Raw genomic sequence first — 72089 nt, 5'->3', positions numbered from 1 at the left:
GACATTAAAACCATGTTATGGTTTCATAAAAAAGAAGCTCGCAGATGCTTCCAGAGGAAAGGGAAAAAAAAAACAACTCTATGTCCCATTTTTGGAGGCATTTAAAGGAGATAATACATTCATTGATATATTGGATTACAGTAGGAGACAGCAAATTAATTCTGCATCAAAAATGCTTCTGCTCAGATTAATCCCTTTTCATGCAATGTTTAGCAAGAAATATTAAGACCTTTGGAAATATTTGTACTTTGTTTAGACATAGCAGATCATTAGCTGCTGCACTAGTCAGTGGGAAGAGGAACTGTAAGAAATATCATGTTGTTACCTAGTGAGAATGCAATGGAAACACAAATCAAATTTGTTGAGATTATTTTCATGCATTTTACCACTTATTTTGCATAACTTTGTCTTTTTGCCTCTTCTATTCCTCAGATGTTAAGATAATGAAAAAAAAAACCACGTCCTCTCTAAGCCCAGCAAGGTTCCATGGACCCTTTCTTCCTCCAAATCAGTTAAGACAGAAAATTGTGTCCCTGAAGGGCAGCCCGTGAAGGATCATTTATTATTGGATTAAATCACAGGAAAGTTCATCTGTGTTGCCTTATGTAAAAACAAGAAACGCTTTGAAACTCTTAAAGTCCACAGAGAAGAATGGGTGAACACATTCCCAGGCAGAGAAGGGGAATGCACCCATTGTATAGCACAGAACTAAAAAAAAAAGTCACAAATCAACCAAACCCCTCCTATAGACACTGGGAAACCACTAAGAGCACCGGTTCCTGCAATTTTGGACAGGATCTGATTATTTATGGAAAGAAAAGCCCAGATTTCCAAGAAGAGAAACATTTTGGCCTCCACGGGAATCATTAATCCAAACACCATTGTAGTAAAAGAAAAAAAAAAAAAAAAAAACCACAGAAAAAAGAATATAAAACACACAAAAAAAGGGGGAAAATAGAAAAGAAAGAACAAAAGCTTCTATAGGTTCTCTGAGCAGCTTATCAGCTTCATAAATGAACATTTGCATGGAGCAGAACTTCCCCCAGCCTGCCTGTACTTGTGTTCCTTAAGACCTCTAACAAGCAGCTCAATATTTTGCACATTCTTTTCCTTGGGTGTCCCAAGTCCCTCCAGAATCCATCCCGATCTTCATCATTACAGATCATTTCAGCTGTGTTTTCCATGGCTTTCCCTGCTCTCCAAGTGTAACGTTCTGCAACTGCTGCTACAGAATGAGTTTTCTTTATTCCTGTGCCCTGCCTGTCCCAGAGTGAAGAACTGCCCGATTTCTGAGGCTCCTTTTCATTCTCTCCAGAGAAAATGAAACGCAGAGGATGAAGTGCTGCCCCTGCCTCCAACTCTGCATCCATATCCTGAAATTTCCACCCCATCTTTCAGAAATACAAAGAATAGCTGGTAAGGAAGTGAATGTTCCATAATTCCTACCATAAATTAACTTAGATCCTACATAAATTTACTTAGTGGGCTTTCCACTAAGTAAAAGCTCATTTGGCTTTAATCTTTCAGTGTTTCATTCTCTCCATCTCAAAGCAGGATGCAGGAAGGGCAATAACTTGTGGTTCAGAAATAAATTAAGGTTAATATTAACCCATACCACCACTGTGTGAAACATTGTGCCTGAGTCTTAAATACTGACTTTTTCTTTCATATATAAAGATAAAACCCAGTTCTTATGCAGTGTTTTCCACCAGCAGAGTTCAAAGTGATTTATAGAAAAGCAAATAACAACTGAGGCTAACTTGGTTAGTTTGCTTAAAGGAAAGAAGTTGACATTAAAATGCAACAGCATGGTATAAATTGGAACTCTGCCACTGAATTTCCACAATTTCCAGACTGCTAGAAGTTTTATCAGAGTGACCAGGATTTGAGGAAAACTCCAGAAACCAACTTTCTGTGGCTAGAAAGGGAATTATGAGAAGAGAAAACCATCTACACTTCTTAAGTGCACTTAAAAGTGCACTTACAAACAGTTTTGTGAACTTGCCTTTCCAGCCCTGAAATTTATTCTCCCTCCATCCCAGGGGCAGCACGAGCCTGCTCATCTACCACTGGTCTCCAGAGCAAGCAGCCTCTGCCACTGGAGGGGGAATTCTACATCAGTGATGTCAGACTCCTGAGAATCCCACTAGAATCTCTCCAACTCCTTTCCCCTACTTATTTCCCTTTTTTTTTTCCTTTTAACCTACAGATGTAAATTGCCATCTCTTTCTTGTGCAAAGTAACAGAAAAAAAAATTGAATTATTCTTGCTGTTGAACTATGTTCTTCATTTCTATTGAGCATTCTGAGGTGAAGTTTGCAAGAAAGGCTCAATATAAAGCAAATTTTCATGCAGTGACACAAGGCCTTCCTTATTGTCATGCATAAATCAATGGATTCATATCCAAGGTGCAGAGACATTCAGCTGGAGTTCTGCATATCTTCTTTTCAAAACTGAAGTAGGGTCAAGATGTGTTTTCCTGGGGTTTTTGCCTCATTGTACCAAAATTTTCCTTTTGAAGCTTCGGTCTTGCATTTGGCATGGTTAAATGATTAGACTGTAATCAAGCTTTTACCCTCCCATGAACTTACATCCCTCCTTTCTCTTGTAAAATACTTGTTACCTTTTCAAGTGGCAGATTTGAGGTGTTTGTGTCCAGCTGCTCTGGGAGTTAGCAGTCACCATGAAAAAGCTAAAGAAAATAGCTCTTTGAAAAGCACAGAAACACAGAGGGGAAAATCAGACCCTTCACAACGATGTCCTAATAAAAAACATGTATTTTGGCAGTAACCTCTAGAAACAGACTGTATCTCCATTTTTGGTACTGTGCAGCCTAAACATACCTAATTATTAATTAATAACTGTTCACTGATTAGCCTCAGTGTCATTTGTTTCTGTACACTTGCAGAAATTACCAAACTTGTTACTGAGTCCACGCACATCCTGAGGTATTACAAGGTCATAATTACCCATCTTTTCCCCCCATTTACTTTTAGTTTTATCCCAAGTGAATATTTTTAGGCTAATCAGTATCTGTTAAATCAGAGGAGCCATTCCCTCTCTCATCAGCTCATGCAAGCCTTCCCTTGCATCAGTTAGCTGTGCTTATCAGAAGAACCACCTATATTTAATAGAATATGCCAAGAAACTTTTTCTTAATACATGCAGCATTTAGCAACAAGAGAGCAGAACAACCTCAAATCAAAATACATTCATTTCTTTTCCTTTATGTTTTTTTTCTTTTATTTTTTTTTTATTCTAAACCTTTGCAATTAAAGAAGCTGCTGCTCAAGTGTGTTCAAATACTGCCTGAAGTTCAGAGGTACAGAGATTTTACAGATAGAGAGATACATTTTTCATATACACAAGAGAAGGTGCAGCCCTACAACTATGAAAAAAATGAAAAAAAAATAAAAATAATTGTTTGGAACTGATTTGTGAGGGCTTTGGGCACAGTAAATTCCAGAAATGATGGAAAGTGTCAGAGAACTGGGCTCTTGACCCCAGCTAACTGAAGAATCCAACAGAGCTGTGTGACAGGGTGAATTACAGATCTGCATCTCTTGCTTCCTCCTCTCCACATCTAAAGGTTTGTGCCAAAAACCTCACAGAAACTGAAGTACATTTATTCCTCTTGTAGCTGTTCAGTCTTAAAAGTCTCCCTGTAAACCATTATGATATTTGTGCACAAAGAAATTATTCAGTTTTAAAAGTCTCCCTGTGAAACTTTATGGTATTTATACACAAAGAAATGATTCAAAGTTTCAGAATTAACTTGTCCCCCCTCTGCAGATGGCAATTTTTCACCCTCAGCTCCTCACAGTACCATTAAGTTGGTGGCAGCTCTGACTGGAGAGATCATGAGATGAGCAATGGTGTTAGTCCTGTGATAAATCCCCAGGTTTTGTGCTGAGCTGGTGGAATTAATACAACAAATTGCAAGTGATGGATGTAAATGATCCAAGGAATCCCAGCCTGGAGTAATTGCCTGGAAATTTGCTGAGTGCTCCTGCCTGGGGAGACTCTGCAGAGCACAGGGCAGCTGCAGGCTGGGCTGCAGCCTCAGACTCCTGGCATGGCCCCAGGCAACTCTGCTCACTCTTCTCTACCTAAATTTCTGTCTTCACCTGGTCAGGTTAATAAATTATTGACAAAAATCACCTTCCCAATCTAAATCAATGAAAGCCTCTCTTGTATTTGGTCTTAATTTCCATAAACATTTTGAAGAAGTATTCCCCATTCCCTGGTTAGCTTTGTACTCCATACACTTGCTCTAATATCACCTTATTTAATATTTGTTTTGAAGGTAATTTATTAAACTTCTTTAATGCTGGGGGCTTCTTTCTTAGTCTGCTTAAAGACCAAGATAATGGCAGTACAAACAGAAGCACTTTCAGAGCAGAATCAAAATCTGAATGCTTTCCATTTTCCCTTTCATTAACCTCCTAGGACACAAAACTGCTGCTAAGGCACTTGGTGTGATTTACTGGTGGGACAGAAATGTCCCTTTCTCCAAAGAGATCAAATCCCTGCAGTCAGGAGAGGGGTCCAGACCAACACTGCCTCTGTGCCCAGCTGTCTTTCAGGGCAGGGAAGTGTTTGCTGCAGGAATTTCACCCTGGCACAAGGAGCCTTTCTCCCCCAGAATCACCACAGCTCCTGCAGGTTGCAGAAATCAGAATGCTGCTCCCATTTCTGAGCTTACTGAAGTGTTTGAGTAAACTCATTTATAGCATTTATGGTGAATATCCCATTTATGCCACCAAGCTCAGCTCTAAGTTCTTTTGTCCCTCTCACAGGTTTTAAATTTTTAATCAGATTTCCTGCTATAAAGCTTATTTTGACAGAGGGATAGGTTCATTCAGTCTTTCAACTCAAATGAAGATCAAATCTGTATTTGCAACACAAATACCAAATCCACCCAGATATTCTGAAATTTCACCCAAATTTCCTTTTAATTTCAGGAGTTCCAGGATTTGGCTGTTTCACATCACTTCCTTCAAAATAAAATATGTGGGTGCAAGGCTTTAGACTACCTTAATCAGATCTTTACTAAAAAAATGGTTAAATGTTTGACAGCTCTGTATGACACAGGTTATCAGGATAAAACCATAGGAGACAAACTCTGGAAGCTGGTTAAAACAGTTTACACCCAGTAACAATAGTTCACATCACACAACTGATGACATGAATGACATAAATGTTTCCTAGGTAACAGATTTTTAAAAAAATATTGCTACATTTAACTATACAAGAACCTCTCCTAGATAATGGTGAGATAACAGAAATTTCAAATTTCTGTATATACAAGAACAGCAAGAGAATGAAAATCAAGATCTGAAATAAATGAGTTGGTACATGATACTAAAATCTGGATAAGTTTGGGTTTGTTTGGTTTTTTTAATAGCAAATTCCAAATAAACTGTTAGAAATTATTCCTAATTCAAATATCTCTCAGATTGGAGAACTTTACACAGGGAAAAAATACAGACTTTGTTCTGTTAGCATGATGGACAAAGTTAAATATTTGATGCAGACCTTTTACAGACTGTAAGAAATTAGAGATGAAAGACTATTCATTAAGTTCAAATTTGCAGTAGCCTGAAAATTGAAGGTTCATCGGTTTGTTTTGTACTGGAGCCCCTACCTGCAAGCCCAAAAGAGCTGAGGAGGATTTAATTCTCTGTTGGAATACAAACATGTCATTAAAATCAAAATTATCCATCTAGAACAGGTGGGCAGAGGCTTCCAGGGGCCTGAATCATGCACTCCCCAAAACTCCAGGTGCATTTTTAAAGCTCCCTTGTGAAACTGGCTTTCAGCACTTTGTCTGTTCCCTTTTCTGATTTTAAATATGTTCCTGTAGATTATTAAAGATGTCTGTGTTTATTTTGGGCCAAGCTTTGAGATATTCTTTGACTTGCTGGGCAAATCATCACAGCTCACTTGACACCACTTCTATGGCCTATGGTGTGATGGTTTGGAGCTCTCCCTAAAACCATTTTCTCCATTCAACCCTTCCCTGATTTTGTGATAATATTCCTTAAGAATAACTTCTCCTTAGCCAGTGTATTTATTAAAGTATTAAGATCTTTATAATTAGCATTATTGGCAAGGGGAAAGGATTTCTTCTAATTAAGCTATAAAGCTAAGCTAATAAAACCAATCATCCTGGGCACTTATGTAAAATTTTAATTTCATGTTCATCAGTGTTTAGTTCCCTTATAAAGTCCCCAGTGAGCTAATAACCTTTTGTGTGCTCTAGAAAGAAACATCCATCCTTCTTGGGGTTACTTCTAAATCCTCACACTGAAACCCCTTATTTTCACATGGGCTATTGCTTGATTGGGCTGTTCAGTGGCAACTCTTTCTTGAGCCCTCCTGAGGCTCTGAAAAAAATTAGCAAAATTTGCTTTAAAGGAACCTGCCAAGCACTGAAGGATCAGACCTTCTGAACCCAACACACTTCCCAGTGAGGTTTTTGCTCTCACTTCCTTGGCTGTGCCAGCACCTAGAGCCAAAATGTGCATTTTATGCTCAATTGTGCATTTTATTCAAGCTCAAAAACTGCCTCAGGGCTTAAGCTGATTGAAATCAAATGTTGCCTGGTGTCTGTTTGTCCCAAGGAGCATCTCCAGGCTTCACTTAGAGTCAAGGCCCTGACAGATGCTGCTTTCCTCTAAAAAAGTCAACACAAACTGTGGAGGGAGCCCAGTGAAAGGACAGCTTCCCAGTGCTTGTGGGCCTTAGGACTGCCCCTCCAAATTTCATAATTACAAAGCAGAATAAACCCCAGGCGTTTGCTTTCTCAGCATTTTCTATTTGAGTGAGCTGAAACCACACATGCACAGCTGGCTGTGTTAGGTGGGCAATAATCAGCAATACAGATCCAGATAACCCAAGATCACTTTTCTGGGGGTAGATGCCTTCTTTCCCTACTTATTCCCCCTCAGAACCTCTTGCGTCTTTAACACAGGGAGCACATGCCCTTTGCTTTGCAATGGGAATGGGAATTTGTAACAGAATTTGGAATTTGCTCTGCCAGAATGGAAAGGGATTTTCAGCTCAGTGTGTGCAGTTCTATTTGAGCTGGTGCTTCGGCAAGCACAGTCAATAACAGATTTTTAGAGGGCTTGTAGATAATTAGATTAATGAGTTGACTCTCCTCAAACACACGATTTGCAGTAAGCCTTTCTGCTCATCTCTTTATTGACTGGCACAGTAATAATATCTATTGAGCTCCACTCAACCATCAGGTAATCCAAACATTTTTGCCCTTGGAGGCAGTCAGAAAGCACAGGCACACTATCACTGCAGTACATACATTTTCTGAGACAATTAGCAACCTCAAGGTGGTGTTAATCAGGAGGAAATAGGGGCTAACTAAGAATTAAATTATCTCTTGCTACAAGAGATTTCCCAGAGGTAAGATGACCACGTTGGAATTGTTTTGTAGGCATCTATCTAACTCTTTGTCTTTCTGTTGTAATGAGATGTCAGTCAATCCTCAGCGTGAAAATCCTGCTCCCTCTGAAGAACCAGACAAGCGACAGAGTTAGAAATGGCAAGTGCCTTTTTCAAAGCATCTCATTCACCTCATCCCAACCCCTCAGCTGGAATTCAGGATTTTAGCATGGAAACTTCTGTCAGTGTCCTTTGGTGGTTCCCAATGAACAGCCAGGAGAAGCAAATCTCATCAACAAAAGCAGTGTGAGTAGAAAACTGTAGAAGTTGCAGGATGGCAGCTAAAGCCTTGGAAGAATGGAAGAAAAGGGGATGCAAACAGCTCCATCTAAATTGAGCCAAAGAAGCGCTGATGTTTTCTTCCATTTCACCAATCAAAGTGAAGGGGAAAATCCTACAACTTTGGCTAAGCAAGTTCTTTCTGGGACCTTACTATGGTGAGAAAGGAAAAAAGCCCCACAGAAATGCAGCTGGTCCAGAATGAGCCCCTAGCAAGGCAATCAGCACCTGCAAGGCCAAGGGGACACAGTCCTCACAGACCAGGAACTACAAACACAATAGGAAAATAAAAATTACTCAGTGAGGAGGTCTAAGCTGAACACATAGGGGAAACTTCATTAATACAGCAGAAGGGAAAATGAACAAAGAAACAAAGGCTACAACTGGCAGAGCTGTAAGTGCAGAAATCCAAGAGGTTGACAAGAAAGGCAAAGCACAAAGCCCCAAACAGAAGCACTGCAGCACAGTTGGCTGCCAAAGGGGTTAATGACAGCACTGCCTTCATCCACCAGCTTCTGCAAAGCTGCAAGGCAAAAAGCATCTGCTTTAGTGTGCTGTGAAGCAGCAGAGAGAGCAACACTGGGGTTGGGAGCACTTATTCCTGAGGAAACCAATAAAACAGAGAGGCTGCTCTGCAACCAATGTGACATACTTGATGAAAAGCAGCAAACATTGCTGCAAGTGATTATGAGTGCCAGAGCAGTGGCCTGTCTGTGCGATGCTTTGGATGCTGGGGAATGTTCCAGGGTGGAGAGATGCCTCAGGCAATAGAGAGCAAACAGCCAGCTCTTGCTGAAACTTGGGAAATAAATGCTTATTGAGGTTTTGTAAAATATGGTGGCTGCCATGGGGAGGAAAAGGGTCCATTAGAACCCTTAGAGGTCATTAGAAAAGCAGGGGAAAAAAAACTTCCCATGCAGAGGGTAAGGATGGATTCTGAGAGCAGGCAGGGATCAGAGCTGAAGGGATCACTGCGGTCCTGGAGCCCTTAATCTTCTGTTCCCAGAGAAAAAGAACCTGATTGTTTACTTACACACCCACCTGGATCCCCAGCACAGAAATTAATTCCTCAGTGCATTGCATAGACCTTGCTTGGTAGCTCATGAATCCAGAGCCAAAAGCCACTGAATCTTTTTTTTCATTATTAAATTACTACATGAGATACATGCCTTTTTTTCTTATGTACATTACCAGATTAATATTGATGAATTATAGTGTAAAAGACCAAAAACCCACCCTCTCCTAGTAGATAAAAACAGGTGGGAAAAATACAATAAGAATTCTTCCTGGTAGCTTTTGTAATTGATATTTAGAAAATTAAACATGTATTTCTCACTCATAAAAAAATCTGTGGGGTGAGGTGAGAAATCCAGTATCCAAGTCCTAAAGCCAGAGGTTGCCTTCTAGTAGACAGTTTAATCATCAGCCTATCCAGACTAATGGATTTTTGACATGGAAAAACATGATAATTTTTCTCTAGCCTGATTTCCCATCAACTTGAGGTTTAATTAGACCATATATTGTAGAAAGAAACAGACCTGATGTCTTCAACTAGTGATGATATTACTTACGATAACAGTAATTAACAATGAGAAAATATTAGGAATACATCTCTTCACCTTATTTCCAGTTCAATTATTTGGGTCAGACTTTCTACCAGTTCTTGGTCCAAGTTTGATTTTTACTTTAGAGATGCTTCAGCTTCGGTGCATTATCAGATTTTAGGACCTCCAGCCAGGTCCTACATATGAAGGATTAAATATTAACCCTGAATATAATATTAATTATATTTATAAATATAATTTTTGAATAGTCACAATTCTTATTAAATAATTATTACTATTATAATATAAAGTATGTTATATATAATATATATAATGAATCTATATTATAGTCATTATATAGAATTAACTATAGAATATTAATATTATATTTATAAATATAATTACAGGTAATACATAGAGGTACAGGATAGTAATATAATAATAAATATTAACCTTTTTTAAGATTTTAATTTTTTTTTTACACCAACAGCCAGGTAAGTCTCTCTCTGCCAGCACTGAAGCAGGTGTCAATGTGTGCTGTGCCAAACACGTGCTATCTCTGGCAGGAAAGATTTTTGAAAGATCTTCTTGCCAGCAATAAATGAGCTGAGATGCTGCTTAAGCTGCTCTGGAATGCAAGAGCTGCCCTATTACAGTGATTGCTCTGCCATTGGTCATTAAAATTCATCAGTAAATATTAATGTTGGCTACTTAGCCAACTTTTCCAAGTAATTGGATTTTCTTCCTTGGGTGTTTCCAGACTCATCACTCTGGGGACTTAATTTTCAGTATATAATCTATGCTGGATAATTCAGGCCAAATTAATGTAGAGGAAATAAAAGCTGATTGTACATTAACTGTTGGTAAAATCTCCAGAGGTACAGAAGCACCACTTAGGAAGCCAAAATTTACAGCTCCTGCCAAAACCCATCTGCTGGGTGCTTTTGCTGCCCAGGAGGCAGAATCCCCTCGAGCACAGGATGTCTGTGCCCAGCCTGCCCCAGGGGGGTCCAGGCTCCTCAGGGTCTTCCCTTTTGCCAGCCCTTCCCTCTGCAGAGACACAGCAACGATCTATTTTCACAGCACCATTCAGGCTTTCTCTGAATAGAACTCACATAAGCAGGCTACAAAACGTGCTGCCATGAAAATGTCAGTCTTTGAGCAATTAATTTTGGTTTTATGAAGTGATATTCCCTTTAAAGCATTCTGTTCCGGTGGTCACCTGAGAAATACTGGTGTCACCTGCAAGGGTTGACTGGGGAAATGGAACATTTGGTTCCAACTATGAAATTTAATATACAAGAAAAAATAAATTAGAGATGCCTCATTTCTCGTGCAGAGGTACTGGGACAGGTTGTCTCATTCTGCACTGCCTTGGTTCCTGGTATTTTATTTTATTTTCTCTTAATTTTAGGCTTTGCCAGGTATTTTACAGATTTCCTGCTGCAATCACATTGTACAACACTAGTGTACTTTTTACACATTGCTCTGATTTTAATTTTGGCCAGCAGCTAGAGAGACAAAAAGAAGCCAGCTCCACCATATCCTGACTGGCCTGGAGCTGGGAGCCAGGGAGTCATTACAGGACATCCATCCAGCCAGGCAGAGACAGGCTCATTTGCAAATGAGCAACCCAAATTCAGTCTGCATGGTTTGAGGGATGGGAAAAGTTTGCAGGATAATTTATTAGTGTCATTGTCTGCAGCTTTCCAGATGTTCTTGCCCTGGAGCATACACAGAGGAGAAGCTCCCAAATACATCAATAAAATAGTTTAGAGATGTTTTTCTGCTAAGAGGCACGAAGCTGGAAAAATTAAAGGTGTTCTTCCAGAAGTGATTTAAATTAAGGAATGACTTCAGATCAAGGCCAGAGGGAGGAGAAAATGTCAGCACAGCCCTTCCTGCCTGTATTGAGGTAGAGCAGGTCTCTAACCACTGCTGCATGTAGGGAAATAATAGATAAAAACAATAAGATAATAGATAAAATAATTAAAAAATTTAAAATATTAAAATAAATATAAAAATAATGATAAATATTTTAAAATAAATAAAAATAATCATAGCAAAAAACAATCTCCCATGGGATTGGAGATACTTCCTTGACACCCAGAGAGTATCCCAGGGATAGATAGTTCTGTAATGCTCAGTGCAAACAAATGCTCTCTAAGCTGATGATATTCGTGCAAACATTTTGTGAAATGCTGCCACTCATCCAGCATGACAAAAATAGTTTCCTTAGAACACACCATGTGAAAGAGGAAGGTGTTTACACTGGACTCGTTTAAACAAATAATTAAACAAAGAATGAGCCAAAAACCAGCTCCTGCCTGTTGGAGTTTAATGCTAGAAGAGTGAAAGGAAAGATGAGAGCTACTTTCATGCCTCAAGCCCTCTCATGTCCTCTGGATGGCATCAGGAATCAATAAAAATCAGAAAAAATAACCCTCATTGGTAATAAAGGTATGTCCAACCCAGATGAACATCCATCCCCCAGCTGCATTTACTGGGCAGCAGGAAGGAGTGAAAGCCTACATCAGACCTTGAGTACCAGTTTGCATATTTGCCATTAAGATTTGTTGAAATGGAACAATCTGACTGCCCCACTTTTGGACTTCAGGCAAGTTTATCTCACGTAAAGAACTATTTTGGGTTTATGCTGATGTTTTAGGAGCTCTGTCATGCCTGCCAGCTCACCTTCCCACAGACAAATTCACATAAAATAATGCACAGTATTAACGCCAGGATCTCCCAGCTTGACTTGGCCTCCACTGATTTTGTCAGCAATCAAAGGAAGCTCTTTTTCCTAATCACCACATTTAATTTTAATATAAACTTTTCATTGTCAGATTTGTAGGCAGATATCTGCATTTGTCCTGATCAGGGATTCACTTGCAGCTGTAGGTTCAAAACTTCCTCTGGAGTAATCCAAGTACAGAGTTGTGTGGTGGCTATCAAAAAGCCCAAAGCCCCTAAAGCTCATTTAAGGGCTGATGTTGACAGATGTCGGAACCCAGGACTCTCCTCTGGGTGTCCTGGATGGCCAGAGCCGCTGGTAGGGGGCTCTGAGACCCTGGCATGCAGCCAAAGACACTCTTGGGGTTTCAATCTTAGCCCATGGAGCAAGTTACTAACTCTGTATGAAGAATTACAAGCCACACACACACAAGTTTAGACAGCATAGTAGAGATAATCACGAAGTGAAAGGAAGGATTTCTGAGTGCTGTACAGGGGGGTTTTAAGCCTTGTACGCAGGGGTCCAAGTTTTGTACATGGGGGTCAGGGGTTCTAAGATGGAGGGATTTGGGTGTGCCCTGTCCTCTTTCTTTCTCCTTCCTAGCCTCCATGTCTTTGGTGATGTTGGCACTCACAGATTGGTTTAGAGTAGAAAGTCACCATTCAATATGGATAGTAGGTATTGGAGAAAAAGCATAAACATGTAGTACGTAATATATGATATAAAAGATAGCACCAGCCTCCTGGGAGAGAGAGTGTGCCTTTGTCTGAGCTGCTGAACGGGCCACAGCAGTTCAGGGAGAAGAATCTTGTAGATAACCAACAATAAACAACCTTGAGAACAGACAACAGAAGACTACTGAGTCTTTCTTCGAAGGCACGGGTTGGAGGAGGGACTTTTCCATCTTTCGGGGTCATCCCAATCCAGGGGTGAAACCCCACAGACAGAAACCTGGCTCAGACCCCACTCCCATAAGCCAGCTCCAGCTTCTCTGGTTAGAACCTGAACTGCTCAGCTGTGTGCCCTGCAAACCCATCATTTAACTGAAACAGTGAGAGCTTGCAGGAGAACCTCCCTCTCTCCAATAATCACCTTGGGGGATCACTGTTTAATAACAGAGAGCAATCACTGCACACTACAGATACTGAGAGAACGTTTTCAAACCTCACACCTAAAAACTCAGCTTTTAGACTTCTTTCCTCTGTCATAGCCCTAGCTCACAGAAGTTGCTGGGGGCACTAATGCAAGGGTTTAGAAATGACCCAAACCAGAAACACACGATTTAGCCTGAGGAAAAGCACGGTGTGTTTCCTGAGAGCACATCACTGGACCATAAAATATGAGTTGTGATGCTACACTGGGGGCAGGGAGAGAAGAGAGAAGTGCCTGTGAATCTCTCTCTGCTTCCCTGAGCACTGTGTGATTAGCTGCCCCCTTTAGACCTAACCTTTATTCCTTTAACAAACCCAGAGAGTCAATTGCACCTCTTGTCTCACTTTGAAACTAAGTGGAAATTTATCAGGACAGGGAAGTGACAGAAAAGCTTTTAGTCTACTTCAGCTGACAACAAAATGTATTTTTGTCCCAGTCTCTCTCATCAAAGCTATTGAAATTCAAGTCAGGGGATGGTTTCAGATCCTATTGCACCTGTTAGTTCTGGTGTTTAAACAAATTCTTCATGATGCTGATGTACCTGGGTGAATATCAGCAAAGACGGAGCAGAGGAGAGCAAACTCAGCCCTTCGTGTAGGATTTACCTCCCCAGGTTTGGAGGGGGCTGCAGATCATGCAAAATTCTGAACAGCAATATTAATTATTGCTCTGACTCTGGGTATTTAGTGCATTATCACAGCCTAACGAGGCACTCCTGCTATGATTTACATTGTAAGCACCTCCCTTCATAGCTGCATTTACTGCTTTGTAAATGCTTCTTATTGCATGGCCGTTACCAGTGCCATCAAACTCATTTACCCATGCTCTCACCACTGGAGTGTTACAGAAAGATGGCAGTAGAAGAAGTGTAACTTTTCCTCTTTATTTCTGCAAGGACAGCATTATGGCTAAACATGTATTTATTTGCACAACAGCTCTTTATAACTCCTGAGAAATGTAAGTATTAAACACTGAAAGTATAAAATAAATATGTGTTCAAAAACCCAGTTGGCTTCTTCAGTATAATCCTTGATAAAAGTAAGGATGCAAGAGATTAATAATATTGATTGGTTATAAGCCAGTACACTTCGAGTTAAAAGCCAGCCCTTTTTCATAGCAGATAGGAGAACAAAAACACTGATTTGAAGGAAAAAAAAGAAAAGCTGAAAAAGTTTCTTATTTGATAATTCTGCTTCCCCCTGTTACAGAAACCTCTGACAAAGTAAGGGCCATCCAGAAACAAGGTCAATATTTCTGCTCCCCCTTTTAGCCATAGCACAGAAGCTGCTCCACAGTTTCTCCACATTAAACCTGGCAGTCCTTAAACTTCACAAATTCCCAGCTGGAATGCACTCACAACTGATTTATTGCCATTTACTTTGGGAAATCCCAAATACAGCAGAGGCTGCTTTCATCACTTCATGGAAAATGTAAACCCACTTACTGATAAGGAGTTCCTGTGACAGCTCTTCCTGCACCCTCCACGAGCTCTCTGTGCCTCCCCTGCCAGCCCTTACCCAAAATGCTGCTGCAGGAGCTGGGTTTTTGTGTGATAATCCTCGTTCCCCCATTAGCCTGAACTGAAAACTTAGATCAGCTGTGCTTCCCCTTTTTGGGGTCAGTAGCACAGGAGTTTTCTTTCAGTGTTTAAAGTGAGGAGACTTCAGCTGATGATGAAAATAAACAGGTCAAAAATCGAAATGAAATTATTTCCCCCTCAGGATAATTCACAGAAGCAGAGGCGTTGCACTGAAATTCCAAGGGAGGTTATTCAGACCAGGATGGAATTAGGGAAGGAGCAATTCACCCACTCAAGAATAACCCTGTAACTCTGGGCATTTCTTGACATCAGAAGGTTGGAAGCCTCAAAAGAGCAAGGGTGGAAATCATTCTCCCACAGGCTGGCAAAAGTCTTCATATATTGATATGTAACAAGAGATTATGTTTTTTTCCATTAGCATATTCTTAAAATTATGAGTTTTGGTAACACAAGAAATTAAAAATATTTCCCAACCTTTATGAAATGGAATTCCTGTTTCCCAAACGAGCCTCAGAAATATCATCTCTCTCCCTTTACCCTGTGCAATGATTTGTTTGAGGAAGCCAGCTCCAGTCTTTTCCACACTCAGTGATAGAGGATGTTTAAGCTGCTTTATCTCTGTTGAACAATGCTGCAGATATGAATCCCATCACATTCACTTCCTAGACAAGTTTACACCTCTTAGATTAGAGTGACATTGTGACATTGCTGTAATGTTCTTTTCCCCTTCCTTTTTTACTGTGTTATATTGGCTTCAGCAGGAGCCCACATCTGAAACTTTCATTGTGGCTTCAACCTGTTGGGCTGGGAATGAAGATGAAATGGGTTTTTGTACACACAAATGCTCTGTAATGCTGATAAGGGGTGATGTGCACAGAATACAGACTAACACGACAGAATTGTGTGTTCAGCCTGCCTGGTAAAGGAGATATTTTTCAACAGTCTGTTGAGTAGCAATAAATGCTTTGTAAATATCACCCCCAATAGAGTGGGGACTCCTTTCTCCCAATAACCTGACACACACAAAAACAATTAATAAAAATCTCAAGGAGATTTTTGACAATAATCTGCCTCTTGGTAGCCTTCAGCCTTCCTCAGTGTGTCCAGCATGGGGCACTGGGCAAGCCTGTTGGCACTAATAAATCAAACTTTCCCTGGCTTAGATCAATTATGTGATGGGCTTGGGTCTTAATTAGCAGCTCGTCTCTCTTAATCTGAATGTGTCAGAAGGTCACTGAGTGATGCTAGCTAGGATGTTTTGAGTTGTTGTCTCCAGACGTGTGACAGGGCACTCACCAGTCCCTCCCAGATCAGGTGTGGGTGTGCTCAGCCTATAACCTGAGAAATGGGAAAACAGAAATCTGCTTTGGCTCCAGCTGTGAATCAGGGGGAGAGTGCACTTGAACCCAGGAGTGAAAGGGCTTTTGAAAACTTCCCTTTACTGACTGCCCTTTCTCACTGCAACACTAAGAACTGTAAAAGCCTTAAAATTCTTTAAATGCCCTTTGGCTTAAAAAGTGAGAAATTCTGTGTTTGGACAGTGGCAACCTGAGTTCTCTGGCTGGAGCTTGTCTGGATCCAGTTGGGCAACTCTGCAATGACACCTGGTCCTTTTTGGAGCTTCATTCTGTCTTGTGGGTGAATGTTGCTTATATATAGCATTAATTAGACTTGGAAATCGAATTAAGATGAAAAGGGAAGGAGACAGACACCATCCAGAAGGTGTGTACATGTCACCAGCAATTCTCTTCCCCCTCTCATCACCAGGAGAGAAGCTGCTCTGCAGATGGAAAGAACCAGGGACCCAAAGGAGCTCAGAGAGCACAGTGCTGTGAGTTGAAATGAAAAAGCAAAATTACATCTGTGAACAAGAGGCTGAATAAAAGCAAGCCATAGATAATCACTGTTATAAAAACCAGTGTGTCCTTGTGCCCAGCCCCATCTACTCCTAGAAATAAACTTGTTTCAGACCACATTAAAATCTAGTAGAATAATGCATGGCTGCTGCAAATCTGCCAGTGAAATTAAGAGCTTTTTTGGCAAACTAACAAAGAGACTCAGTCCAAAGGTTTAAGGTTTCTGGAGCTGCTTCAATTGTGTTTCATGCTTGACTTTGTGCAGTCCTCCTGAACAGGCTGAATGCATCTCTCTGTTGTTTTCACTCAGCCAAAGCACTGAGAGAGGATTTTCTACTTCATACCTTACTACTCAGATTATGAAATGGGGGTTATCCCAGATGCCTCTTGCTTTTCCCTCTAGAAAGTTGTGGGTTTTAGTTTTTTGTTTTTTGGGTTTTTTCCCAGAAAATAATAATGGGCAGATCTTCACTTCTGTAACTTCAGCATACATCTATTGCAGCTCAGATGTTTTTGTTATAGTTATCTGGGTTCAGACAAGGCCCAAAGTTTGGACCAGTTTGAATGCTGTTTTTTTTTTGGTTTTGGTGGGGGTTTTTTTTGGTTTTTTTTTTTAATTTCTGCAAGTTTCAGCAAAAATCCTGTAGCATCTGCAAAAAGGATCTCAGTTAATTCAGTGCATTTGGAGTTACCTACCCAGTCTTGTCATTTTAATTTTATATATATTGAGCAAATTTTAATTTAATGGCAAAATGATAATGCTTTTTCTCAGCTCAGAGCAAGCTCCCGAGCAGGGAGTAATTTGCACACCTGTAGAACAGGAGTTCTCTGTATAATGAACTGAATTAAATTGGGTGCATCCCAGTGGAAACTTCTAATTTACTTTTAGCCTCTTAGGACAGCAATGTAGGCAGTCTGCTTATCAGATGAGTATGGAGTGTACTCTGGGATGGCAGGTGAGACTATTTATTTTGTAAAGATGAGTAAGAGTAATAAGAAATTTGATTTCAACTGTCCAACAACATGGCCTTGTTTAGCAACTTTAAGAAAAAAAACCCATGTGAAGGCTTTATTTCACCTCCAGGATGTGATCTGCTCAGTGATCTAGAGCAGTTCTCCCAAGGTCACTAGAATTTTAGTACCACAAAACAAAAATTTGGCTTTTTAATAGGTTTGGGTTTTTTTCCCCTCCCAATCCACAGCCAAGTCTTTTTGCCATGGATAGAAAGAAGGAAAATGAGGTTCTCTTTTCACATTAAATGGAAATAATTTGTTCTATGCACAGGGAAAAAAAATAGAGGGTCAAATTAGAAACAGTAACAAAGTCTGAATGAATCAGCACAAATGCTCTATTCCTAACCCAGAGCCTGAGATCTGCAGTCCCTCTGGGGACATTCTGCTGGTGGCCACTCTCATGGTTTCAGGATACCCCTGCTGTGTTTGATTTGATATTGTCCTCCTGTTCTAACCTCGTTTGTTATTCAATATGGCACGTGCAGTGTTATTTGGGATATGGAATGGGACCAAGGGAAGGGACCTGTTGGGTTTAGCTGGGTAATGATTGCAGAATTGCAGCCTTGCAGTCTCACACTGTACCTTTGCCTGGAGGAAAGCTGAAGAGCATTATTTTGGTTAAAGGAGGGAAGCTGTTCCATTTTAATAGCATCAGTAATGACTTTTAATAACACTGTTTCTTTAGGGCTTCCTTTTTGTGTGATGCTCTACATGGTTTATTAGCAAGAATAACTTGCTAAATTACATTCTTCTCAAAGAAAATGATAGCACACAGATGTACAAACCCACATTCATGTGTTGTTTTATTGGTGCATTACAACATTACATTTCCTTCACATTGAGAAAGCATGAGATTAAAATACATTGATCCACAAAAATGCCTTCCCTACGCTGACTTTGCACTGCTGATTGCGGCACCTGCAGATCCCTCCACAAGTTTCATTCCATTAAGTCTTTCATAATTTTAATTACACTTTAATCAGACCTTTTACATTGTCTCCTTTATGACTCTCCATTTAATTATTCCCATTAAAATGTGTTATTCTTTACTGCTTTTCTGAGGTCACCAATTACTCCTGCAATTTCAGTTTTTGTGCTGTATTACAGCTCATGTTCCAATCCTTTAGCAGCCACTACTCACTTGAGGGCTGGAAGAGCTTTTCCTCATCCCAAAGACAGCCTGCCTGTATCCAAAGCCATTCAAATACTGAGAATGTGTACAGCACTATTAAAAGGCCCCACTCCATTTTGAGAATAAGCCAGATCTATATAAAAACATGCAAAATGCTCTATGCATCAGTATTAAACTTCTAATTTTGATTGAAGATTTATTCTTTTTTTAACATTTGCATATAACCTGGAAGACTAGGGTTCCTGCTGAAAGAAAAGCTAAGTCTTACCCTGGCTCTGAGGCTCTCAGTAATCCTCCCACATGAAGTAATAGAAAACTATATTTGTTACAGAATTCTGTAGGATGGTTTAAAACTTTGTAGGAAGATTAAACCTCCATTGAACTCTGTGGATTTCTAGAATAAGATCTCAACCACACCAGAGGAGTGCTCTTTCAAATCCAGCGTAAATGCCAAGTAGTTTTGCTTTGCTGATGCTGGTATTGTGAATTACTGTATATTCACCAGGAAAACCACAGCTAATTCAACTGTCTCTGGGGTAGAGCTCGGGTAGAGCTCAGAATTCTGTAAGTGAAACATCCTCCCTCTGGCTCAGTTAAACTGCACCAGCTTTGCAAGGCCTGATTTCTACAGAACCTCCCGGGTTCACTCCTGTTACCTTCTGTTCCTTAATGTCACTTCCTATTTATAGCCTTTTCCAAATATTCCATAAATTTATACACAGCAAGGTTGCATCCTCTTGTACACAGTTATTAGCTTTATTTTTAAGGGGACCCTAATTTACTTGCTTTTTATAAAAATTCAAGTGTTGCCAATCAGGAAGCAGCTCTTTAAAAAAAAATAAAATCTACAAAGCTTAGCTTTGAGGAAAGTAAATGACAAGCCTTACATAAAGACACTGAGCTGTTTGAATCACAAAATGTCTACGAGGCTGATGCATATTCCAACAGGAACACAGAAATTATAATCATGGCAGCAGTCTCCTCCAGTCTGAAGCACCGTAATTGTGGTCGTTGATCAACATCATCTTGATTGCTCCAAGAAATGTTCAACTGCCAGGCTGTGGTCTGGAATATTTTGCCTGCATTTTTCACAGGATACCTAAGGAGAAAAAACCTGGAATCTGACATTCTGCCATCCAAAGGTACATCATCTCACAGGAATGTGATGCATACTGCATAGTGCATATGTAACAAACAGAATCCTACTGATAATAAATTAACTTAGGTCACGCTCTTGTCAATCTTCTCCACACCGACAGTGGTTTGATTCAGGTGAGTTCCAATTCAGGCACCAAGCCAACCTTGGCAAGCACCACGCCCAAGAGCATGGTGAGCTGAAAATGTGGGATGGGGTTGGTGGAAAACTGTCTCCAGCCTTCCTGTGGATATGTTACAGTGCTGGAAACCACCACAAGCATTCATGGTTGTGCGCCCAAAGTCACGAATGAGAATCTTTGCATTTCCTCAGGTCAGCCATGCTGCAGTGAGTCACTACACAAGAATGAACATGGCACAACGAGATCCACAGAAAACTTTGTGTTTCTTTATCCTCCCAGTTCTAGGGGGCTTTAAACATCTGTTTGAAAGACTTCAGCTTGTTAAATGCAATGGGTGTTCTTTCCTTTCGAATTTGTTTTGATGGCAAACACTGCAAGAGTTCTCAAAAATTGCTGATGGTGCAACACCAAGTTTCTAATCCATCCTGTGTGTTGTTGGTTGGCAATTTTAACAGCATGGAGTTTCTTGAATGTGAGAATCATCCTGTGGAACTACTAATGCACAAGGCTGGGCTCTCACAAGCCCTTCACCAGCCACACCTTTTGCCCTCTTAGTCATTAGTAGCTCAGAACGACCTTGGCAAAACTTGACAATTAATACAAAGTTTCACCAGCATGTGGAGATTTTTGTTAATGTCAGAAGGCAGCAAGATAAACATAAGGATGATGCCCTAAATTATCAAATTACAGATGTTGAACACCTGATGAAAAGTGCTCTGTGTACTCGCCACCCATCGAAATAAATGAGTGCTGAAGATGACCAGAAGTTTGTAGAAGATACTCAATACTTCAGAAAATCTGTTTCCAGATCTAGTATATGCTCAACCACATCTCAAAATTAGTCTCTTAACCATTCTCCACACAAGATTCTTTTTAATAATGTTCTTCCCCTTTCCCTTGACTAGTTCTACCTGCTTGCAGTAGACTGAAAACAGATAATTCAGCAAGTCAGTATGAACTGAAAATTTAACTTTAAAAGTATGATGGTATCACGGCATTAAAAACAAAATATTTAAATTCCCTTTATAAAAAGGAAAGAAACAAAAGAAAAATGCACACTAAGAACCACTGTTAAGAGACCAGTTTGGAGGAAATGTGAGAAGGCTAAAAGTTCATTCTGCACATTCCTCAAAGTCATACGGGACCTTCAGTTATTCCCTCCAGAGGCAGCCCAGTAGCATTGTCTGCTGTGGGTCTCTCTTCTTTCTTCACTGAGTTCTGATCCAGCAGGCTAACATAAGATTTGTGACAGGCTGTATTGCCCAAAGGAGGGTAGTGCTGTCTGTAGCAAATATAAGCAAAAATGAGGCCAATGACCCCTCCAACGAAAGCATCTGCAGGAAAAAAGCAACAAAACCAGAAGCATGTTACAAGGGGAAGGGCAGCCAGGAGTGAAAACTGCAAATAAAAGACTTTTGGTTGATGTAAAAGTGTTTAACACAGAAAATGTGAATTTTGAATTTTCCTAAAGAATTTAGAACCAAATACCACAATCACACTGGACACATAAAATCCATCCTTGGGGACTTGTGTAATATTTTGAACACCCAAACTGTAGATGGTTGGCTCAGTTTTGGCAGATGAACACTGGGAATAGAATGGCCTCCACGGGGCATCAGACATTCCTGATGTTCCAGATCACAGCTGACCACTTGTGGGTGGGCGACCCGTGGATCTTCACCCATTTAAAAAAGCAGACTGCCAAGAACAGCCTCAAGCTGGATGAATTCTTACCAAAAGCATCTGAAAGGTCAGACTAAGCATGCCTGTTAACTGATTTAACACCTCTTGACTATCTTTCTTTGATGTTTTTTACTATCCCATACTCCTATCAGAAAGTAAAGTAAGGTAAGTAAGGCTGAGATATTTGCAGCTCTCACACTTAGGCAATTTAAAATTTTCTGTAGAGGATTCCTTCTGTTTCTGGTTATTAAAATAACCACAAAATACTCACCTCACTAAAATACTCACCTCATCTTGTGCTTCATTTACAAGCAACAAGAGAAAAATTTCACTGGACATACACACTCTGTGAAAGCCTCAGATTTAACATGAAGAATAATGAAGTGAGGCAAAGGCACTGGTTAAAATATGATCTGACAACACATTTTATTTTAACAAGACTGATTCAGCACCACATCATCTGTGTGTATCTGTGTTTCCATTATTTTTATTAAAAAAACCCAAAGTGTAATAAAAATGGTGAATCATTGAGTTTACTGGCGTAGAAGGGTAAATCAATACAAATTGTTTTTGTCTAAAGTCCTTAAATACAGATTAATTACCCTGGTTTGGCATTGTTATTTTTATTAGAACAATGTGGTTCAATTTTCAATGCATAATAGATGGTTTGTAATCATCAGAGGAGTGAGGTGCCTTTTATCAGGAATGGCTGGGGCAAGAAAACCTGAAAAATTTGATAGTGAGGTGGATAAATTGAAGAAATGTGACTGTAAGTCACATTTGAGGAACAGGACTACCTGGAATGACCCAGGAGATGCCTTCTAATCCTATGTTCTCTTCCTTCACACAAAAGGACATGATTAATCTATCACAAATTAATGAAACGGGCTCAAACAGGAATTTAAAAGGTGATTGTGTGCAGACAGTAACTTATCCTACCCCCACTGGAAGCTGACTGATTTCATCAGCCTGGCTCTACCAAACTATAATGGCATTAAAGGTACTGAGGGCAAGAATTTTCATGGTACAGCATCAATCAACTTGTAAAAAACTTAGTTATTGTGACAAGATTAATCTTCTATAAACCTGTGTTGGGTGCAATTCTCAGATTATCCTCCTTTAACTGAGTAGTGTTCCAGCTGCTTTTGTATTTTGCTTAACACTCAGGTCAAGCCTATGACTATTTAAATTACTATTTTTAATCATGGAGAAACACCAGATTTTTGCCAGTCCTCTTTAAGTTCCCTGGGATTTTAAGGCTTGCTGAAAACTTGCCCAGGTAATTTCTTTCAAAACCTTTACACAAATTTTGCAACTCTGGACCTCAGCTTGGGCACCACAATGATACAAATTCACTACGTGATTTATGCCAAAGGTGTCTGTCTTACTGACCTTGCTTGACTGGGGTGAATAAGCAAAAACACAGGCAGCTTTTTTAACTCCTGTTTTTGAAAAAAAAGGTTCTGTCTTTTGTTTGATTTCATGGTAGAAGTAACTCTCCTTTTTTCCCCTTCGTCCATAAAGAAAATGAATATTCTTTCATTCTCAGTATTTAACTTTACCTTCTTCCACACAAAATTCTCCCTTTTTCCCATGAGAAAATTAACATTTTCACATTTAGAAGCCTATACAGGGAATATATATCTATAATATATAAATTATATATAATATATCATCTGTTATATGATATATAACATATTATATATCTATAATATATATTAAATATAAATAGAAATAGAAATATAAGGATAAATATAAATATAAATAATATAAATATAGATATGGAACTGATATTTTCAAGAATTCAGGATTCACAGGAAAATATCCTAATATTCACTAATACCAATACTAAGGCCTTGAATATCACTCTCTCCAGCCAAATTGAATGGAGCTCATAAAGTTCTCATGACATTGATGTTGTAAGCACATTCAATGGATTTTTAATAGAGGCACACTCCATCTTTCACCTGCTCTGTGCTAAGTCTTGGACTCAAAACTAATGGTCCTTCTTCACTTCCCACAGCATAATAAAGGCTCCATCACCAAGCCACCATACATGATTTACTACAATTAGCTGCCTCTGCTGAGCAGAAAAGCCAAGGCCTGAGGTTCTGGGCTGTGCCCAGAGTGAGCCAGTGTCCCCCTTGGGGGCACAGCTCTTTCAGGGGAAAGCAGAGGTCACCTGCAGGATAATGTCTGCCAGCACTGCTCTTGGGAAGAGATGGGTTGGTGTTGCAGTAAGGTAGAAAAATCCTCAAGCAAAGCTTTATAAAATCAGGCCTGCTCTCCTAGAATCAGTGGCTGGGCTTGTCAAAGCCAGCATTTTGCAAGTTCCCGTGTGAAAGCAATCCTGTTGGGAGCAATTTGTCAACATAACAAGCTAGTCCTGGGGAAAAAATAACTTGCACCTGCATAAACTCTTTTTACACAGTTAGAAAAATGAAAACTATCTTTCACAACCAACTTTCCTACATGTAGACACTGAGGGTTTGAGTGACCAATCAATGCAGAATAACAACTTGTTACTAACCAATAAAGGTGACTGGCAAGAAAGCTCCTAACCAGAGTCCCACACAAAGTCTGTAAAACTGCATAAAAATGGAATATGTGAATAAAGAATGGGCCTTTTCCAGCATGAAGAAAATGGAGTCCCGTGTAATTTATTCCCGTAAGTTTGCAGCTCCATCTCCTTAAAATTCAAAGGCAGAATAGGAGCAGCTGTGATGAGCTGAGTCCCAGCCCCTGGGCTCAGTGTTCCTCCACTGTGTACAAAGCACACCACCATCACCTGCTTCACCTTTCAGCCCATCAATAATTCTGGCAAGGGACAGTTCACACTGCAAACACCTGTTCCAAACTCGAGAGCAGATCTGTACTCTCCACATTTCTTCCCACTCCTCCTTTTCTCTTTAACAGGGAGCTCAGGCCAAGTGCCCAGTGTTTTGTGTGCCTCCTGCCAGCCTGGAGAGGCAGCACCTCTGGCTCAGCAGGTTTGTGCTGGAGGCTCTCTCCAGCCCCAGCGTCACTGAGAGAAGGAGAAATGGGTCCTGAAACAAGACAAGGCCCTGCTGGAATCCAGGAGGCTTCTCAGAGAAGATGTCAAGGCTAATGGCTGGTGATTAGACAGCTGCAGGAGCACAGCAGGGTGAGGGAAAACGTGGCTGAGATTGGTTCTGCTGCTGGGAGAGATGAGAGGGTGCTCAGGGGGACAGAGCAATGCAGCAATGAATTGAAATTATATGAGGAACCAACAGAATGCTGTCTTTGTGCTGGGATTTTGGGCCAGGTTTTGGTGGCAGAGGGAGCTGTAGGGGTGGCTTCTGTGAGAATCTTCTCCATGTGCAACAGAGCCAGCACCAAGCAGCTCCAGGATGGGTCTGTCACTGGTGAAGGCTGGGCACAGCAGGGATATGGGAGCACCTCTGGAATAACAGATGTAAAAAAATGGAAAAAAAAATCTGGACAACTGAAATAGCAGCTGGAGAGAGGAGTGAGAATATGTGAGAGAAACAGCCCTGCTGACACCCAGGTCAGTGAGGAAGTAGGGCCAGGAGCTGCTTCAGGCACCGTGACAGCAGCTGCTGAGTGATCTCTCCTTCAGCTTATCTCAACTCAGGAACCTTTCACTGCATTTTCGCTCATCCTTCCAGCTGAGGAGAAGAGTGACAGACCTGGTGTCCAGCCAGGGTCAACCCTCCACAGCGCTGGAAAACAGGAAACAGCATGGAACCAGTGTGGAACTGAAATTTCAGGTAATTGAAAGAAACACTCAGGACCTTGAGGGGAGTTCAATTTGCAAGGCCAGCAGTACAGTCCTAGCAATACCACAGAAAGCCAAGGTGACCTAGATAACAGCATCAGAAATAACATGCATGGTATTTCTTATAGGAATACAGGGAAAAATAGGGGGAAAGCAATTACAGGCTGGTTTACCTAGCAGAAGAATGAGTAAAAGCAAGGAAGCCACAGAGGTGGCCATAAAGAAGGCGAAGAAATGGAAAAAGAAATAATTGATGGCAGGGTTTTCTGAATTGTCACACGAGTGTGTAATTGATAAATAGCACAACCTTCCCCATTATTTACAGAATTTTGAAGGACTCTGAGACAAGAGTGACAGATGCAGCGACCTGATGGGTGTTGCACTCCAGAAGTGCCTGCTGTGAGGGAGGAGAGGATGCTGTGGCAGAGGCCTGAAGCTCTGAAGGTCAGTGCTAGCTAATCCAACCTTGCCAGAAAGCCCCAGCATTAATCCAGCAGCAAGGAAAATCTATAGCACACCATGGTGTTTTAACTCACACCATGTACTGAAACAGAAAAAAATCAAAGAAATATGTCACTGTGTTCTTCTAAACCTCTTCTAAACCTCCTGATGTTTATATTTTTGTAATAGAGTTTCTCACGCAGTTTTCATATAAATAATAATTGTTTTAAATTCCTTTCTAGAAGAAAAGAGAATTGATAAACTGTTAGTTTGACCAGTGTAGTTAAAAAAGTAGCATTTTCATCTTCCAATCCATAATCACTTATAAATATCAGAGTTCAGAAATAAACTACCTACCCCTTTTTTACCTTAAACATCTCTGTTGTAATACGACACGAAAAGACGACACGGACACTGCTGCTCTCCAGGTGAACAAAAAGAGGGACCTTTATTTTCTGACTCCAACATTTACAGTTTTCCAAAAGTGACAATGGATTGGAGGGTGACAGTGCCACCTCTCCAATGACACTGGACAGACTAAGAGTCCATCAGTTCTCTCCTCCTCCATGAAAGAATGCAAAACATAAGTTGTTTACAGAACTGTGTGTGAGAAAGTTTGTTACAAGAATGCAAACATCAGAAGGCTTAGCAAAGTCTTAGAAAATCAGGGTGACACATCTCAAAGCGCGAGTGTCGTTCATTCTGTGTCGCATTACAACAGAAATACGTGGCCAACAAAGGAAAAAAGAGTAGGACAAAAGGGCATGTCCATGTCTGACCTTGCCAGTGGTGTTTGTAGTCACACATCCGTGACAGGGCGATCATCATGGCACAGTAGAGGGGCAGGATTGCTGCACAGAGCCTCCAGCTCTTCCCTCGGCCGCTCTCCGTGAAGCAGTGCAGCTTTCCAGCCAGGTAGAAGGTGGTGAAGCCAAGGCCTGAAAATGCAACTGATAAAGCAAAGCACATCACTACAGTGAACTGCAATTAGTGCTGGTTTGGTTTAGTTGGTTTGTTTGTTTCTTTGTTTTTAATTAAAGCAGCCATGATCTTGCAAACTTTAAAAAAATCACATTTTTGGGGAAGAGAATGAGAAAAGCCATTCTCCAACAAGATCCATGACATACATGTATTCTCCACATCAGTGTGTTACCTATGGAGCAATGTAAGCAATCAGCCAAAGGAACACTCAGAAGTAATCTCATTTTTTTCTAATATATACACTCAGCTATCACATAATCTGACATGTCTGCAAACACTGTGTTGCCTCTAGACATTCACTTTTCCCATAGAAATTTAAATTTGTTCTTCCTTCAGCAATTTACCTTTTTCCTCTGGGGGAAAGGAACATCAGATACTAAATTAAACATTTAAGCAAATTTTTAACTGGAGTCACAAAAGCTTTTTCGTGCTTCAACCTTCAGCACATCTTTCCTGATTTTAGACCTATTCTAAAACGTCGAGGTTCAAAGCAGGAAAGGATTCAGACAGTTTGCACTGTAATTGAATTACATTTAAATGAGATTTTTAGGTTCCATCACCCAGTTTCTACAGAACATGCACAAGCGGCAGTGACAAGAGAACTCAGGCACCAAGTTTCTGCACTGAACTTCTTTCCTGTTGCAGCTTTTACCCCTTCCAGAGAGACACTGGACAGGGAAAGGACTTGTTCACATCACTGGAATGCAAACATGCAATGTTTGCATCATTTCATCTTCCAGATGAGTAAATGGAGTGATCAAAATGAAATCTGTCTCGGATATGCAACATCAAATGCAATCCTGAAGCAAAAACTTTCCCACTCCAAAAATATGTTTGTCTTCATTTTTCTATTTTTCACCTCCGGTCATTATTTTTTAGGTGAACTGAAATCTGAAGGCAGCATTCCCAGGCAGAAAAATCAATTGCTTTGTGGTTTCATTTTCAGGCAATCTACAGTGCCCAGCAATTTAGAGGACTTAAAGGAATATTGCCCAAACTATAAAGTAGGTATTCAGTTCACACAGACCCATATTTAGGATTACTACCATTTACCAGGCAATTTTACCAGCAATCGTCAGCATGGTGCACAGCAGCAGCAGATTTAGCTAAAAGGACTTCAGAGAGAAGCTGGTGATATTTTAAAAAGACTATTTCCCCCAAATTTGTGGAGTTCTTTTCAGGGTCTGCCACCTTTCCAGAATAAGGTGCTCATGGAAGAACATGGAAGTTCAGCAGGATCTGTATTTGTAACAAACACAAAGGCTGATCTTGCCTTAGGTGGTGGATGTGCTCCTCTAACTAAAAGGCAGAAAGAAGAGAGTCACAAACACTCCTCTAGGGAACCCACACCTAATATAAGAGGGAAAAGAAATACATAATACTCTAATGATATATTAATATATAAAACTAATATTGAGTCTGTGGGACTACCGTTGTGCAGAGAAGCCTTACACTGCAGAATTTCAGGTTGACTTCCCTTACCCTGGAGTGTGCAAATCCAGAAAGAGCTGCTTGACCCAACAGTCCCAGTGCATGCAGAGTCAGCAGCAAAACCCATGGAATTTACAGCCAAATGCTCTGGGATGTGGGATTTCCATTATAAAAGTAACTGCAGAACTCAAGACAGCTCAATTGCTGTGCACCCCGTGCCGGCAGCTTTGCCTGATGGCTCTGTTTTGAAGAAGTCAGTCAAGAACATAAAGAAAAACAATTCACTCTTCAAGAATCCTGGGCCTAAAGGTGATATTTACACTGAGGAATTGGTCCATCAGTAGAAGTTATTTGAGCACTTTTTCCCCCACCAGCTGGAGTCAATACATCACTGCAGCACGAAGGAAATGCAAATACACACATGCCCTGAAGGGTCACACCCTGCCTACTCTCCTAGTAAAAATTATAAAGACAGATCCCAAAGATTCAGCAGAGCAATACAAAACCACTTCTAAGCTGCCTTCTTCCAGAAAATAAATCAACCTCTTTTCATACAAAGAAGGAAAAAGCAATATAAAATGCCAACCAGCCCTTTTTGGAGACATTGGTGTAAATGAACAGAAGAAAATCAGTCTGATTTAATTTAAAGCAACATTAACACAAGAAATATGTTGATACAAATTCTAGACACAAAAAAATGATTTTAAATGTAAGAGGAGAAAGGAATGAGGAAATGAGATATTTTTACCAATTGGTGTAGCTAAGTCAAATCAAAATGCTGATGCCACAAGTTGCTGAACTCAGGAAAAACTCTCGGGAGACAAGCCACAGGTTCTGTCACGGCTTGTTAAAATGCTTTAAAATGCATTATCATTATTTGAATAAATAAAAATACGATAGCCTCAATTTTTCAGTTTGTTTCTATGATGTTCTTTTTAAAAAATGAGTTTAGAAGGAATAAGGAGGATGACAGCATCTGACACCTGATTCCCTCCAGACAGGGAATTTAGGTGAGCTGAAAAACCTGTAGAGACCAAACCAATTACCAAGCTGAAAGGCATAAGGTGAGAAACTGTAAACAAGAATCTGATCTAAAGCACCCCAAATAAATTATTCATTTAAAAATGTAATTACTTTTGTGAGTGTTTTTCTGAAATTTAAACTACCCCAGGAGGATCTTCAGCCTCTCAAGTTTTAATGGATGCTTTGCTAAGCACACAATAAATGACTTTTTTTACATTAAGCAGTTTTTGAACTAAAGAAAACCCCTCAACTTACTTCAATGACATCAAATTACAAAACAACTATCTGAATGGCCTTCATAAGGATCAGATAAAATGATCCATCCCTTTGTCTGCAATGGTTTATTTTTGCAGTGATTACTGTGCATTTCCCAAGTGCAAACACAGACTATTCATCACTGGAATTGCTTGGCAGCCTACTGAGGAATTCCAGCAGCTAGGGCTACTGCTGAATGTTTTCAGTTTCACACTGTTCAAAGACTGAAATATTTATCTTTCTTGAAGGAAAAAGTATGATACCAAATGAGTGCATAAATTTTAATGCTGAAATTCAATTCAAAGAGCATTTTATAGAAGTACAATTCCCAAAGAATGTTATGAGCTTATTATCACAAAATATTTTTAAATTCTTTTTTCCAAGTGGGACAGTCAATCACCTTCCCTTTGGCTTAGCTTTATTAATTTCTTTTCACAGAGGAAGACAGTTCAGCAGAAGTAACATGAAAAGCACATCACAAAATACAAATGTATGCAGGGACTTGGGAAACAAAAAAGAGATGTTGGAGACACAGACATGTTAGAACAAAAATAGACTTATATTATCTGAAAAGCAAGGGCATTAGTCATTAGATTGTTTTTGCACCACTGTCACAGTGAATTCTTATGAACTTTTTTGGGTTTTTTGGGTGACATGTTTTTTTATGTACCTTTCCAGATACCTCATCTCACCTGAAATTCCTAAGGTGGCCTCAGGATGCATCTCATTGCCACCAAAAATTGAGAACTAAGTTTTGATTAGTTCAGTTCATGACACCTTTTACAAAAGTCCTAAAAGCAACCTGCTCCACAGCCTACTTTTCCATTTCTGTGGGTAGAAACCTTGAAAAGAATCCCCCTTCTCTGAGAACATAGTAAAGAGAAGTTAAACCAGCTCAGATCCTGGAGTTACTTTTAATAATTTCTCTTTTTTAGCACAGCCTAGGCACAAGCCTTAGATCACTGCCTCTCCAGCTCTAATACAAATTATGGCCATGGGGGCATTTATGAGATATTTAACAACAAATAATTCCTACCAAGAGCAATTTTTTCTTTTCCAGGTCAACACTGGGAGATAGCGAATTCCAACCAACGGATCAGTTTTTCTGTGATTACATTATCAGTAACATCCTGGATAAGGATCACATCCTGCTCAACCTCTTGTCATGCATCACTCATTCAGGGATGTGCACATAATTTAAAATTGTGCAAACAATTTAAAAATTGTTTGAAGGAAATTGGCCCAAGATTAGCATGTAAAATACAGCTGGAAGACAGGCTGAAGAGTTTCTCCATGGATAGAAATTTTTTACAGTGGAGGATCAGAATGTTTCTGTCAGACTCATGGTCAGCAGTGCCAAGGAGTTTACTGGAATATATCAGTTTTAATACTGCAAATAACCTCCTTAAATACTTCAAAAAGGAACGGTGGAAACCCCAGGACTGTGCCCAGCCTGAGCAGGAAGGGTTATACAGAAAATCACTGCTTCTCTTTTCATGGTGTGACACGCAGCAGGAACAGGGGAATGTTATTTATTCCTGCAACACTGCAAAGCAATGCAGCCTGATCTATCCACCACCTGCAAAAGGGACTTTTAATTTGACTTTTATGGAGAGAAGTAGAGTTTGGAGAGGGGGAAGGCAAATGACTTTGACCCTTTTTCACCCTCACTTTCAAAGGGCCAGGACACCAAGGAGGAGGCGGCTGCACAGCAGGATTGTACTGTCACTGAATTCACTGGGCTCCAAACCTGCCACAAACTCTCTTGAGAGAGACTTTTAAATAACTCTTGGGAAAATCAGGGACTGGAAAACTGGGTATCTTGACTCCCAATTCAGTCTACAATGAAGTCTGCTAGCTGAAGAGAGCAAAACTAGAATTGCTCTCTGTTATGAAGTACATGGTAGATTTGGGATTAATACCTTTAAACATACAAAGAAAAGGGATAAAATATACTTTTTCAAAGTGCTGAATAACTGAGTTGTTCAGCATGAAGAAGAGAAGGCTCAAGGGCAACCTGGTCCAGCGGGAGGTGTCCCTGTCCATGGCAGGGGGTGGAACTGGATGATCTTTAAGGTCCCTTCCAACCCAAAACCCACAGTGCCCCTACATCCTTCGTGTAAAATAAATTCAGAGTAAATAAAAAAAAATTAATAACAATATTATTAATTATATTATATATAATAACAAATAAATAATAATAATGAAATACATTCAGTTGGCCATGTAGGATAAATCCCAGTGAGGAAACACTGTTCTGCACCTCCAGGATTCCTGTATTAAAAACTCACTTTTTTTTTGTTATTCAGAAAAAAGGAATATCTTTTTGTGGCACACACATAATCTGAACCTCAAACAGGCTCAAAAGAGTTGATTTATAATTAAGGCTGGAAAACTGAACATTAAGGAGCTCATTTCCCAAGCCCCTCATGAATTCCAACAGTGCTTGTTGTTGAGTATTCACAGGTAATTATGTCAGAGAAGAGGTAGAAACATTAAACATAACCATTCCTGAGTGTACTCAGAGTTTGAATTAAGAAGCCAATAAACCCCACAGGACTTTTTTTTTTTTTTTTTTGCTTGCATATCTAAGAAATCCTTTTCATATTTCCCTGGATTCTTTTATGAAAGGCTGAAATATTTCAGTGAGACAGTGCCATACAGCTGTTAATTAAGAGATTTATCTTGAAAATAGGGGAGTAGCAGCAATTACTGCCAAAAACCTGTGGCTTGTAACTCATTTGTTACTTAAAATGTTCATTTTCAAGTGAAGGAAATGATTATCCTCCATGAAATTGCTAGCTAAAGATAATTAACAGTTCAAATTTAGATACCCAACTATAATTACAAGTACTGAGGTAATATTTTATATAAAATTATCACAGGATAGCAAACATTTCTATTGAAATTCAATAATTTCTTCATTCTGAAGCACATAAATCACTTTAATTTTTCAAACAAATGGGTGTCTTTTAACGTGTAAAAATATTTTTGTTCTTACAGCTGACTAATTTTAATTATTTAGTGGAAAAGGGGAGGGGGAGCCACGTGTCCTTTCATTCTAATGACATCATATTTCCCAGTCACCGTTTTCTTTGCAGTGGCACAGCAAGAAACCCCACAAATGCTGTGTTAATTTTATTAGTGCTTCACCAGGCAAGTCTAGAGCATGAATGATACCATCATCTTTAATATCTCTGATGAATACAGTGGCAAACACTGAGTGGAGCAGTCAATTGTGAAGAGATAGAGACAATAAAATATTAACAGGCAGCCAGTCACCAGCAAAGGGCTGGGATGTTCTGAGAGTTGTTGCAGAGTCTTTACCTGGCTAAGAAGAGAATCCACACCCAGGCTGCTGTCACAGAATTTATAACTGGCTAAGAGAAACAAAAAAACAAGAGATTTATCTCTTTGTCTCTCAAAACTGAGGAGGGGGACTAGATAGAAGCCTAATTTAGGAGTAATCCTGAGAGTGCTTTCAGCCCAAATCAGCAGAGCCCAGCTGGGGGGAATGGGACATATCCAAGCCAAAGCAGCACTGAGCCAGCTATCAGGACTACAGCTGTTAGAGGCAAATTCCCATTTCCAAGGAATACCATGGAACAACACGCAGGATTAAGGTCCGACCCATGGATATTCACATCCAAATTATTCTCCTGCTCCTCATATTTAGCTGCTACCTATCCCCAGTCCAGCTGCAAGAGGCATTTCTGCATGCAGTGATGTTTTGCATTGAGGTTCCAGCCTCCTTGCCATAAACTATACCACAAAGTGAGATCAAATCCTACTGTTCGACAGCATAAATATCTTTTAAACATTGCCTATTAACTTTTTTGATATTTACACCAACTAGTCATTCGATTTGTTTAGACAGGATCTTCCTGTGTTCATCCACACAAATTCACTGATTTCAAGCAAGTAAAGAAGGCAGACAGAGCAGGGAACGTGGAGAATAGAACAGAAAAGGGAAGAATATTTCAGTTGGAAGGGACCAACAAATATCATTTATGCCTACTGCCTGACCACTGCAGGGCTGAAAAAGCAAAAAAAATTCTATTAAATTTTAAATAAATTTAATGTTAATTTTTAAATGAATTAATATTAGTTAATTATTTTAAAATTATTGTATAATTTTTAAAAGTACCAAAAGCTAAAGCAAAATTTTAAGAGCAGTGTCCAAATGCCTCTTAAACAGTGACAGGCTTGGGAAACACTGCCCAGCTCCCCGGGAAGCCTCTTCCAGTGCTGGACCACCCCCATGGTAAAGAGATTATTCTGATGTTGAGTCTGAACCTCCCTTGCCACAGCTTTGAATCATTCCCCCGTGTCCTGTCACTGGATCCCAGGGTGAAGGGATCAGCAAAGACAGGTTCATTAAAATAGCTTATCATATGGTAGAGAACTTCTTGCATGACTAAGCAAGTAATGTTTTAAATATTTAGTGATATTTAAATATTTTTAAATAGACTTAGTACAACTCAGCAGTCATACTAAATCATATTTAGACCCAAGTGTCTGTGGAAATGCTCTGATAGCCTAAACATTGGGTCAGTCGTTCTGATTTCTGTTTTCTGATTAATTCCCTCAGTAAAATCACCCAGAGATTTCTTCCTTTCCCCCCACCTCCCCTGCGAGTGATTTTTTAATAAATACTTCCCATGCTATTTCATCCACAAATCCAACTTGCATTGCCTTCCAACATGGTTAGAAACCCTCAACACAATCACTCTCCAAAAGCTCCCAGCTGCTAACAAAAAATGTAGGAACCAGACGGAGAGACTTCCAAATCCATTTTCTTAATTCAGGTTGAAACAAAGGAAAATTGAAAGTCTCAAAAAAACCTCAAAAAAACCCCACCAGACAAATCATTAGTTTTCAACAAAGCAATATTACTTTTGAAAATATTTTGCATAAAAAATTGTCATGTAGGTTTTGTTTGAGGAAACACTGATGTCATTATTTGCTCAGTCTTCTGCAGAAGGAAGGGGAAACAAATTACCTGCAATAACTCGAGTTTTGTATGTGGAACTGACAGCATTAGCAAAATCCAAATGAGGCTATTGCAGGTGCTTTTTTATTTCTTTCTGGCATAAATAGTATACTTGATTTCCTGCATTTATCTCGTAGCTTTTATCTCAAGAGCCTTTTAATATCCCCTTGCTTTCAAGAGACCTAAATTAATGTTTTTAGAAAATGTTATGACTGAGATTTCTGCTGTTTGATAAATCAGTCAGCCACCTCTAAAGGAAGCTGCCTGGCATTTTAAGTTTATCATTCAATTTCAAGGGTTTTATTGAGGTTTTTTTCTTTTGCTTATAGCAGATTTGTAGTTGGTACTCCTGATTTTAATGAAATTATTCTGAATTCATTAGAATTCAGTCTGCATTAGAAGAACATGATCTTGTGTGAGCCAGGTCTATCCCTTCTGCTGCTCAAAGGGGATTTGAGCGTGCAAGAAGGATTTGGAGACTGATCACAACTAATTCTTTTAGGGTGGAAAAGGTGAGTGCTCAGTGGGGAGTTTTAAAGTCCTCATGGACACAGAATATTTGGGTTTACTTGCAAGTAGCTCTAATACAGGTAGAACACTCTCCTGCATATTCTGATTTATGTGCTGCAATGGCAGTTTCAAGGAATCTCAATATTTGCCAGCCCTGTAGTGAGATTTCTTCCTTAAAGATGGTCAGAAAGTGATGTGCCAGCCTCCCCTGAGTTCACAGCCTTCCAATCTCAAACCAAACCTGTGCTTTCTGACCCATTTCCCTCCAGAGAAGAGCTGTCACCACAGTTCACAGATGGAAATTGATCTTGAGATCTCTGGTGTGACTCAGAGAACTTAGAGCAGAAAAGGTCAGGCAGAAGAGCAATGGTCTTTACTTTAGATACAGCTGAAATCTCCAGCAGCACAACAAAGCCTTCCGCAGCCTGTGAAACCAATACCCTAACCTAAGCTTACAAAATCTGCCTAAAGTTAGGCAAAAAGAAAGGAAGAATTAGACTGAAAGGTTTTTAAGCTCCTTTCCTGCATGATGAAAGCAAACTGAACAGATAGACTAACCAAGAAACAGCAACAGAACAACCCAGAACCAGCAGCAGCTGCTGGGAAAACTGGTTTATTGCAGCTAAGATCACAGATTTACTTACACTTGCAGCTCACTTTTTTAACTTCAGCTTTTTCCATATTTCCATTCTGTCTGAAAATGTAAACTACAGCTCCAAAGGCAAAGGAAATAATTTTCTTCTTGACTTCTAAAGGGCTATTACTTTCTCAAACACATCAAGACACCTTCGTTCATCAAGGAGGTAATTAAAAAGCATATGACAACACAAGGCACTGCTACTGTCCCCACAGCCTCAGACTGCATTCTTCACTTCAGATTTCTGATTGAATTCTCTGGTTTCTTCAGCGATATTCAACAGTAATCTCTACAAACCTCTTTCAGCAATATAATAAAAAGAAGAAAAACAAAAACACCCACACGAGAAATGAAAGCTCTTGCACAGCTCTGAGTTAACATTCATTCTGTAAATAAAATTGAGATGCTACCACAAAATCATTTCTTCAAAGCTCTGGTTTTTTCCTTGCAAAAAGGAATCTCTAGACTCAATAAAGGTCTTTATTAAAAAAGGACACAATTTAGCCAGAAGTCAACTTTTCAAACTAATTTAAGTAACTAAATTGCAGATAGAAAAATAAAAATCATGAGTGTTTTATTTATTTTGCTGCTGATAGAGCAATTTTGTACAGGATATATTAATTTTTAATTGATTCTATTTCCATAAATCCATCCAATCCAATTGATATTGTAAGCCATCTCTGCAGCCACTATGTTAAAATGGTTAATTTTTAGCAAGTTTGGCTTCCAGTCAGTTGATGGGATCATTCTCTCAGGGATCAATATCCAGCAGGAATCTCCTGAAGTCCAACACAGGGAAATTCAAATTCCTGGACTGGGGGCAGAACATCCCAGCCCTGCTGGGTGGCAGCCAGTACAAGGTGAACTGGCACCAACTGAAGCCCAGGAAATTGCATTTAAATATAACAAACAACATTTTCACTGAGTGGTCGGGCACTGGACCAGCTTCCCTGTGAGACAGGTTGTGGAATCTCCACATTAAATCAAAACTCCGCTGGGAATCATCCTCTGGAACCTTCTCACCCTGACCCTGCTGTGTTGTGGCTGGAACTGCACAATTTCCAGAGGCACCTTTACCCCCAGAGTTCTGTAAATCCAACTATAAGTTAATATAAACCAGACTAGCAGGGGATTATTCATTTTTTGTCACAGCAGACACATCAGTTTCAGGATGTCTCTGTGGGTTCTGGTGGCCACCATGGGTTCCATCTCCCCCTGACCACCAACACTCAGCAGCACAAGCCCCAAGGAGTTTGAATTAACCTCTCACCAAGCCACTATTTTTGCTTCACTGGAAAGGTATCAAAACCAGTTTCATGCAACATCCTCTAATCTAATTCCTTAGCTGAAAAACACAGCTTCAATAGTTCTGGCCAATTCAGAAATAACACATTTAAAAATAGTCACTAAATAAAGCTGAAGCCAAAACTGGCAACTGCAATTTGCTTGCAAATGTTTTGAGCAGAGTAAGAGCCTAAAGGGAGTTATATCATGAAGAATTAATCACTTCCTCTAAGAAAGCAAACAGGGTCAAGAATCTGGCATTAAATTCACAGAGGATTTTTTGGTGTTTCTAAATAAATTGTGTTGTGTTACTATTATTTACCCGTATTTGCTTGTACAAGGACTCCATTACTACAATCACAGCAGCATATGGGACATCTCCCTGTCTAGGGTTTCATTTTTCCTTTTAAGATAAACAGCCCATTTTACTGAACAATATTTGAAGCAAGCCTGTGATGCTGATTTGCTATTTACTGTTCTGATAAGCAACCTATGAACATAAACACTTCAGATGCAGCCATGAAGTTGTCCTGGTTTTGGCAATAAATCAAGACTCATTTATTATCTATTTTAACATCAACCCATACCACTTTTGCAATGCTTCTGTTTGCTGCTGGTGGCCTTTCCTCAATTATACAGGTGAAATCTGGATCAAAGATTCAGTGAGATTGCAATTGTCTTTATTCCTTTGATTTAGAGCTCTGTATCCAAAACTTGGTATCACCAACTTGGAAAGATGATCTGGATTCATATTTTAAGCCAAAATTCATTTCAGACAGCAACTGGAAAATGACATGGACAAAACCCAGCTCATAAAATTTTGTAGAACCAGTTTATATTTGTGCCATTACCAGGATATAAAGTGAAAAGAGAATTTGCCCCTTTATTTCCCCCCTCCTTCCAGCCACCTGGCTGGTGATGTGGCAACATCAGAGGAAATTTCTTGCTCATATTCTTCTGCCCTCCTCTGAGACTCTTTAGAGGTCCCAGGGCATGGCAACAATTTTTAAGCTGCAGCTCATGAACCCTACATGCTTTCAGAAATGTAAGCTCTCATATGGAAAACAGGCTCCGTATTCCTGTCACCTTAATTAAACATGCTCTTGACATGTGGTCAAGCAGAATCAGCCTTCCATGTTCATGAAAAAACCCTGGTGGCTTCCAGGCTGAACGTGTTCCCTGAAATAAACTAAGATATATTCTCCAAACAAAGATATTTACCCAATTATAGCAATTATAACCAATTATAGCTAACTGCAATTTAAGAATAATACATGAATTCGAAAGCTGGCATTCTCTCTCATGACCCCATGGCAATAATACAAATTCTAAATTCAGTCACCAAAATAGACTCAGACCTCCCTGTCCACACAAATACCAGACAATGAAATGCTGACTCCTCGTAGCCAGTATAAAGACTGACACATTGTGAAATCTTCCTTGGGCTGGCAAATACATAAAGCTACTCAAAGTTACAAAAACCAGCTAATTAAATGAACCCTACTGATTTCTTTTCCATTTTTAATTACTGCCTATCTGGCCTACCTGGAATTGCTTCACTGGATACAACCTGGATTTACAAGCATTTCTTTCCCATGCACATTGATTTTTAGATAAATAACACTCCAGGACTTGTAAGCTCCTATCTTGTTTGTGGAGAGATTTTGTCAGTCTGACAAAAATGTTAAAATGACATCAGACATTAGATGAAAAGGAAGAAATCGATTACATAAAGCTGTCTATCCATCCCATTAGTACAATGTGTGCCTGCAAATTCAGTGATCTTTTCAGGTCCCAGTTGTGCACATGGCTGTTCAATTAAACGTTCTGTGTTCATTCACCTTAATTTTCCTCTTGCATGTGTTGCATGCAGTTAAATTCTCTTTATCCACACATCACGCTTTTCATCAACTGGCATGCTGGGTAATCATTGCCAATAAAAGGTTTTCTGCTGATTTCTGCACAATTTGTTCTGTTTTTTTGGTGTTTTTTTTTTTTTTTCATTGAATGCACTCAGTCATTCTGTCTGTATGTCCATGCATCTGGTTGTTCATTTTTCATCTGTAGGTTGCTGCTGCTGTCACCATTTTTGCAAGCAGGGAAAAACACATCTGAAGAGGTGGGGATGCCATGAGGTCTCTCCAGAGCAGGCTTCCCAAAGGTCCTCTGCAAGAAAACTCTTCAGAAGGCACAGAGGAAGGGCACAGGCAGGAAAAAATGCTGCATTTATGATCTTTAAACATTACTGCTTTGATGAAGTATGGGCACAGAGAGGCTGCGTGGCTCCATCACAGGTGCTAGCTTTAAATTAGCATTAAATTGCCAATGGATTATAAAACCATGGAAATGCTAAATACAGAATAAGCAAATGTATACTTTGGAGATATTTTGGGTGTCAGAATAGCAAGGTTTTTTGGGTGTCAGAATAGCAAGGTTTGTGCCACTCAGCAGCACCTCTGAGCTACTGGACACAGGCAGGAGTCTGGGCTCCTACAGCCAAAGGTCCACCCCCTCTCACAAGACTGGCAGCACACTGGAAAAGAAGCAAAATGGGTTCCAAACAATCCAAAAGATCCAGAGATGCCTTTGATCCAGTGGAATGTGCAAGTTCCTTTTTGGCTTTATGCCACACATTTTTCTTCTTTTATGACATGCACTCCCTGGTCCAGGAAGGTGAAGCCAAGGAAATCATCTGTGCTCCAAGAAAGGAGAACTCTCCTTCAGAGCACAAGTTGGCTCTGAGAGTGGCAACAGGTTGTTCACAACATTTTTATGGAGTAAGCAAGGTCAGGCCAGGCCATCTGGGAGTGCCAGTGCTGTCACTCTTGACACACGTCCCTGCATTTTACGCTCTTCCAGCTCCCCATTTACAGCACCACGGATTTTCTTGTTAAAGGCCTCGTCTTGTATGGATGAAGTTTTAGATTCTGGGATAACAAAGCTTGTGATTGACAGCCTATCCTAGAAATGCCTTAAGAAAAACTGTTTTGAAGATGAGAATGGTTCTTGACTGAAGCTTCTAACCCCTCTTTATGAGCTGCCTGGCAGCTTTTACTTGGGATTTATTTTCCCCACGGGTCCAAGTGAAGTAGGAAATAACAAACTGTAGTGGGCTACTTACAACCATCATACCAAGAGAGGTACTATGGTTTATGTCAACTCTCATCCTCACCACTTACATTTCTGCAGTCATGAAATAGAAAAAATAATCCCCCAAACACTAACAGAAACAAAATAACCAACCAAACAACCCTTTTTGGTGCTGTTTCATGAATTTCACAACACACAGTGAAGGAATGACAGAAATCTGAAGAGTGGAACTCCTTCAATTTACCTCGTAACAATCTTGAGCTGAAAGAAGGGAGAAAGGTGCCAAGGAAAAATTTTGGACTGAGATTATGGAAGGAAAGTTCATAAATACTCACACCTTAAGAAGACAGGAAGGACAGTTTTTAAAACTGAGCTAAGAAAATGGAAAATTATAGCACAATTTGCAAACATGAATCATTATAACCCAAACATCCTCATTGCTCCATAAGTGTAGGAAAGCAGTATAGTGGTGTGCTTCCCATAATACTTACTTGGTTTCCACTCTTTATACTACTGGGAATGAAGTAACAGCAAGAAACTAAATTTGTGATCACAACTATAAGCTGTTCTTGATAAAACTGACAGTTTTGGTTATGGAAATAATTTTGCTGCAGAGAGGAAGGGCTAGCATTGTATGATTGTCAAATTAAATGCTTTCCTTCTCCATTATGAGACTAAAATATGTATGGATTTTTAAGGCTTGTCAGAGACTTAGATATTATAACATCAGGCTTCAAACAGCTAAGTAGTTCAAGCAGCTGCAGAATTGCCTCACTCTAACATACACTTACCAAGTGATAAAAATTACTGAATATATAATATCTCTTATCACATTTTAATAAAAGTCTTTGTGGTGGGAAATACAGTCAACTCAGCCACACGCTAATCTTATGTCAGTGATGGAGAAAACTGCTCTCATAATTCGGATCTAAATACTCTGGGACATCATTCTGCTCCAATAAATTAGGTGTGAGCTGCAGCACCATAACTCAGAGCTTATACAACCAGTGCCAGGTAAAAGGAAAATCCCAGGACTCCTCCTGTGGCTGGTCCCCTGGCTTGGAACTAAAGTTTATAACACACCCACAGACATCTAATACTCTCTTATTTATTTCTGTGACTCAAACAAGAAAGTAGGAGCAAAATCAGCTCACAATTTCATTCATCTCCTCACCCAACTTGTTTGCAATATATACTTCTGTACAATTAGGCAATTTGAAGTTACCACTTTCAAAAAAAACTCCATAGATACGACTTGCTGGTTCTCAATTGGCAGTTCTTAGAAACAGAACAGCTGAAAGCAGCAAACATTACCGGCCAAAAAATCCCAAAGAAGCTTACAGTAATCAAGTTATTTTACAGATGAAAAGAAGTTTTATCAGATATGATATAAAACATAGAAAGCTAGAAATCAGCTTCTCAAGACAGAGAAAGGAACCTTTAGGAACATCTGAGTTAGTAAAACTAATTAAATGAGGTAGATGAATTCTCAAAAAGCCACCTAAACATCTGTCAGGATTCAGCACAAACTAGGGGTACCTGATCAAACCACGAGACCTAGACTGAGGACCACCTCAAAGCCAAAAGATGAGTGACTGTACTGTCCTACAGAACAAAATAAATATTTACTATCAGACAAAGGTCTGCACTGGGGAACAGATGCTCCTCAGAATCACAGTGTTCTGGAACCTTGAATATGCTTCACTCCCCTGACAGTCCTGCTGGGACTCTGAATGATCTCAGGTGGTTCCCAAGATGAGAAAGGGTCACAAGCTCACAATTTTATTTCCAGAAGGAAATTTCTGGCTTTCTGAAAGTCAGAAATTCAGACTCCTCCAGCAAAAATCAGGTTCACGATCCAGAAGAAGAAGAGCAACCCCAAACCAGCCTTTTGTAAAAGGACAGCCTTTTACAAAAGAGGCACTATGTTTAAGTGAACTTACAGGAAGAGTGGATGCTTGGAAAGCTTTTTCTGCCTTCAGAGACCAGGTCTGGATCACCTGTGCAGTGCATTTCAGAGTTCATTACTCCATCTGGAAAGCAGCGGTAAAAGAAATCGGGACGCGGTCTACAAAAAACACCATGGATATTAAAAATACAAAAGCTGTAGTAACAAATAAACCTCACAGTGGTTATTACATTTACCGCTTATCACACACATGCAGGTTACGCTCGCCTAGAGTGATCAGTTTTGCACAAAGTGGAATGACTCCCAAATTTTTTCAGGTCTCGCCAAAGCACCCAGCTCAGAACGTCCAAAAAACAGCCACCAAAATCCAAACCAGCCTTGATGCTGACTGTCTCAGTGCATGGAGCAAACCTCTGAGCTTCTCCTGACCCTGCTGTGAGCTGGGCCTGTAGGTTTGGCTGGTATCACACTGATCCTGAGCCAATGAACCACATGGAGAAGAAAAGTGAATGATCACAGCTTCAGAGAGAAGCTGACAGCAAAATACTTGGCTTGGAGTGCAGGATAAATGAGCTTATTCCTGCCTAAAGAAGTGGGTGTATTCTTAATTATTTTAAAAGCACCCATCAAATAAAAGTGCCAAGTGCCATTACTGTCAGGGCACCAGTCCTGCAGCAGAGAGAGTTCATCAAAAACCAAACACTAATATTTCTTCCTCAATGCACTGGACTCTAAAACAGTGTATAAATTCAAGTCAGATGCGTATTTTTCAGCTGAAATTATTTAAAATTTTGATAAAGAGACAAAAAATACCTAAAACATCTTTTCTGAGCCCTTCATTCAAAATAATGCTTCCCTAAAGAAATGTTCTACCTAGGAATCAATTTACTGCTTAGCTCCCAGGTTTGTTTTGCTGTGGATGTTGATGTCACCTGGACACAGAACATGCTTCTCACAAAATGAACTGATTCCTATTTAATCAGACAAGGGGCACTGGCATCCGAGCTCCCACATGCTGTGACTCTCCCCTCCCGTGCTGCTGATTTAATGAACTGATTTCAGCTCCCCCCACTCCTCCCAAAGCCCTCTCTTGTCTGCCAGTGAGGCAAACAAGCAGCAGAACACAGAGCATGGATTCGGGCCACAGTGGGGTGTCACCTAATGAAGTTGTACAGCACCTGCACCAGGCCAAGGACAGCTCTGGAACAGCAGCTCTCTATTTATCGGCATTTGTTGCAGCTGTCAGTCTGTCTCCATTCCTCTCAAGTTAAACCCATCATTTAGAACATGACAGGACTTACCTTCCCACTATTAATTTAATAGTATTTGTGCAGACACCGTTCAGGGCTAGAGCCAAGGAAACAGCTACAAAACACAATGAACAGAGAGAACAATAATAACCTAAGCACCAAGCAATAAACTGCAGCCTTACAGCATTTGATTTACAGACTTAAACCATTACTGGACTGAAAAGTGAATGATCTTTTTTTTTCAGCCTACTGTTTTTCTTGTTAGCCAGACTAAGGACAGACCTCAGAGCATTGTAACAATCACGACTTGCTTTGTTCTTATTTCCCTACACAAAGCCAGTTTTCCTACCATGCCATTTGCATGGGCATAAGTCAATAAAGGGGAAAAAATCATAGAATGAAGTACTGTGGGTTTGCAATTTTTGAGTTTTGTAATTTACCAGATTAAACTCTCATGCTCTTTACGTCAAACAGAATCCCTGCATAGACCAATACCCAAGATATATAGATATATCTACACACACACACGTGTGTATATATATGTGTGTGTGTGTGTGTGTGTGATGCAATTAAACACTTCACTTTCAGGCTAAAGCATTGCCTTTTGGCCAAAACTACACCTGTATGACTTTATTTCTCTTTCAAAAGGATTTGGATGTTTTGATTAAATATTGCAGTGTTTTCCCCTTACGTTTTCTCCCATGATTAACAATTTTTTCTGATTAAATTGGAGAAGAAGAAGGAACTGTCACACTAGGTCAGAATTAATCATCTCTTCTATTTGTGCTGGCATGGCAAGTCCCCAGACTTTCCAAAGAACCTCATCTCAAGCCTGTGGAGATCTTTGCCTTGATTTCACTGCACTTGGATCCTGCACATACACACATTTCAGATTAAAAATTATTTAATTTTGCAGTCCACACCACAGCTCCCTGTTGCAAACCAGGAGCCAATGAATTTTATTTCCCATCAGAAAAAAAAAAATTATCAGGCAAATGTCTGATTTCCAGCAGAACATTTACAGTAATATAACTTTGATTATGACAGCCACATGAGCTATTTTCTCCTTGGACTGCTGCCCCAAAGGCTGCACTTCGGCAGCACTCATCCTGTTTCCATAAAACCTTTGCCTGAGGATATTACAGATCATAAAAATGTGTTATAGTGTTATATTTTTAAAGTTTAAAAAAAAAAAGCAGGACCTTCATCACAGCAAAAAATAAGAGTTTTCTCAGAATATAACAATAGCTGCCAGCAAAAATGAAAGAACAAGTCAATCCTAGAGACACTCATGCTGTTAAAAAGATCTTCTTCTTTCAACACCTGTGTTCACAGTGACCACTCAATCCTGTGCTCTGTTTTTCCCCTCCATTTTTTTTTTGTCTCAGTTTTTTATGAAAATTGCACGGGGAAATTTTCCATAAAGTCAAATGCAGATGACCAGCAATGCCACAGCACTACACTGCCCTTCTTAAAAAACATATCTGCTTTTGAAGACAGGCAGTAAAATTCAGTCTTTTTGTTGAGTTTTGTCTTGATTGTTCCTTGTACACCTGACAGAGCTGTGCCTTCTCTGTTGCACATTCCTTCCACTGGCATGCCAAGCATCAGGTGAGAGTGTGAATGTAGGATGGTTAAAAAAAATATTTATTTGTTCTGCTGTTGTTTCCTTTTAGAAAGATTCATGTTGCCTGTCTACAGTCATATAATCCAGTGAGAGATTCAGGCACTCCCATGGGAAGGCTAAAGGGCACCTGAATTAACTCCTCCTTACTCCAGGTGCATTGAATCCCCTTCTCTCTATTAATGGCTGCATGAGGGGCAAAGAATTTTCACTTCTTTTCCACCTCTTCTCCCCTCCACGCATTATGCTTAAAGAAATCCACCTTTTGGGGGACTCCTGAATCATTCTTTATGGACATCCTGTGCCAGATCTCAGCAAATCAGAGGCTCACCACACCTAATGAACCTTCACATCACCAGACACTGAACTTCATTAGAGTACAGCGCCCTTGAACTGGTAAATAAGTGACAAATAAGGCACAAGAAGTTCCACACTTATGGCACAAACTGAACAGAACATCAGGGTTGGTGTTTCCTTAGTCTGGGCAGCGAGGGGAATGCTGGGGAAGCTGGAAACTTTTCTCCTAGATGTTATAGAGGGAATAACAACAGAACGCAAAACAGCAGGAAAAAAATTAAATAATGTCTTTTTAGAAGAAAAAAGTGAAAGTAAGTGATGGAGAAACTGGGGCTAAGCTCCTTTCCTGCTTATGGAACAGGAAGGGAGGCTCAGAACTGACTGTGTGCGTTTCATGAACAAGGAGTTACTCCCACTGAATGGACTTGTCAGTGAAGCATCACTCTAAAACATTCCAGAACTTACAACAAATGACTGGCAGCCGTCAAAACAAACCTAGGATCATTTCACACTTGTGTGAGAGCAACTAGAGAAAGAACAATCTATGGGAATTAAGCCTTGTCTAAAAATTTTTTTTCCAATTACACAGTGCCATTTACATCCTATCTAGTTAAGGCAAGGCTGAGCATTGCTTTGATTTTACCATGTAAGGGGCAATAAATAAAGTGTAAATTAGCCAGTAAAACAGGATTTCAGAATTATGACTATTTCAAGCATAAGGCAAACAAAAACATTTGCAGTTCTTAGTGCTTCAAGGTATCCCTTGCCAGTGAAAGTGCTTGAATCAATATTGGTCTCTGGCAATATCTATATATAAAAAGGATCTGAGCACATACCACTGTAAGATTTCAAGAGATAGGCACAGCCAGAATTAGCTGGAACAGCTTAAAACTTACCCTTTCCATTGGCCTCTGCTCCAATTTCCTGCCTACAACTGTAATTAGACCTCACCCACAGCACAGCCAGTACAGCTCGCAGCCCAGGATTAAGTGCACAGCTAATTCCATTGGCAGTTAAGGATGAAACAACAGCTTCTAATTAGAAAAACTGAGCCAAGAGCACGGATTTTGCAATGGGTAACAGTAAATTGCAGGAGAAGATCAGAGAAAACAATGAGAGGAGTAATTTCCTACACTAAGCAGCTGAGCTGCACAGCACTTTCCAGTCAAAGCCCTGATTTAGAATAGCTGCAAGTATAAATAAGAGGTAAGTAATAGATTGGGTGTGACAGAAAAAATACACATCTGAGCAGTCTCTCAGATGGACCTGTCTTTGCTGATCAAATTCCAGTCCTTTCTAGCTAGACTGTGGAATTAAGGCACAGAATTTGTACATCTACACACTCACATAAACCCAAAGGCTTCTGCGAGATGCCCTGCAACTGCTCTGAAAATGACTGTAATGGACTGTAATGGAGACAGGTTTTCTTCAAGGCTTGGACTGCACTTGGAATCAATCTCTGAGAGCCATCAGACACTTTTCCACCTTGAGGAATGACATACATTACCTAAGAAAGCCTCTTTAATTTCAGTCTTGTCTGTTCGACGGATTATTTTCACCACAAAAATGACTGCAAGTGGCGTGAGGAACGAAATTGCCTGTGGGAGATAACAAACACCGAGCGTGAGAGCATCAATTCCTTCTCAGTCCTACTGACTAATAATTACCTGCAGCCAGCTCCATTTAAATTGAAGGGCTGAATGATCTTTATCAAACTCCTGACCTTAAGCAAAGTGGGATGATTTGTCTTTGCAACTCCAGGGTGACCAGCACATTAATATTCCAATATAGCCCTCGACTATAATTGATTTGTAATTGCCCAGAGATGCATTTAAACTGCCAGCTCCCCCAATGAAAAAGTCTATAAGGTCCGAAAAATCCAAAATACAGATTTTGGACATTTTTTCCTCAGTTTGCATTGCTGAGGAAGGCAGCCCACCCACCCAGGCTGAGGGCTCAGTAAGCCCCTACTCAACACAACAGCCTGCAGCACCAACCTCCTGGCATTTCAAAATGTTCTTTAGCTTACTTTTTGTTTTCTTTTCGACTGTCATGCTTGAATGCATTGGGAAGATTGTGTCTCTCTGATTCTTTTGTTTACAAGTGTTCAGATGTGGAGCAAACTGCTTTATTTTGTTCAAATTCAGAAAAACAACACCTGAGCATCCACAGGTTTTGTCGCTGGTTAAACAGAATATCCTGTAATTGTCAGTGCTGGAGGACAGGAATCCTCCTACAAGGAACCTGAAATGGCATCTGTGCCTCAGTGCACACACTTTATTCTCTTTAAAAAAGGTGAAAATTACTGGTTAAGGTTTGGGTTTAGTTTTTTTTTTTTTAATTATTTGGTTTTTTAACAAGGCAAAAATTGAGCTGTAAATGGCACAAGGGGTGCCAGGTCTTAAGTAAGATTCTGTTTTCTTTACTGAAGCTGAACTGGGCCTTAAATAGCCCCAGTGACAGAAAAACCAGACCAGACAGATGTATTATGGCAAAAGACACGTGACTCCATCTTCTTCTTAGACCACAGATTAATCCCAGTCCTCACTTTATGATTTTGGACAATTTGAGTAGGAAACTACACGAGAGTGGGCTACGTTTGTAATTTTGGCTGTGCACCTTGTACCAGATTGTCCTTGCCTGCATCTCCAATACTAACTCAGTGAACCATGCAGATTAAAACACAGCCTGGAGTCTGCTCCCCTTCTCTACATTTAGGAAGGCAGGCACCAGAATTTGTGTAAAAAGAGGAGTCACTTCCACTTAAAATCTCCCCCTGTCTAAGTATGTGTGGAATTCAAGTTTGGATGCCAATGCCACATTACTGCTCCAGAAATATTCACTTCTCTCTATCCTCATCAACAATTTAATTTCTGCTTTCAGAGACAGTGTGAATTTAAAAAAAAAAAAAAAGTTGAAGCAAATCCTAGAATTTTTAGTTTCATTCTTAAAAATAAGTATTGCCACCAGGAAAAGAAGAAAAAGATGAAAAATATCTTCATTCCACTACTGAAGAACATGCAGAAATACAGCCAAGGCTGACAGGCTTTGTGGGGGTTTAATGGAGTCAGAAATCTTTTGAACAAGCAGGAGCATCAGAAATTATCAACAAAGAATAGCATTCAAGTGGCAGCTTGTTCCAAGCCACTTCCCTATCCATCTTCAGAAATGTGGTAAAACTGCAGATTTCCTCATATTTTACAAGCATGTGAATTTTTTAGGGAGATAAAGGTGCTTTTTATTCTGCAGAAAAATGCACACCCAAAGAAATTCTGGCTTGTGACAGACTCCTTTAATTTATTTTGCAAAAAAAGTTTCTCAATGGCTCGTATCTAAAACAGATTTGGCAACATTCTAATGAGCAATGCTCTCCTCAGATGCATCTCAGCTATGTTTCCTTTCCCAGCAGTGAAATATTCCAGCATTGCCAGGCTTTTGCGAAACATGGACAAAATCTCTGTCATTTGTTATTCATAATAAATGAATAATAAAGCCAGAGAGGTGCTGAAGTTACAGGGACACAATTCCACTTTTCCAAGGGAAAGCTGGCAGTTACCTGCACTTTCCAAGACAAGGAATATCCTTTGATAGACACAGAACCAGGCTCAGCTCTTCCCAGTTTTTGCTCCCTGCAGAAGTCAGCTTTGGATGTGCATTCACATTTCTTTTGAATTCAAGTCTCTCATAGCAAATAAAATCATCCAGCAATTCATAAAGTCTTAGAGATTGCTTTCTGATAAGCCATGGCCATAATTTCAGTATCAGAGCACAGCAGTGGCAACAAATTCTTTCCATAAAGAAAGCTTGTGAGCAATGCTACAGTCAGATTTTTCTTCTTTTAAATTCAAAAAAAATAAGAAAATAGAAATTACCCATGTTTCTTAATTTAAGAAGCTGTTGACTGTTTAAAATGAGCCAGAAAGAGAACACAGGCCATACAAATGTTACTGACACAGAGTTGCCTCAAAGTTCCACCCACCACAAACTTTGCCAAACTCTGGGGCTGTGGGAGCATATTAGATGTGAATTATTATTATGGGACTAGATTATAATTATATCCCAGAATTGTGCTTCCCAGTGCCTGTTGCCTGGGGAATAAGAGGATGGAGTAATGATTATCCCAACTGTTTTCAAAAATCATTTCACCACTGCAGCAAAACCTTGTACAATGATTCTCTCTTGGTTCTTGAACTCCTCAGTCACAAACAGATCAGAGAAACCAGGTAGCAAAGTAATGCTGAGCAGGTATAAAAAAACCACACAATTAAACTCAGTCTTTCCCAGCACAATAATTTAATGTTGGGCTTGGGGGTTGTTTTGTTTGTTTGTTGTTTGATTTTTGGTTTTTAAGTTTTTTACCCAGCTGTCTTCCATTTCAGGAAAAACATATACTTTCATCCATACAAGATTTAAAAGTCCAAATTAGAGCTGCTTCTTAATGCAATATAAACAAAATGTTTCTTGTTTATAAAGGTAAATTTAAAAGTCAGGCCTTCAGCCTCTTCTTAGAAGGCTGGGATAAATGGTTGTTTCATATGCAGGAGGTGCCTTTAAATTGTTCTTTAATTAAAAAAAAAATTATAAATTAAGCATTAGGTGTTTATAAAGAAAGCTGAATAGAAATTACATAGCTGATTTGCATTTAATCTGTATTCAAGTTTGAAAAGTAAAAACCCTGGGTTCACTGAAGACTCAGGAAAAGATGACTTTGGGGCAGCTGTTGGAAAGATTGACTTTTACAGCCTGAATTTCAGCATTTCTGAGTTAGTCTGTTTTACTGCAGTCATAAATAAAGATTATCATGGTCATTAATCATTGCTAGTGAAGGTTATCAAAATTATGAAGTTTGATAACCAAATTCAGCCATCCAGCCCGCATGTGCTGAGCAGGGAAGAGCCAGAAGAGCAGTGACAGCAGGGCAGCTGTGTGATATATTTAGTGTTGGCAGAAGCTAAAACAGAGGTTTTGCCTCTAGGGAAAAAAAAAAGATTATTCAGAGTCCAGTATCTCGGTGCCTAACACGACTGAAACAAATTTGATCTCAAAATTTAAGCACTTAACCTCCTAAGAGCATGGCAAGGTTTTGTCAGGTCACCCAACCAGCTAATTGAAAAAACTTCTCTACTCATTTCTCTCACATCCCTCTCAGCTACCACTGCTCTCAACCCTGAACTGAAAAATCAACATTCATAAATTCAGTCATCTGATAATGCTGCTTTTTAAAGACTTCCCATCATTTGCTACATTTTGGACAACATTGGCTTGGACAAGAACTGCCTTTGGGATTAAAGGAACGTCCTCTACCTGTGAAATATTTCCTGCTGCTTATCAAAGGAACATTTACTCAGTTTGCAGCCATCAAATGACCCAGGGGCCTTTAGTACTCACAAACATGAGCCGTGTGGGGATGTTGTCTGATTGCACCAAGGGATTTTTGTACAGCCAGATCTCCTCTGGCTGGATCACTCGCTGGAATGGATCCAAAAATTCCGTAAAACTGAAAAAAAACAATGAAAGATACAAATGTTTCACAATTTGAAGCGATGACCAAAAACCCCCAGAAGAGTTCTGCTCATGTAGAACTTCCCCCAAATTTGACTGACACAGCATGCATGAATTATCCTTATTAATAAATTGTTACACTGCCATCCTACCTCACTGCGTTTTAGTAATAAACTTTATAAATACACCCTTCAGAAAATGGGTTTTAAAAGTCTACACCTTTGAAATTGTTCTACAACCTTATAAAAGTTCCATAAACACTACTGGGGAGAATCAATTTTTTTTTTTTTTTTTTTGGGAGGGGGGAAGTGTGCAAATAACACAGTGAAATTAAATAAATCATGTAGTCATTTATTATCAATTTACAATCATGTAATCCAGTCTCTTATAATTATTGTTCATAATTCCTGAAAAAAATTATATAAGAAATGTAAAACATTAAATGCCTTTCAAATGTCAAGATTCAGACTTTGAAGCACAACAGTTGTATTTGCAGGGTTGCAAAGCAAAAGAAAGAAGCAGCCCAGAAAATTTCTTCTACTGATAGAAAAAAGAGATAACTTTAGAGAATTTCTCCAAAAGAGACTTACTCCTAGAACAGGATGGGCTGTCAAGCTGAAGAAGAATCTAAGTCTACCAGAAATATCTCATTCTACCAAAATAGTTTTAATTTCATTATTGTGTCTATTAGCCACCTTATAAAGCAAAAAACACCAAAAAAAGGGGAAAAAACAACAGAAAAATAAAAACAATCCACCCAAACAAACACAGTAAAAACCTCATTGTTCTGTAATTACACTATTTGGCAATTAAGAGCATCAAAATAAAATGTTGAGGTCCCATTGTTCTGTAGAAAGTAATTTGTGTTGGTGTTTTTTGTCATGCACTGAAAGAAAAAGCAGGAATAGTGATCTTTGGCTGCAGCTGGAAGTTTCAGAAGCTTCTCATGACTACCTAAATTAGCTCACTTCATTTAAACCACACTCCTTTTTCCACAGAGTCCTGCAGTGCTCTTTAACTCTTCTTGGCTTTGAATTAATATCAGACAATCTGGGAAGTCTGGCCTGTGCTTTCCTCTGCTCATTTCAGGTCTGGGTTACTGGGGCTCAAGGAACGGGGGCTGAGGGAGGACACAGGGACAGTTTTCTGCAGGTTGGTCTCACCTGATAAACCAGAGCCAGAACTCAGAGGTGCAGCAGCCCAAAGCTTTATTTACTGGAAGTTCTCCAGAGCCAAGGGATTTAAACCTCTCCAAACCCAGGTTTTACATCAGTAGCAGGCACATCAAGTGATTTTGCAAAGAGAAAAAGCCCAAAGCAATTTGCAGAGCAGAGTGAAATTAAACCATACTCACACATGCAGCTCTCCCCAGGGAAGACAAACCTCAAAAAACCCAGCTGGGTCAGCAATTTCCTCAAGAGAAGCAAGCCACTGCCACTGCCCATGGCAGGGGGTGGAACTAGGGCATCTTCAAAGGTCTTTTCCACCCCAAACCCTTCTCTGACCCCTTTACCTGAGCACACTCAGACTCCCTGACCTCTTCTTCCTCTCCTTTCCTGTAGTAATTACATATCCTCTGAGCAGAGAGAGACATGGTTCTCCCAGGAAAATCCTGGGAAGCTGTGCAGAGGCTGTGGGAAACTTAAGAGGAAAGAATTGAAACAATTATTATCTCTCTTTCTGCAACCACTGTTTGTAGATATGGCTCTCCAGAGTGTGCTGTTCACCAGAAGTGTGAGAGAAGATTCCTAAAGGCCAGTCAGGTCTTACATCCACCATTGTTTCTGTAAGAACTGTAGATTTCCAATAATAAAGTGTCTTTTCATGCCCTCTGATGATGGAGTCTCTGTATCACCTTTGGCTGTCCCCAGTACCCCTCCAGTGCTACTTTCCTAGAGGAAAACAACCAAATTTAAGGAGCAAAGAAGGTCAAACACAGCCTTGTCACTTGCAACAGTATTTCTGTTTCCTATCCTGGCCTACATGGACAACAAGATTGTTCTGGGAGCTTAAGGAGTCTGGTTTTGCAAGGGGAATATTGACTGTTGTACTCAGCTTCTCCAGCCCAGAGTCTGAGCCTGCTGTCCCAAGGAAGGTGAACTTCAGAAGTGTCAAAACAATTTGTTTCAGTGTTTTCAAACTGAAAACGAAGCCTTTTTTTTAAAGTTTAAAAGACAATGGCTTGTGCAAGACATGAAAATAGGAAACATTTCTAAAGAAGGACAGTTCCATATCACCCATATGAAAAATTCGTTTTCTAGATTTCAGCTAGAAAAATAAAGGTCAACTCCATGACAATGCAAGCAGGTTTGGTTCCAAATTTCAGCTAAGACAGAGTCCTGAAGTACATTATTTGGAGTATTTCTGGTAACTGCAGAGACCAAAGCACACACAAATATCTGTGCTTCAAGGTGATCATGGCACATCCGTGCACCAGTGCACTCCTGGAAAATTTGTCACATTGGATCAGAAATGTAATTAATTTCACGTTAAGACATTTGACATTATGAACAAATGCCAACAGAGTTAAAGGTTTGGGGCTCTTCTTGATCTTTTGTCTCCTGCCCCTCATGATGTAAGAAAACTGAAATTATTTTTGTTTAAATCTGAGGAATTTTTAAAAAATCAAACTCAGTTCTCACAGGAAACATGCTGGGACATTGCAGATACATACTGTCATAAGATTTGATACCTTTAAGAACAAAATAACATGTGCTAAAGAGATGAAAATGTAATAAATAACATTAAAAGTATCTGATTTCAGATGAGAATTGATTTTTTTGATTAATATATACTCATCTGTACTCATATAAAGAATGAGTAATTTCAACAAATCTATCAATAACTGTAATTATTACTATTTTATGCAACAGCAGCAGTTTTGTATCCACTATATATTAAGTCTGATTACGTTTTTATCTACTTATTTGACTTGTGTTCTGAATATCTTCCCAAAACTGTGTTCAAATTTAGTGCAACATAATGTAAAAAAAACCACCAGAAAACAAACAAACAAAAAAGTCTTCTGAAACTGGGCAAAATAATTTCAGAATCACTGTTGAAGGAGAAAATAAATAGCTGCAGAAGGCAGCAGATGTCTCTGTGAACAATACAGAAATAGAAAGTAAACAGTTAAAGGAAAGAGACTGTAAAAAAAGAAATAACTTTTTTTTTTTTAATCTTCCCAAAGAGCTCAACTGCTAATTAAATTTTTATGCCAAGACTCATAAGAGAACAATTCTCTTCTTTTTTGAAGCATCACCAATGGGTGAGTGGATATGAGATTTCACTAGCTGGAAGGCAATTCCCTTTGTACTCCATTAAACAATCATGAGGACATACTGGCTTCTAAGCTGCCTGACACTTGGATTTATGTTCCTTTGTCCCAAACAAAGTGCAGTCTATCACTATTCAAAAGTCAGCTCAAGCCTGGTTAAAGGACTAGATGTGATGAGAAATGAGCGCCGGCCTTGGACAGAGAAAACTGGTTTTGATCCTTTTGTGGTATGGCCCAAACCTCAGTCATGGAAGTGTCCCTTGGCACTTTGCCCTGGTGGGCAAAAAAACCTTCCTTTGTTTTAGTACAGAAAAATTTAATCTTAGCGTTTTGGCCTTTTTTTCTTCCTTTTTACATATTCACCCAACATTTTTAACAGCTTAGCAAGCAAGATTTCAAACACTTCAGCCTCATGACATGTCTTTAAGGCATAAAAGCACTTCCATTAACTTCGAGAGCCTTTCACTGTGACTTTCAAAGCAACCCAAGGGAAAGAAGAGCCCAAACTCCATTAAAAACATCAGTGAGCAACAGGTGCCCCAGTCCCTGGGGTTGCTTTGGCCATGCCAGCACTGCTGCTTACAGCTCCACACTGAGTAAAAACGCTGCTCTTTTCCAGGTCTTCGAGGCACATTAACTTCATTTCCATTTCACAGCGTGCAGCCCTTTAGGATCATTTCCTGCCAGCACCACATCACAGCCAGAGCCAGGTAACAGCTCACTAAAAGCAGTTTTGTGATGTTATGGAATAATAACTTGGGGTTATCTTTTTATGAAACCATTCACTGATAGTGAAGGAATCAAACAGAGCATAAATATCTTCATAGAGGTTTTGACCTGAGTTTCCACAGTGGTTTTCATCCCCCATAAGCAGCAGCAGGATATTCTTTGGCACCTCACCTTCTTGTTTCCACCACTGCTTGGCCCTCAACTCCATGAACCACGCAGCAAAGTTTAAATTTCTGCCTGGCCCTGAGATCTGCTAAAGAGGGGTTGGTAGGTTGGCAGGAGGAGGAGGAAATTGGGGGTTCTTGCCTTTCACTTTTCCTCTCACAGACAAATCTTGTCCCAAATACTGTATGACAGTAACTGAGAGGACAGAGCAGCACAAACGGGATGGCAAAGCACCAGGAGAGAATGAAAGAAACTTGTGACACCCAGACTTTCATCCCAGACACCTCATGAATGCCCCTCCTCTTTTCTAAACTTCATCTGTTGATGAGCAGATTTTATCCTCAAATGGCTCTGTCTGCCTGTCCCCACTGGGGCAAACAACAAAAAGATTGCAGATGTTCATCAGCTTCTCTTATAAATCACCTCTGGGGGCTTGTGGGGAATAAATCTGGCTCTGACCACCATTCCCCGCCTGCAGAACTCTGTGTGAGCAAACACTGCTGCCTCTCCCAAAACCACAGGTTAACTGGGACTCTTGGAACTCCATTTTCCATGTTTCTACATGGATATTTCCTCTAGTATTCCCCAAACTGGGTCTCACAGCTAGTAGTAAGAGCTTGTCTGGTGCGCCTGCCATGTTAAATTGTGCAATCAGCTGTTCTGCAAGGCTGTGAGCAGTGTCAGTGAGGCTGAAGTTGGCAATAGTTGCCCTAATTACAGAGGATATGCACAATTCATAACTCAGGATTTGCTTTAGGGGCTTCCCACAAGTGATCCAGGCTGAGAGAGAGAGAGAGCCCAGAGTTTGCATCAGCACTGAGCACTGTTCACAGTACCTTGGCTCACATTGGAATTCAAGACTTCAGTTTACCCTTTCTGAAACACACTAATAGTGGAGAAAGCATTCATGGCATGTTATTTGATGTACCTGGAGAGAATAACTGATTCTCAGTTATTCATGAGAATATTTTTTTTGTTTTCATGAGAAAACCTAGGTTTGTTTTCTGCCTACAAATAATGTTATGGGAAAAAAAAAAAAAAAAAGAAAAGAAGAAAACCATAACTTCTTGGAGGTTATTTTACAAATTCCTGCAAAACCTGACAAAATATGAAAAGCTTGAAAAGTTCTGTGGCTGGCACATAAAATTAACAAAATAGAAGGAGAGGGGAGAGGGATGAGGGGAGATAAGAGCCAAAGCCTGTGGTTTATCACCATGATTATGCTCTCCAAGGAGCTGGAGCAATTCAGACTCTGAAATGCTGCTGCCTCTGTATATCAGCATGATGAGATAGCTTTGTGTCAGCTCAGAGGTTAGGACAAGCAAAGAGATCTGAGCCATTTATTATCTAAAGTAATTTGGGAAATCCACAGCTCCTCAGCCATCAAGAAGGGTTACAATATACCTGGCCAAGACTCAATAATGAATGATGAGCAAGGAAGAAGCTGGCATGAATTAAAAATATACCTTCAATAACATAAACTCTACTTTGATAGAAATGTTCTCTGCAGTTGAGGCACAACACTGCCAAAAGATCTGGTGTTTCCTGAATGGTTTTACAAAGCAAGGTTGGGCAAACCATTCCAGTATCAGGATCAAAGTAACTCTGAATTCTGCAGTTTGTTGATTACCTGGACTTTATTACCTACACATGCCAAGTGTGCACTGCTGACAAACTCCCAGCAACAGCTTTCACTTCTCCAGAGAAGCCAAAAGGAAAGAGTTAATTTTAAATATATAACCTAAGTTATATTGCAATAGGTACTGAATGCAAGAGGTGTTCCCATCAGAACAGACCTAATGTTTTATTGGTTCCTCACAGACTTTTATGGAAACATCTTACTGTAAATATAATTTTTAACTGCACTAAAACAAATTAAGTACTGTACACTCACCCTGACACAGAAACACCAGTACCAATAAATTATCCCTTTTTAAAAGCTAAAAACTTTTTATTTCCCAGTACAATGCCATGCAGTGTTTACACCTGATTAACAATTTGAAAACCCCATATAGAGCAGTGTTTAAACCTGATTAACAATTTGAAATCCCCATATAGAGCTTTACTGGGACTGATAAAGACAAAGGGCACTGGCAATGTTTTTGGGGTTTTTGTTTAATGTCACTGGCACTTAGAGGAATGGTTCTGGGGGGTAGCTTTGGCTTCAGATGAATCAGTATGACTTGGTGGAAAATATTTCTGTATACTTTAAATTAGCTAGCAATTGCAGTGTGACATTTAATTAGTACATATGCCTCCATTAGCCCTTCAGATATACAAGAAATAATTTTGATTAAGAAAAGAAGGAAAATAAGTTCTGATGAGATTTTTAAAACACACACATATTACCACAGCTGCCATATTTCCCTGAAGTGCTAAAAAAGGAGAGTTTCCAGTATTTTCCTTCAGCCTTAGTAATAGGTTTCCCAGATTTGCCTGACATACCCACTGATTTTACAGATTTATATCAGGGTAGAACTTCTTCCAAAGCTGAAGGGCCTCTCCTCCTTGCAGCCAACAAGGAGGCAACAGCGTGGAGCCTGGGCTCACTTAAAAGCTCAGATCTCAAACTAAAAACAATACAGGCTCACAAAAGGAGTCCTGCAGCTTATGAAGTCATGTATAAATGAGATATATACTTAGAATACATAATATGAAAGAGCAAACCAACAATCTTTTCATAATGCTGAAAAAGAAAGAACAGCCTGGAGAGGAATTTAGAACCTAATGTTGGGTTTCTTTGCACTTCAATTATATTGTCCCTGTTTTCTCAGCTCCTGGCATTTGAACTCTCTAAGTAAAAAATTTCCATCCTGTGACACAGAGGAAAAGGAAAGGATTACCTGAGCATGCATGAACAGCACAAGAACAAGAGGTTAACATAGCTAGGAAGTTGTTCTTGTGCACCTGAAAGATTCCAAAAACTTCCAGTCCATGATTCTCCTTGTTAGAGGCTGAGCCTTTGAGAGCAAGTAGAGCTAAAAATCACTGAGCAGCACTATTGTGAATCTAGAAAACTCCCATTCCATGGGATTGAAATGGGTTTCCAGGCCTTAAAGTACTTAATTAGCTTCAATACAGCATCTTCACCATCATATCTTCCTCACAGGAGTGGGATATTTGGAAGTGGAAGGAACAAAGAGGGAACAGCTGGGCATGCAGCACTGCAGCTTTGATCAGAAGAGCAGGAGACAGGAGTGACTATACTGAACCATGAAAAAAACTACTGCCAAATGAGTCTAAGTCATGTATTTTGACTTGGTTTTAATTTTCACAACTTTCCTTGACCTCATATTAAAAGTGATCTTTGCAGCTTTGCTTTCTGGTCAGCAGAGTATAAAATAAACCATTCTGAAACAAAAACAACTTTGCTTTGGCATTTAGCTGCTCCTGGTGTGAAAGAGCCATTCAGTCCTTGTGATCCCTGCTCACATGGAGCAGTGCTGCCCTTGGAAAACGAGGCAAGGATATCAGAGCTGCTGATTATTGTCAAGGTGCAACTCTTCAGGCCATCCAGAAATGTACCACAAATAATCAACAGTGGTAGTTGTAAATAGAAACAGAAATAACCAATTTAAATTTAAATAGAAATAATAAATTTAAATTTAAATAGAAATAATAAATTTAAATAGAAACAACCAACATCAGCCAAGTGAAAACTATTGGCTCCTGCTTTCATTGCATTATCTCTTATTTTATTTACTAATAAAATTATTTATGGTATTAGTTGTTGCTTCTATCCTTTACACTTATAAATATACCCTATGATACAAGACATTCTACAAAAGCCATTTTAATGTGCGGCTGGGAAGGAGAAAGTAGAGGAAAATAAAATAATGAGTTCTGGAGTCATTAGAAGTGTCAAAGCTGGCAGCTGTACATCATCCTAAAGTGAAAAACAGAATTCATATTACAGGCTTATATTAACTAAGCACATGCCTGAATAATGAACCCAAACACACTGCAGACAGTCAAAATTTTCCTCTTGACGTTTTTAATGCTTATTTTGATTACATCTCAAACTGTTTTCAGTCAAACTCTCCACAGCTCCCTGCACAACTACACAGCTTCACAGCAAATTGATGGAGCTGAGTCTGGTAGTTTCTTTTTTTTCCTTTTTTTTCATATCTGCATGTCACACACCATTGATTATGTCTGGAGCCGAAGTGAAAGTTGGGGTAAACTCACAACTATGCTGAGTTTCTCTCTGTGACAAAAGCTCCCCCTCTCAGTTGTCTCTGTCCCTCCCTCACTCCTCCTGCTAATGATAATGCAGCACTCAGGCATCCCCTGGTCAGTACCAGCACAGTCCTCTCTACACAAAAAAAGTTACAAGACACACGAAATATTATCCTTAATTCATTTTTAGCATCAATAATTCTGCCAGCTCTTTCCAAGTACTGCCTTTTCAACGTCACTGACAGATTGGGAGACCATAAAGATCTTGATTTACGGTGCCAGATATGAGTACATTCTCAGCAGTAAGACTGTAATTTTTATTAAGTTCTTTCCCATAAGAATCACAGTTGTGCCCTGTCTTGACTGTGCTTAGATCAAAGTACAAGAATCAATTCATTAAAGAAAAATTTCCCCCCCAGGAACCCTATCAGTGGCATTCTCCCTGTAAAACATCCTCAATCAGGCTAGAAGCAAATAAACACAAAGTGCCAAAGCCTGTGAGTAAATGAGATTCAACAACAAGATTCAACAAGAGACACAAAGTCACCATTTACTCCTCAAAAAATCTGGAGCAGATGCTTTGGCATTTACAATAACATCCTCTTTTAGCATGTATTCAGCTGTGAGTTTAGCCATGGAGGTCAACTGTAAATCCCATCCTATTAGCAGGACAATTAGAATTCCTGCCATTAAATCCCCTTCCCATCCTTTCACTCCCTCTTTCCCCCAGACTCAGGGAAGACAAATGAAATAATTCAGCTCCACAATCTAGAAGTATTGATACAACAGTCTGTAAAATCAATTTGTCTTTTGCTCAGACCAGAGTCTGCACAAAAAGACAAGTAGGTACAATTTCTACTGAATAACTGCTACCAAAGTCAGCAAAATCCTACCCTCTTCCAATAAATAAAATACAGAACAATGGAATCAGAACATTCAGCTAGCTGAAACACCAAGCAGCTGAACAGCAGGATGGCACTGAGTGGATGCTCCTTCCTCAGCTGGATGGGGGAGACAAAATTCACTGAAAGGCACCTGGGTCCAGGTGAGAACAGACAGAGATCACTCAGCAGTTTCTGTCATGGAAAAACAGACCTGACTGAAAGAAACTAGTCTAATCGCAGCAGGAAAATGAGAAAATAAAACCTAATCCTTAAAACAGCTTCCCACCCTTCTCCCCAGGCTTAACATGGAATTTTTTCTCCCTCCTCCCTGCAGCGGTACAGGGGGTGGGGAATGCAGACTGAGATCAGATCATCACAGCCACCCCTGCAGGCCCCCTTCCCACCAAAACCTGGCCATAAAACCCAAAACAGCACCAAGTATCCCTGTGAGCTCCCTGGTAATTCATAGCCAGGGCAGGGTATGAATATTGTCATTTCGTTCTGTGCCTCCTATGACACCAGCTATCCTTGGTATTTAGGGCATTTTGTTTTCACAGTAACCTAACCAGGACACAGAGCAAAGTTAAAATTCAGCTTACTTTGTGGTATCTCAGGGAGTTACAGGAGCTCCATTCCAGCTCTCCCATCCCTTCAAAGGTGTGATTGACTCTGCTGAGCACTGGAACAAGTCTGCTGCTCAATATGCAACCTCTGATAGGTGCTCTCAGATCCCAAGCACCAGAAAAGCTCTTTTCTACAGCAGGTCTTGCCCTTACCTCTTCATTAACCCTACTCAGTGTATTAGACTTCAACCTGCACCACTAAACAAGTCTTTCACTCACTTTAATCACATGTAAATTACAGTTTACGACAGTGCAGCTATTTTTTAAGCAGGCTAGCAAGCATATTGATGTTTTCATCTGTTGTCATTACTGTTTGTGAAACTAACACTGAAAAAGCTCCAAGACTGTTCAATGTGTTTGGCTACCTCATGACAAAGAATTTATCAATTAACTGAAGGATAGGGTGAGAAGGATTACCCTTGTTTTCTTGATGAGAAATTAGGATACACAGAAATTAAGCCCAAGACTGTGAGGATCAGAAGCCAAAGATCAGGTTCCAAACAAAGTCAGAATTATGGAATATTCAAAATGAGAACAGAGGGCACAAAACCACTAACAAGTGGCCAAATACCTACTTTGAAACATTCACTAGAGAGCCAAGGCTTAAGGGGTGCTTTGGCTTCTTGGTCCAACTGATTTGTGTAAATTCGCAGCATTTGAGTCAGAATGAGAAAATAAATCACACTGTCTCATTCTGGTGATTTCTTCTCAATACCATCTTGCTTTTGCCACCTAAGAGTCACAATTTTCAGATCAGTCTATCCTCCAAAACTCCCATCCACAGGAGAGATAAAAGGCAAACCCAGTCTGGGAGAAGAGCAATGCAAAAGTGCAGCATTGTAGAATTTCCTCGGGTAATTGATTTTCTGTCTGTGTTAACAAGACAATACACAGTATCATTTATAAAGGCAACACGTGCAGGATATCCAGAAGACAACAGTGAAAGCTACTTGAAAGAGCTTTGCACACCAAGTTATTTCATGCATATTCATAACTTGATTAAAATATTAATACTGTAAACTTGTAAGAAACACAAGAGGCACAGAAACAGCTTTTATTTACTTACACCAGAAACTGAACATGGCACACACACAAAGGATGTCAGCATTACTCAGTGCTGGAAACTCACACATGTGCAATATATATCTGTATATTAGCCTGCAGATAAACATTTATTCCCAAGGGAGGCTGCTAATGAGACTCTGCTGTGGGGAAGATATCCAATTACTCCAAATGGCATTTATATTTTAATCACATCACATGCACTGAAGAGCTCGAGGTTTGATGAAGCAATCCTTGAAAGACTTTGCCTTTTTAATCAATTAGCTCTCTAAACATCAGTGACGTGCTGTTGACAAGTCCTTGGGTTAAATATACAACAACACACACAACACAAATCCTCTCTCCCTGCCAGGAGGAAACAGCATGGTCTTCTAAAACTTCTGAAGCAGGTGCAAAAAGTTTTCCTCATAGGAAACACCTAAAACAGAACACTAAGAAATAAAGACACCCCTCAGGCTCACTCTGAGCTACCACTCAGTGAACTCATTTTAGGACATTTGTTTTAAGGGCAGCACTCCTGTGTAAAACTATCAGACTTGCTCACAAATCCTTTTGTAATTGGCTTATCTGAATAAAACCAAGTCAAGCAAAACAATTTGCTTTCTTCAAGTAACCTGTAAGTGACAAATGCCACTGCACACACGGAGATGGAAGTTTGGTCATTTTTAACATGTTTTAGCATTAATCAGGCATTTTAAGATGCTCCAAGTCATAGAAATACTGCAACCATTTGGTTTTGGGTTTTGACTCTGTTGTTTGGAGTTTGGGTTTGTTGTCTTTTTTTTTTTAACTCCTGCTTCTCAATTTCAGGCAGACATAGTCCTTCTAATAAATCTCTTCTAACTAATCCCTCCTTCAATACCACTAAATCCTGAGGGCTAAAATGCCCTTTAGCACAGATCTCTCTAAAGGCAGAGAAGCTTGAGTTGCTAAATTTCAATACTTAATCCAGTCTTTAATTGCTAAGTGAGCTCTCAGCAATTGCCATGAACACAACACCTAGAACTGAGTCAGTTGTTAGCATTACCCTCCCTAAATGGCTGCTGAATTCAACCAAATCAATACTCAACTACCAAAAATGTGCATTGCATCTAAGGGTGCCCATCTGCAGGATAGAAGGGATCTTATATAACCAGTACAGGTTTCTGCCTTTGATGGAATGACTGACGTTGATAATTATGGCAACTGGAGGAAAAAAAAATTGCCAGTCTTAAACATAGAAAACATGGCTGTTCTTGATCTAAAATACTTTCAAATTGGCAATACATTCAATTTCAGCAATCATCAACAGAAGTTTTTACACCTCCATTTTTATGAAATGACATTTATTACCAAGCAAAGCTCCAGAGTGGAATGTGCACCTTTTTCTTCTGCATTCTGCGGTACAAAATATGCCAGTCTATTGCTGTGAGTGACATGAACTGTTGGGTTGAAGCCTAAAGACATCTGGGAGGCACAGATGGTTCAGAGCTCCCAAATAGCTGTGGAACCATTCCCTTCAAGGTCAGGTTTCTGACACTGCAAGGGCTGGTAATGACACAAAGCCATCAAGACCTTTTCAGAAAGAGCTCCTTCTCTTCTGTCCAGTTCCTCATTTCCTGGCACTCAGCACGGAGATGAGCTCAGACCCAGCCTCAACTCATTTCTGTTAATGGCACTCCTCTCCAAGGGAGGTGGAACCTGTACAGACTTTCCATTCCTAGAAATCTCTTCTGCAGCAGAGCTCAAGTTGCTGCTGCCTGGATTCCAGTCCCAGGGCTTCCAAATTCACCAGTGAATGCTCACTCCTGAAAAGATACTCCACTGAACTCAATGCTCCATAAAAACCTCTGCACTGGCTGTCTGTAAAACCTCAGGAAACAGAGTGCTTGAACCTCTGCAACATAAAAGTTTCAAAATGCAAGTAATTGCCACTTTAGAAAACTGAGAGAACTACTGAATACTATTGCAATAGCAAAAGATCACTTCTGTGCTAATATTGTCTGAATAGGAAAGCTCTTCCTTTGGTCTACCTAGAGACTGTATTCTTGCAACCATTATCAGGAAATAAAGTGCAGCTCTTCATGAAACTAAACACTGGCCTGAATTTGGAACACTACCATGCACATCACTTTCAGATGTCAATGAAGGCTCTGAATGTCTTATTGAAATACCAGAATTATTCCCCAGAATCCCAATGAGGCAGGAGCTGAGCTGTGTGAAAAATTCTTCCATTTTTTTTTCCATTTTTTAATTCTTCCATTTTTTAATTTGCCATTATGGTGACTCTACCAAGAGCTTTTTCTTCCCCCCCTCAGAGGATTTTGGAACCAAGGCAAAAAGAGTGGTGAAAATAATGGAATGTTCTAGAGAGGAGATAAAGACAGAAGAGAAGCACAACCAAGAAATGACTGATTATGATGGCTCATGATTTCCATATCATAGTAATAAGCTACATGGAGAGATCTCCTACAGGGGTGGTGCAGGTGGTGAATTACACACACAACTATAAAGAATTGAAAGGTTCTGATGTAGCATCAGCCTCTGAGGTCTTTGCTCACCCTGTAGCTCCACGTATCCAGAAAGGAGTTCTGCTGACAGGAACAGGTCTACTTTCAAAGTGAGATGCAACTGAACTGACAGATATCAAAGGCACCTCACAGGGTTTTGTTGCAAATCAAAAGATTTGCATCAATATTCAAGAGAAATGAGCACAGAGGGAAAAAATCAAACACCAGTAAATTGGGCAAGTTATTAATTAACCATGAGAGGTTCAGAAAGGACTCATCAAAGCATTCGGTTTCACCGGGTCTAAGTCAATATCACAGCTTAACAGATGTCCTACACTGCCTGCACCTGTGACCAACAGCATCCATCCTCAGGAAAACGAACGAGCAAACAGAAGAATCTGATCCCGGTTCGGTGATACTCCTGAGAGACCACAAAGACTCAGAACACTCATCTTTAAACATTAGCAATGGAAATGCAAACTGTTACAGAGTGCAACTTTTCATTGTTCAAATGCACGCAGAACACAAACTGCATGAAAGAAAGGGCTGAAATACACAAAGCAAAAGGATGCATAACTGCTTTCTGCTAAAAAAGGGCTGAGGGAAAGAATGGTCCTGCAACGATAGCTGCACATCTTTCAACAGCCAGATTTTCATGACTTTCCCAACCTCTGAAAGGAGGAAACCCTTTCCCAAACCCTTTCTCACACGTTCCACCTCCCGCTCAGCCCGCGGTCCTTGCTCAGCCCCGGCACCGGCGCTGCAGCTCCCCGGCCCCGGGGCTGCCGCTGCTGCCAGAACCAGCTGTTGGAGCCATCCACAGCCCCGCCAGGAGCGACTTTGCCCCACAGACCGCAACCAACCCGCCAGCACATTGGGGCTGCGTTGTTCTGGCTGGTCGCTTTCTGCACGCTTCTCCCACAAACAGCAGCTTCTCCAAGAAAAATTCCACTCGGCTCTTCGGCAAAACCCCGGGGCTGCGAGAGTTCCCTCAAAGACTCACCTGGGCGAAATATTCCACCCCCGAGCATCCCAGAGAGGGCACCGGCGGCAGCTCGGGCATCCCGAGGCATAGCCGGAGCCCACCGGGCGAGCCCAGCGCCTCCATCCCGCCCTGCCCGCCCTGCGAGCGGCACTCGCTGGTCACCCAGCACCGGGGCAAAGTTGCCGCGGTGCCTCCGCTGCCCGCCGCCCGGCGCTACTCACACGAAGACCCCGAAGAGCAGCGCCCGTATGCCGATCTCGATCGCCAGCTCCCGCATGGTGGGTCCGGCGCTCCCGCAGCCTTTCGCCGCCTCTCACGCCCGGGGGCAGCGGGGCCGCCTCAGGCCGCCGGGGCCGGAGCGCCGGGGCCCCGCGCAGAGCCCGGCCGGGCGCGGCCCCGGCCCCGCCATGCCTCGAACGCCGCGGCTGCCGCGCTGTGAGGGCGCGGCGCGGGGCGGCGGAGCCGAGCGCCGGGGGAGGGTCCCGGTGACTAACGCGGTGTCCCCGCTCGGGGGGAGGGGGCCGGGGATCCTGGGGATTTCCCCTCCCCGCCTCCCCGCCCGCCCCCGCGGCGCTGCCGAGCGGAGCCGCAGCCGGAGCCGAGCCCGTCCCGCCCGCCCCTCGGGGCCGCGCTGCGCCACAGCCCGCGGCTCGCCGGCACCGGGGTGATGTCCCCGCCTAACGCGGGGAAGGGGCGCCATGAGAGCGCTTTGTCTGCCCCCTTCAGCGCAGAGCTCCCCATCCTTCCCCGGAGGGCCGTGCACCCATCGGTGCGAGGGGCTGGCAGCCCAGGGCACCGCTGCCGCACGCTGGATTGCAGCTCCGGCCGTGGGCTGGCGATCCGGTGCTCATCTCTGGCTCGTAAGGAAGCCCCGCGCTTCGAAAAGATGGAAAAGAGCAATAATAAATGGGGCCGGCGGGAGGGAGCATCGCCGCGCACAGATAACACCGGGTGTCCGTAAAAACTCGAATTGCCGGCCCGTTGTGCAAAGGGCAGTCGCACCGCCCGTGCTGAGCTTGGCCCGTTCGCTTTGTCTTTGCATAAAGGATGAACAGTGTTTGAACACGCTCAAATGGTGTGTTTATGTAACAGGCTTTTCACCTGCTCACACATCCGTGCCTTTTAAACCCTACTCCTCATTGGTAATGCAGATAACCCAGCGTGGGACCCCAGTGTCCCTTGGTCAGATTCTGCGCAATATGTGGCATTGTAGCCTAAAGATGTCATTAATTCAGTGCCTGACCTTCCCCAGAGATGAGTTTAGCTAAACAGAGGTCGTTGTTATATGGGACCCCAAATTGCTGGGGGGGAGCAATTATATGGGATGGGAGAAAGGCAGCAGCAAAACAAGCAATGACTTGATTTACTCCTGTGATCCCTCCAATCCATCCACCATTCCTCTCAACGGCATTCTCTGAGCTGTCAAATCCTTCTGTTGCCTTAGCACAGAATTCACTTAACTTAAAGGTTCTTAACTCTTTTAACTTCCTAAGCGTGGAGAGATTCCTGAACATCTTTAGTATAAGAGAGTTTCAGCCTTAAGTCATGAAATGTAGCAAACTAATTCACATTTAAATGTATTTAATTATCTGCTTTCTTGGGGCATTTGAAGGGGATGTCCTTCAGGAAAGTGTTCATAGCTATTAACGCTGCACACAGCTACAAAACAGCCATCAGGGCTGCAGCAGGAATCCAATCCACTTTACTACATGATTATTGCTGGAGAATTAATGCCAGAAAGGCTTTGTTAAACCTATCTGCCTAATAGATGCACTGTGCATTAAAGGGAAGCTTTGAACTCTGAATTAACTACTAAGTAGTAAAACTGTTATTGACCATGTTTGTGGAAGAACAGAGACATGAGATTCTGTGCTAAACTCATCTACAGAGAAGTACACCAGAGCTAGATTTGTTGCAACGAGTGTGATTGTAACCCAGAAAACCCAGATGTGTAACTGGCATTGGAGAGAACACTAAAAGAGATCTTTCTTCCTCACACACCTTATTTAATTAATTTCCAGACAAAGCTCAGTCAACTACTTCTGATCTGGATTTTAAAAAATGTGATTCACTCTCAGGAAGAAAAGCTAAATTGTGAAATCTCTGTATTCCGCTGCTGGTGGTGGTAAAGGACATGCCACCTTCCTTTGAGGACACTCAGTTGGCCTGCTGTTGTCAAATACTTGTACCCCCAGTGACCGAATGTGTACCTACACTCCTGATAGGTGTGCCCAGGAATCATCTTTGCTTTTATTAATAGACAGAAATAGTCTCGTACTTTGTGTGAATCAAGCCAGTCATGAAACAAGGAGCTCTCCTCACAAATGAAACAAGATTTGTCCTGCTGCAGAGATCTGCTTGCAGTGTTCTGGCTCTCCAACATGTATCAGCTGATGGTGATTATTGAAGCATAAATAATTCAGATTGATTTTTATTTTTTTTTCCTAACTAGACCCAGCTTGCAGCTGGCTTCTGAACAAAAACTTGCTTTGACTTTTAAACTAAGTATGAGCTGTAGTGGTAAATAGCAAGAAAAAGATTTGAGGCTGGATTGTGGAATTAAGCTACAAGGCAGCAGGAGGTACAGCACAGCCACTGCAGTCCAGCACGTTCCTAGAGCAAGCCACAGTGACCCTGGCAACATCCCAGATTTTTATCCATCCCTACATCAGGCACAGCAGGTGCCCTCAGTGTTATTTATGTTTTTGAGTGACTGCAGAGGAGAGAGGACTGATCCCACCCCGATGGAGGCAGCTATTGATCCTTTTAGGTGGCTAACTTGGGTTCTCTGTACTTTCCTCTCACAAAGATTAGTTTCTCTTTGAGCCACCTGCAGCCAGCTTTCAGTCCTCAAAGAGATGTTCACAGCCACAAGGAGCAGCACAGCTGACCTGGCTTTTCTAGAGATTACAGCTTTTTGCCAGGATGTGTGCACGCTTCTTACCTGCCTTGGGGCAAAATCTTACAGCTCATGGTAAGCTGAGCTTAAAAAAATTTGATTTTTCTATCAAAGCAGGTAAACTTGATCCTGTCAAGAGGTTATGGGTAATAGCAACCTTGCAGCAGAAGGGACATGACAAAAAACACAGGTGGTAGTAACACCTGACATTCTGAAACCAGGCAAGAGTCTCAACACAACACATGAAAGTGACAACATTTTGTATGTTTTAACAAGGATTCGAAGGATGTTGAATAAAGTTTTCATACCTTTCATAGCTCTGGCTCAAACTCAGGAGCAGCTTGGCAGACAGCTCTGATTTTGGAGTGATTTACACTCAGATTTGTCACAGGACATAAAACTGATGAGGGTTCAGATCCACTGAGATTAAGTATTAAGACATGTCTGGATGAACAACATTTCTAGTTTTCCATTGCCTGAGTCTGTAGGCAACCAGATGTTTAAGCAAAAGCTGCTAGTCAAAGAAACACTGAAATCCAGCCTGATATGACACCAGGGCAGCTTTTTCATTCTTTAGCAATTACAGTCCACTAAACAACTTATTCTTTCAAAGACATAAATGAAGGGTTATTCTAGCACCTTCTCACATTGTCTTTACTTCTGTCACTATTTTTTCTTTTTTACCTTTTACCACTTCTCCTGCCTGTTTGAGTATTTAAATCTAGGTGACAATGGGGAAAAGCCCTTTTCCCCTTCCTTTCCTGCATACACATTCCCTGTGCACGGTCTCATCTGTGCTGCACACCCAGATGCAGTGCACAGCCCTTGGCTGGAGATTCAGCTCTAGAGGAGCTCCAAAGCCATGGAGGGTATTGTTAAGAAAATCGGAGTGAAGACTGAAATAATTTTATTTATTCTGCACATGTCTACACAGATGCATATGGCAATGGGAATTTCCCAATATCACTGGATTTGGCTGCTATTCCACATAGATTGCTGCTGGTCTCTTTCCTAAGTAGTTATTGGTACTCTGGTGGACAAAAGAAACTTCAGGCTATAAAACTCCAAAGGAATTGAAAACCTCAATCAGCCTGATGCAGCCATGCACATCTCAATTGCCCTGGATATCATATTTAAAACATTTATAAAAGCAAATCGTTAATGCTTCTGTTTAGTTACTGTGCAGGTGCCTCCAACTGGCTCCTGATTGTGCCTAATTAAACAGTTCTAAACATTAATGCATCAGCGAGCTTCAGCAGTTGCCGTTTAATGAAGTTGTGTCAAATGTTTCATCTGGGAGTTTTTTTGGGGGGTGAATGTATGTGCTTGGGGCCATCTGGTGGAGCAGAACCACAACGCACGGAACGTGCTGCCGCCCAGCCCAGGGCGGACTCACCTGGCCACTCCCGGGCATCCCGGGCATCCCAACCCTGTCAGGACATTCAGCCCCGGGTGCTCTCCTTTTTGGACTCACCTGGCCACTCCCGGGCATCCCAACCCTGTCAGGACATTCAGCCCCTGGTGCTCTCCTTTTTGGACTCACCTGGGCATGAGGAACAACTGAGGGAGCTGGGGGTGCTCAGCCTGGAGAAAAGGAGACTCAGGGCTGCCCTCATCACTCTCCACAGCTCCCTGAAATGTTGTGCTCAGCTGGGGCTGGGCTCTTTCTCCAGGCAGCACTGACACAACCAGAGCACACAGCCTCAAGCTGTGCTAAGGGAAATACAGGTTGGATATCAGGAAAAAGTTTTTCACAGGAAGGGTGATAAAGTTCTGGAATGGCTGCCCGGGGAGGTGGTGCAGTCACCATGCCTGGGTGTGTTTAACAAAGCCTGGATGTGGCACTGGGTGCCAGGGTTGAGTTGAGCTGTTGGGGCTGGGTTGGACTCGATGATCTTGAAGGTCTCTTACAAACAGAATCCCTGTGATTCTGTTAATTCTGTGATTCTGTGAATTCTGTGACATCCCAGACATCCCACCCTGCCAGGACATCCAGCCCTGCGTGCTCTCCTTTATGGACTCACCTGGGCATCTACAGAACAGCCAGTCCTGTGGGCTCTCCTCCACCTGCTGTCCCTGGAATTCCTCTACTAAACCCACACTTGTTTCAAAATGTGTCCTTTATAACTCTACTAGATCAAGAACTGACATATTTTCATCCACCACACCACTGCCCCTAATAATCACCATCTTGGGGAAATTTGATTAGTCTAAACAATTAAATTCATGTATACATGAAACTGGTATAAATTATTTATGAGCCAATTGACATTTACAACACTGGTGCTGTTAGTACTCAACATACTGTGGATATTGTTATGGGGTTACTGTTGTAAAAGTATTCATGCTCCCATAACAAACTTGTGATAAATTCAAGTCTTTAACCTTTACAGTATTTAGGGCTCTTGTGCAGTGTTTAACAGGAGACTGTGACTTAAAGCAAGCCTCTCCTATCTTTAATCTTGAGTAACACTTCATGCCAAGAATGGCTTTATTGACTTCAATGAAATTGTTGTGTAATTACTTTTTTCTCTTTCTCTTTTTCTCTTTTTTTTTTTTTTTTGGTCTTCTAAATGTAGTAGAAACTTGCCAACCTTTGCTGCAGTCATTTTAAATTGCTCTTGACTTGAAAGGGAGCACAGTGATGCAGGATAATTAAATAGAAGAGGTAAATGGAAGAACAAGCTCTACATGAGTAGAGGGAAAAAAAAAATAAAATGGCCAATTGTCTTGGATAGGAGGGAGCTGCAAGACAAACACTCCAGGGTTTGAACATGGCCTCATGGTTTGGTACTGGCAACAATAAAGGGCTGTTTGTTCATCTTTCACTTGGATTCTTGGAAGCCTCTATCCATTTCTCCTGGATTCTGTGTAATAAAGAAGCCAGAATTTTGAAGCTGCTCACAGCAGGAATTTGTTCTAACCCAAATTTACTGGAAATAGCCCTAGGAAGGGTAAAGTAGGGTGAGACAGTGTATTAATACACTTTCAGGCTGTACTCCCCTTTAAGCATGCCATTTGTTGCTGTGCCCCAGGAATCCCACACTGTGCACAGGATCTGCATCCCCAGCCCTGGGAAACTCTGAATTCTGGGGGCTGTGCTCTCTGCAGTGCTGCCTGAGGGCTTCAGGAACAATGTGCCAGGGGTTTCCCAGCAGGAGTCACATCTTCTGCTGTTCTGGGGGCTTCCTCAGCCACTGATCACCTCAGTGATTTGTAGGAGCAGAAAAACAGGATTTTCTGCTCGATGAGAATGAGACCAATTTCTAAGCTGTAGCTCTGAGCGACTGCAAAAGCCATTTCCTAACCCAGGAAACAACACCAGGGACCTAATTCCTCTTTAAATTCTGTGATGCTGTGAGACTGGGTACAAAAGGAGCATTTTACTTTTTCCTCACATCATTTGCAGGCTGAAGTGGCTGGTCAGAAAGTGCAGAAATGGAAGCACCCTTCATTCCATGGCTAATTGGGATACAGCGATGATGTTTTGTCAAACTCATAGCACAGGTCAGAGGAGAGCTGAAACATCCTGGTTCCTTGAATGCCACTGAAGGCAAATTAAAATTAGACATGAACCCTTCGTGCTGTTTGGAACTGAAGTGGCAAAACTTCATTTCCCAACTTGAACCCCGGAATTTATTCTTCTCAGCTCTTATTAAGTCATAATTTATGTGCTTATTTAAATACCAAAGTCATTTCTGTCTGGCCCATCTAGCATGATGTAGGCTGCTGTCAAATGAAGATACTTGGTTTAATTTGTATCATTTTCAATATATATTAGAGGATATATTTTACCAGTGCTCAAGAAGATGAAGGACAAAACACTGAGGAGTATTAACTTCTGGATGCCTGGAAAATGCATTCACAATTTCATTATTTGCTGAAGGATAAGCTTGGTGCTTATTTTTGCACTGCGACAGCCTCATTTTCTTTGCCTTCTATATTATCTATATTTAAAAAATCAGCAGCTCTGCAACTTGAGTAGGCTAAGGAGCTGATTGAGTCTGGGTGTATGCGTGTGACTGCTAATTTTGCACATTTTGCTGCAGTTCCTCAAAGTAAAGACTACTAATTAATTAAAGGGTGATTGAATCCCAAAGCAGTCAGTGCTCCAAGCCAGGTTTGTCATTAATGT

The 72089-nt window shown here is 40.7% G+C and overlaps 1 protein-coding gene across 1 annotated transcript; it reads right to left on the bottom strand.

The window, feature by feature from the left end:
• Positions 1 to 18361: 18361 nt before the first annotated feature.
• Positions 18362 to 65536, bottom strand: PLPP4 (phospholipid phosphatase 4). Its single transcript, XM_038141042.1, has 8 exons — positions 65277 to 65536; positions 50549 to 50657; positions 46668 to 46758; positions 43291 to 43354; positions 42024 to 42148; positions 26656 to 26826; positions 21138 to 21326; positions 18362 to 19814 (listed from the first exon to the last, which is right to left on the bottom strand). The coding sequence occupies exons 1-8, from the start codon at positions 65330 to 65332 to the stop codon at positions 19804 to 19806; spliced, it is 816 nt and encodes a 271-aa protein (XP_037996970.1). The 5' UTR covers positions 65333 to 65536; the 3' UTR covers positions 18362 to 19803.
• Between the last annotated feature and the right edge of the window lie 6553 nt (positions 65537 to 72089).

This window comes from Motacilla alba, chromosome 6 (assembly GCF_015832195.1).
Source record: "Motacilla alba alba isolate MOTALB_02 chromosome 6, Motacilla_alba_V1.0_pri, whole genome shotgun sequence".
In the NCBI taxonomy this organism is placed as follows: Eukaryota; Metazoa; Chordata; class Aves; order Passeriformes; family Motacillidae; genus Motacilla; species Motacilla alba.
The sequence above is the reverse complement of the archived record's forward strand: the minus strand, read 5'-3'. Positions and strand labels throughout refer to the sequence as shown.

Excerpts from the sequence above, each read along its gene's own strand:
- PLPP4 (XM_038141042.1), bottom strand. The coding sequence starts at position 65,332 with ATGCGGGAGCTGGCGATCGAGATCGGCATACGGGCGCTGCTCTTCGGG. Across the intron at positions 46,759-50,548 it reads TCCCCACACGGCTCATGTTT|GCAATTTCGTTCCTCACGCC; the intron begins GTGAGTACTAAA and ends TATCTCCCACAG. Across the intron at positions 42,149-43,290 it reads ATTAAATTAATAGTGGGAAG|ACCGCGTCCCGATTTCTTTT; the intron begins GTAAGTCCTGTC and ends TGTTTTTTGTAG.